The sequence below is a fragment of the Copadichromis virginalis genome, linkage group LG18, assembly GCF_057382275.1.
Source record: "Copadichromis virginalis isolate Kocher_CV1m ecotype Utaka linkage group LG18, C_Virginalis_male_GT1.1, whole genome shotgun sequence".
Classification (NCBI taxonomy): Eukaryota; Metazoa; Chordata; class Actinopteri; order Cichliformes; family Cichlidae; genus Copadichromis; species Copadichromis virginalis.
Window position 1 is genome coordinate 29,916,686 of NC_140635.1, and position 60,948 is coordinate 29,977,633.

Consider the following 60,948-nt stretch of genomic DNA (forward strand, 5'->3'; position numbering starts at 1 on the left):
ATGCTTTGTATCTTGTTCTATTTAATCTGAACAAGCCCATAAAAAAAGTTATCACTGTTGGCCTCTCTCAGTTTTTATCATCACTATTCATTTTAAAGCTCAGTTTTAAAAAACCTTACGATGTAACAACAGCCCAGCCCATTCAGCAGTATATTAATGACTAGCCTTATATTGCAGTTGTTCTCCTGTCTGAAGTTTGGTCCATTTACTGGAGTTCATCCTCCAGTATTACTGTGTTTATATTATGCTAACCATAGCGGTGTAGCCCACACATCATTATATACCAGCTAGCCCAACTTCAGTAACCTTACAAACACCACTGCTGTTTAGTTTTCTGTCTTCATTTATGTCGGAAGTGATAGCAGAGCTGTATGTCTTAATTTTTGCTGTGGCGGTTAAGCTGCTGAACCTCCTTCGTGGTTCGTGCACGTCAAAGCTCACTTTGCTCTTCGTGGCGTTTCAGCCGACGACACGAAATAGCATCATGTGGTGGCCTCGCTGTCTACCCGCTGTGTGATGACCCTCCTCCAGGATCCGCCCACCCAAGCGAAATACACCGCTCTCAAGGCTCTTCTGGCTCCGGCTCCCAGAAGAGCCTCGGGAACTTTCGTGTCGTCTTTGCATACCTCTACAATGGTATATTATTTAATCTTTAAAAAACTGGGAGATTTCCCACATACCAACAGAGAGAGCCCAAGTACCACTAGTGGTACGCGTACCACAGTTTGAGAACCACTGGTCTAGACCACAATACTAAATTTTGCTCTACAAGGGCCTGATATCCACTTACAAGGACATTATACTGCCACTGTTCTATTGAAATTTAAAACGAATGTCCTCTTATCATTTTTATCAGAAACGACATCAGGTAAAAAGACAATTCTTTATTTTTACATTCATCAGGTGCCAATCAGCCCAAATCGGAAAGAGATATTAAAAATGCATGCCATGAAAGAGTTTGGGTCTTAGGAGCTTAAAGTAACTTTTTCTGAGAATCCTTTTTAAAGGCTTGAAACTTTCCTTTTTGATAGTTTATAGTAAGGGCTGGATTAGGTGACCCAGAATCCTCCCTTCGTTATGCTGCACTGGTGGGCTTCCCATGATGGGCTGAGTGTTTCTTCGTCACTCACCTTTCCCCCTCACTATGTGTTTGCACACCACTCTGCATTTAATTATTAGTCATTATTCCTCTCTGGCTCTCTTCCACAGCGCAATTTTTGCCCCGTCCTTCTCCCCTTATTTCCAATCAGTCGCGGCATATAAAGTGCCTCAAGGTGACTTTTGTGATTTGGTACCATATAAATAAAATACAATTTATCTGAGTAACTGACTATTAGCTATTATAAGGAGAGGTAATAATGCTGATCTGGTAGTTTTTGGTGTCTGTGATGTAATTGTGTTTCTGTGTGCAAAGTAAAATAATGTAGGGATCCTAAATAAAATTAGAAAGTTTGAATAAGCTGTGATAGAAATGCATTTCTTTGTTTAACAGCACTTGGGAAATTATTTTTAAAAAATTGTCAATTTTCATAGGAGAGCAAATAATTATAAAATAATAAATATAATATAATAATAGTTGTATTATATAGGTTTATTATTATTATAATATAATCATAGTTGTCAAACTCAATCTAATACTTTTTACCTTACAGTTATTTTTTAAGACAAACATGTCTTGATATATTTTCACTTTTGATCTGTATTTCCTTCACAAGTGCACTGCGAGCACACATTTATATGAAATTTTAGTCTGATATATTTGGTCATTAAATTTAGGTTCAATAAAATAATACACTGGGTAAAACTGGAGACTTACATTGAGGGAGAGACTAGGACCTCTGTGCATGTTCCACCTCTGGGACTCTGCTGAGCCTATATGACTGACACACATATATCATATTTGAACAGTCACATGATACAAAGAAAGAAATCAACTACAACATGACAATAAGATGCTTACCTCGTGGTTCTTGAACGAGGCGTAACTAGAAAAAAAAGAAAAACACAAGCTCAACATGAACATGAACCAGAAACGATTAAACTAAGCATCAGCGGTTAAACTGTAACACTTCAATCAACACAAATCACTGGGGTTACCTGGGGAGGTGACAGCCACAGGGAGGGACATCCTCTGAGTTCTGTAAATGAATGGGTTATTACTGCTTCATTTAAAAACTACAAATGAAGTGAACATGTTAAAATGAAAAAGAACTTTTACCCTTCAGTTTGAAATTGTCCTGGAGAGAGCTGCAGAGCAGAAGAAGATTCATTCAGATGAATCTTTTTGGTACTCTTGTTTTAAAAATTAGGCTTTTGAAGACTTACCCTCCATTGTGAAAGTGGCTTTTTAAATTCCATAGTTTCTTTCTTCACCTCTAAAAGCTGCTTTTTTAAGTCAGCATTCTCTCTTTGCAGGTCTGAGAGTTGCCTTGAAATAACAGAAGAAGAAGAAAATCACTGCAGTTGGATGGTTTTATTTACACTGCCACAGAGGAAATAATAGCAGACATTAAAATCACCTGTAACTCTGCTCGGTGACTTCTTTAAGGCGTCTTTCCAATTCAGCAGACTTGTGCTTGAATTGTGCCATGACTCTCTCCATCTGCATCTGCTGAAAGATGACAATCTGGGAACATGAAGACATTGTTACTAAATGATAATTCTGTGAAAAATGAACAAATCAAGTTTGACTAGTGGGTAATAGCTCCGAGTTTCCCAAATAATCATAGCAGAGAGATGCATTTCATTTTTCAATCTGTAGCTAATGACATACCAAGTTAATAGTAATTGACTGCATACACAGGTATTTAACAACCCGCTATAACAATTAAAAGGCACAGAGGCAATGGGGCTTGAAGTGGCACGATCTGATATCGTCGTGTTGGTGTTGTTCCCACATCATCATAATAAATGTTGTTCCAGGTTCAACATTGCAAGTGACCAATCACATTGTTGTGACGTAATACTTTTGCGGGTTTGGAAAAAACACTGTAAATAAAAATCTACATAACTTGCGAGAAACCGCCTCTGTCCGCCGATCCAGCAATTTGAATTCTTTGCATTTCAGGATGCTGTTCTTTAATAAACGGTAAGCATTATACATATTGTCCTTGCAACATTGGAATTTCATAAATGAATGAATGGCTTGGCTTGCAAAAGTATTACGTCACAACAATGTGATTGGTCACTTGCAATGTTGAACCTGAAACAACATTTATTATGATGATGTGGGAACAACACCAACACGACAATATCAGATCATCCCTTGAAGTGCATGCTGCCTGGCAGGGACAGACCTGACACATGTGCTCTAGCCGTGATTGGATGAGCTTCACTGGGTCGTTGAAAAACATTTTTTCCTGCGGCTTCATCTGAAGCAGAAATACATCCACATGACAAAGAATGTTGGATGTCTGAATTAAAGTCAAACAGTAAGCTGCTCTGATTACGTCAGACTCACCAACCTCATTGATAGCCAGATAGCTGCAGCTGGCCCCACATACAGTGCACGGATCTAAAGCAGATGGGGGGGGGGGGGTTTAGCAGCCTCAAACTTTGAGTTGCACTGCATCACAGTGGAGACATACTCATGAGGAAGTCTAGTTACAGCTCAGAAGCAAATGAACTCTCTCACTTGATTTAACGCATGCTTCACAGAAAATGTGGCCACAGCTGGACGCGGCAAACGTGGATCCTCTTCTTTTGAAGCACTGGTTACAGTGGAACCAGACCATTTTTGTGTGTTTCCTAAACACACACATGCACACAAAACAATCAAACAGACACAAGGTTATTGCCCAGTTTACTGCAGAAGAACTGGCCCTTATTTACCTCCCCTTCTTTTTGAGCCAGAATAAACTGTTGCACACGCACCTGTCTTTAATAGTTTCATGGGACTCTTAAAAAAACAGCTGCGATCTTATTATCTGCAAGACCCCCATCAGTGCAAAATTTTATACCACACTCTTTTTGTACAGCTTTTTTTTTCCCGTCCTCATATTACACACTGGTAGCTGCAGGTAGTCCAACTTAGAAACAGAACTTATGTGTTGTCTTGCACACAACTCAAAACTACTCACATGAAATAATTACATAAAAGCCAAACCAGAGTTCAAAGGTAGGAAGGATAAAAGGTGATGGAAAAGGAGTAGCATGAGAAGAGGAAGCCCAAGAATAGTAATTTCAGATGAAACATGTCCAACTGTGGTAGAGCATGTTTTTCTTCTGGGAGTGGTTGGTTAACAAAACATTTTGAGGGGATTTTTTATTTCCTTCTGTGTATGCTTTAACGTCATTCCTGCGTGTACAGTGGAATCTTTTTTTTTTTTAAACTTTATTAATCAAAATACTCAGTCTGCAGAGGCTTTCACGAGAGACGTCAGGATTTTATTCGAGCTTAACAATGCATATTTCAGTCTTTATATTAACTTATCAATTTGTATCCCTTCATTTAAAAAAAAATACTGAACAGAAGTAATTTAAAAATATATTCTCAATGAATCCCTCTCAGTTTCCTCAATTACTCACTACAAAGGTGACTCTGACATTAAGCTAAAAAAAATGGCTTTACTCACTGAAAACTAAGTTAAACTCAAACTGTCACAAAGTATTAGCTTGCTAGCTAATTAGCTTAAGTTGTAGAAAACGGCGCTCAATCAGCCAAACAACTGGAAACACTGGACACTGGCAAAACACTAAAAAGAAAGGACCCTCATATTGGCTTCCTTTTTTTTTTTTTAGGTGTCTTTCTAACCTTACCTGCTACACGGAGCCGCTGCTTTGACACAGGAGCAGTTAGCTCAGCAGTCCCCGCCTCGGGAACCCGGTCTGTGTTGTGATTGGCTAATGAATGGTGACGTACGTGAAGTCTGTATTACGTACACTTTCTCTTAAAACCAAGATCCGAAGTGGAAACGTTTAGAATAAGACCGTGCTAGGATTTACTATACACAAGTTCTGCTTCTCAAACAGCAGTCAAGGATATCATGCCTACCATCTCCAGTTTAATCACTGTTTGGCTATAAATATTCGGAAGAATTTCCTGTCCGATTAACATAAGACGTGAGGAACACGAGGACGCTGTGAAGCTTGTAAGTGCGCTCTGTTCCTAGGAATCTCTCTAGAAATACACTGCTCAAAAAATAACGGGAACACAAAAATAAGACATCCTAGATCTGAATAAATGAAATATTCTTATTAAATACTTTGTTCTTTACACCGTTGAATATGCTGACAACAAAATCACAAAAATTTTCAATGGAAATCATATTTAGCAACCCATGGAGGTTTGGATTTGGAGTCACACTCAGTATGAAAGTGGAAAAACACACTACAGGCTGATGCAACTTTAATGTAATGTCCTTAAAACAAGTCAAAATGAGGCTCAGTGCGTGTGGCCTCCACTTGCCTGTATGACCTCCCTACATCGCTTGGGCATGCTCCTGATGAGCTGGCAGATGATCTCCTGAGGAATTCCCCAGACCTGGGCTAAAGTTCCTGCCAACTCATGGACAGTCTGTGGTGCAACGTCGCGTTGGTGGATGGAGCAAGACGTGTCCAAGAGTGCTCAATTGGATTCAGGTCTGGGAACGGGCAGGCCAGTCCATAGCACCAATGCCTTTTTCTTGCAGGAACTGCTGACACTCCAGCCACATGAGGTCTAGCATTGTCTCACATTAGGAGGAACCCAGGGCCAACTGCACCAGCATATGGTCTCCAAAGTGTTCTGATGATCTCCTCTCTGTACCCAATGGCAGTCAGGCTACCTCTGGCGAGCACATGGAGTCCGTTTCTGATTGTTTGAGCAGACACACACACTACCTGAGCCACTTGTGTGGGTTGTAGACGCCATCTCATGCTACCACTAGAGTGACATCACCTCCAGCATTCAAAAGTGACCAAAGCATAGGTACTGAGAAGTGGTCTGCTGTCACCACCTGCAGAACCTAGGTCTTGCTAATTGCCTATTTCCCACCTTTCGCCTATTCCATTTGCACAACAGCATGTGAAATTGACTGTCAGTGTTGCTTCTTGCGTGGACAGCAGTTCAAGTATGCTGGTGGTATTGCCTAGAATTCATATAGCATATTTAAAAATAAAATTTTACAAGCCTCGTTTATAGTCACTTTTATTCCATGTACTGGAGTCTTTAGTCAACTCCCCTACAGCTTTCTTAGAATTAGTTGTCCCATTAGTTGCAAAATGCATGCCTTTGGATTTTGCTAGTTTGTATTTGAACATTGATCGCTCAGTACATTTTTGAATAACTGAATTAAAAGACACCCATGAATACTTAAAGGAAAGTCATTTATTTACGCAGCTTTGATACAATTGCACAGATCTGAAATGCAAAGAAGCACCGACAGCCTGGAAGTTAAAAACCTCAGTTGAGCCTGAAGTCACATGGATGGAGCCATTCTTGAGAGCCGTCCGAGAAGAGGATGTCTGTACCACTATTTCAAGGAGAAGCTTGCCTTAGTGACTCATTCTAATCTGTGATAGTGAGTGGACCAAGGACTACGTTTTGTACTGCACCATGCTTCCCTGTGGAAAAAACAGTGTTGAGTCCTGTACAGCAAGAGCACAGTTATAAAAGTGTAGAAATGTATACCTGTCACTAGATCCCTCGTCTTTCTGGCCTTGCAGCTGGACTCACAGCAGTCACATAGACTGCTGTGTGAAGGGTCGTCAAGCAACTCCCAACTGAAGTAGGCAGGAAGAAATAATCACTGAGCTTCTGCCGATTCCAGGACAATTTAGTCATAGCTCAGCATTCAAGCTGAACTACAACATATCCAGTACTACAAACTACAGAGTCAAGTATGCGTTTTACCCATAATCTTTGATGTAGTGGCAGGCCTTCTTAGTATTGCCAAGTCCGTTGGGATCCCAAGCCACAAGGCTGCAATGAATAAACACCTGCAGGATGTATAGTATTCCACGATTAACCAACAATCTGCTTCGTTTCCTACATTCAGTTCTTGCAGTTAAAGACATTTACCTCTCCTCCCACAGCAAACTTGAAGGCTTGAAGGGATAGCCGGATCTCTGAAGTCTTTTGCCTGGGTTCAAATTTTGAGCGCGATTTCTTACTGTCGACAAGACATCTGAGGTTCAAGAGAAACAGATTATTTCAAGGTCTAGTCAACAAGAATACCCAAGTTAGTGCTTCTTGATAGCACAAGTTTACCCCTTGTTGGTGATTAATGGGTATAGAGAACTTTCAGGCTGCAACTCAGGTGTGGTGGCAGCGACACATTCATCAATGAGTAGCAGCAATGGCTGATGGGTCTGCTGCTCCACGCTAGCCATGATGGCGATGATTGAGCCCAGAGGGAATCTTGTAGATTCAGCAGGGCCTGAAAAGTTAGCTAGATTTACACAGAACAAGGTGAGTCGCAGGAATGTTTAGGACTGCTTCTATTTTCAGGCACTTTCAGATACCCACCATTCATGAGTCCAATATGAAATACTAGTTCTTCTAAACCATAGGTACTAAACACTGGCTCATAAACCAGGGGGTACCAATCTCTGGGCCTGCATGAAACCGGTTAAAAGGTTGCATTTTTTTTTTATTAAACATACATTTGCTTTTTTGTTCAGCATTCCATGTTACAACATGTCCACTTGCCTCTCAAATTCACAGACAATCAAGTCAATGTACGAAGGGATGACAGAATTAGGTGGGGTAATGTACGTCAGGTCATTGGCGTAGATTAGTCGTTTGCCAGTAACCTGTGGGGAGGAAAGATGAGTCACCAACCTGTAGGGATAGACGGTTCTTTCATGCACATAGTTCTGGGCTACTCACAAGCCTCCTGAAGTTACAGTCATTGAAGTCCACAGTGAAAACAGCTTCCCTGTCTGTGAGGCTTGTGGGAAAGCAGCTGCCCAGACGGAGCAGTGAAGTGTCCATCTGAGATCTACCGTCTGTCCACACCAGTGTCACAAAACCACCTTTACAATCCAGTTTCATGTCTAAGTAGAGAGGGAGGCAGCAAAGGGGATAATTAAAAACATAAAATTCTTACCCTTAAATTCTAAAAAAGAAGCTATTTCTCATTTAGACATTACCTGCATTTACTGAACCTCTTGCCACCAGGCCCAAAACAGCTACACAATACCAAAGGGAGGCCATGATGACTGAACACTTGGTGCTGGTGCCACTGGTGTTTTTATTCTCTTACTACAGGCTAATCAACAAAACCAGGTTCACCTGCTGTGTGTTCGCAGCTACAGGTGCAGCAGCAACAAGGTGTTTGCAATAAAGAGTTCAGTTGATTTTGATGTGATGTGAGTCACATGATGCAAATCTTAATATTTGTCCAGTTTAGTCAGTTTCACATCACATTACGATCATGAAAGCAGTAGTACTGTAGTCTGAGAAGGTAACGAGATGTTATATCAGTATGTGGCAATTTCAGATCTAGACAGTCAAATTCAGAAAACAAAACCGGAACATTTACAGCCAGCTTGTTTCACGTCATCTCACAGAGAGCTTTAGTATTAAACTCAGACAGAGTCAAATGCCAGGGAATAAAAATAAGTTTTAAATCTAGTTTTAATGTTGGAATGCTGTTCCACAGTGTGGGGGCAAAAAATGTCTGAGTTTAACTCTAGATTGAGGGACAGTCTGAAACATCTGACGGTCTGATTGGAGGGACCTGGAGCATCACAGGGCTCTAAGAGGTCAGAGATGTAGGAAGGAGTTAAACCATGAATGACTAAACAAACAGGAGGATTTTGAAATCAATTCTGAATCTCAGAGAGAAGCTAAAACAGGTGGCTGTGAGGACCCAAGGAAAAGCTGCACAAGCAAGAGACAGTAAAGTCAATTGCAGTGTAGTCCAAATGAGAGGGATGCCTCTCAGATGGAAAAGCCTTAATTTTCCAATATGGAGCAGAGGGGTGGGGGTGTGTGCGCATATACAGTCAAATATTATACCAAGACTGATCACCAAGCTCAGAAAAACATCCATCCAGTTTAATTCATGGTTGTAGAGGGGCTGAGCCAGTCAGAGCTAATAGAGAAAGACAACTATTCACACCTGTTAACGCTCACACATTTGAAGTGTGGGAAGAAGCAAGAATATCCACAAGGAAACTGAACACATGCAAGTCAACTTCAGGGGTCCGTTCTTCGTACCTCGCTAAGTAAGTTAGCTGGATTTGATTGTTGACGATTTCGCGTGATCTCCGAAGCTCATCCGGGACTTGCTGTCATAGCAACAGATCCGTAAGCGTAAACCTGCTCGGGAGCAGGCTCACTTTATGTAAACAGGATTAGATCGCGGCCACTCAGGTATGTCCGCTTCATGTATAAGAAAGCAACAGCGATATTTAACCACTGTTTTTCCATAAATAAATATTATCAATGTAACTAAAGATATTGCAGTACTTGATTCTTTTATTGATTCCATACAGATACATACAGGTCATTTCCTAAAAAAAGGGAAATGTACTATTAATCATTCTATTTCATGTATTTGATTATTTCAGATGTAATTCATATGTTAGAGTAGTAATAGTAAATTACTTCGTGTAATCAAGATGAGAGACCACGGCTATAAAAGCGAAGGTGGATTTGGGAAGTCTGTCGCAGCCATGTCCTGTCCGTATACGCGAGCAGCCCATTGCGGAAGGTGCAAGATTGATAAGGAGAGTTCTCAGAATTCAGCGTATATTGCGGGACAGACAGGATCCTTTAGCTCAGCGCGACAGTGTGCTCATTGAGAGATATCGATTTTCCCGTGAGGGTATTATTTACTTAACCAACTTGTTGACGAGGGGGTGCAGGACCACCACCTGTCTTTTTTTGCTCTGCCCTTTTCTTGGTTGCTGTTATAAACAAACAGATTATTTCAGGGACTCTTTTCAAGAGACTAAAAGCAATACAAGTGATAAATATTACCATTCTGTAGAATATTATATTTCACTTTTACTTGTTCCCATGTTCTAGTGGGTCCTGTCGTGGCTCTAATGTGAAAGAGGATATAATGTAATATAATATAATAAATTTACCCTACCGCCTACTGGTGTTGGCCAGAGGGGCCGATGGCGCGATATGGCAGCCTCGCTTCTGTCAGTCTGCCCCAGGGCAGCTGTGGCTACAACTGTAGCTGCTTCCACCAGTGTGTGAATGTGAGAGTGAATGAATAGTGGCATTGTAAAGCGCTTTGGGTGCCTTGAAAAGCGCTATATAAATCCAATCCATTATTATTTTTATTATTATTAAATGACTTACTAGTTTAATTTGTCAGCAACTTTCTGCCAGCCCTCTCTCCTTGCTTTTGCAGCCTTTGCAGTGTTCCCTTGCGTTTTAATTAAACTCTGAAACTCGTGAAATCCCTCAAGAGTTCTTGCTCTGCTGCCGAAAAATACTGAGCGCGCTCCTTCGATATTTTCGCGACCAAAGGGTTGCCGATCAATGTTTCTACTATCGATGCGTAGCCCCTGTTAAGCCACCCAGTGATCTCACATTACTTCATCCAGCTGTACTAATCGTCAACAACAGGTGTGTTCGCTCAAAGTTAGCGCGATGATTTTCTTGGATGTAGTAAGCGAGGTACGAAGAACGGACCCCAGTAAAGCCCCAGCTTATTGTTTTGACCCAAGGACCTTCTTGCTCCGAGGCAATAGTGATACACCAAATGAGGTTTTGAAAATACAAGTATCTGAAGAGCACACACTGTCAGTTTATACAGAATAGTCATTTATTGGATTCAAATGCAATTCCAGAAATGTGACTTTTACATTTAGAAGGCATTTGACAGTAGGGCCCACCTTCCTACTGATGCACAGCATCTCTGAAAAGCAGCAGTATCACATAAAAATGGCTGGTGTTTGACAGAACAAGTAAGAGTTTACAATGTTTTAGTTATATCAAGAACAAGTATCATTTTACAGCAAAAACCCCAGAATAATGAATACGCAAAACAAAAATCACACAATCGTGACGTCCTCGGAGGTTATCCGCCATCAGATCCTTCAGTCATACTGCAGTCGATATCCGTTTTGACCAAGCTTCGTCGCACAGCTTATTTGAGCTGTGGGTCAGCTGTAGTGGCAGACTCCATCATTGTGTCACTGTCCCTCAAGTCAGATTGGTCCACAATGATTAGGGGTCCCAACACAGAATTGTGACTCGGACCGTCTGATGCTGCAAGGAGAGTTGAATTCATGAGTGGTGAAGCACAGCCCGCTTCTTTAAATCAGATGTCATTTGAATCCCTTTGAAAGTACAGGTCTGATAGCATGCAGTCACATTAAAGACACATGAGGTTACCCCATTCAACACCCCTCCTGGACCGAGACTTGCAGCTCAAGTCACAGCAGTTACAGAGGGAGCTTCGGGATGGGTCATCAAGCAGCTCCCATCTGGAGATGGGGACAAAAAGAAAAGCAGTCATGTGGAGCATAACTTCCATATTCAGCAAGCAGTGTTCAGCCTGTTAAATGAAGAATTAAAACACAAAACCCTGTAGTTCAGCAGTATGAAATACAGTTAAGTACAATTTTGCTCAAGAACACTTGAACACTTTAAGTAAATCTCTTTTTTAAGAGTTCCGATGCTAAAAAGCTTATTAAATGAGTGTAACAGTAATGTCATTTCCATTTATCCAGAGACTGAGGAAAAAAGGTAAAAGACTTGTGAAGTACAAGTTGTTGAACTCAATAATCACCTGTTAGTTCCCTTTATATAATGACAGGCCTTCTTGCTTTCGGCAAAATTTTGAGGATCCCACACAGCCAGTTTACAGTGGATGTACACCTGAGGAACACAGGGCTCGAATTAAAGTTCCTTTAAATATTTATTCTTGAAATAATTTAACCTGTTCTCACCTCTCTAAAACCAAAGTTGAAGGACTGGAGGTAGAGGATGATTGAAGACGAGTGGTACCGAGGCAGAAACATCGAATTTTCTTTTTTGCTTTCTAAAAGACACCTGGAGAAATTGGTAAGTCAGATTACCAATACGCATCGTTTCCACTACACTGAGTACAAAGTCTGAACAGTACTGGAACCCTACCCCTTGTTTCCAATGATTGGGTAAACCTGGCTGCCGGGCCGCAGCTCAGCTGTGGGGGCTGCGACACATTCCTCCATGAGCAACAGCAGTGGCTGATGAGACTTCTGCTCCACTGCTGCCCATATTGGCATGGGGGAGCCCAGAGGAATGATGTTCGTCTTTGCTATGCTTGATAGCTCCTCTGTGGAAAAGTAAATGCTAAGTAGTGTGCGTTTTAACACGTGCTTGTAATTTGGCATGGTGAGAAGTTACCATTGAGAAGTGCCATGTGGAAGACCAGCCTGCCGTGACCCTCGGAAACCACATATCCAGGGTTCACGAATCGGGGAATCCAATCCTTGGGTCTGAAATAAAAAAAAAAAATATTAAGAATGGCAAGATTCTACATTTCATACAATTTCAGTTTGAGAAAAAAATACAAGTGTCACAAACCTTCTGTAAACACATTCAATGGGATGCACAAAATCTGGAGGGTTTGGCTTTGTCTGTGGCCTGTAGCTCATTTCATTCTGATAGAATATGCGTTTTCCCTTTACCTGCAAGACGGGAAAGCAAACAAGTGATTAAATTAGAGCTCACAAGTGAGTGGAAGCTACTGAAGTTGCATCTCTCAGAGTACAGTACCATTTTAGTAAACTTGCACTCGGAAAACGTATAGTTAAACTGTGCTTCCCCCTCTCCAGAGGGCAGAACCTTCCACTGAGATGCCATGCAGTTTCCAAGAAACAGTCGAGCTGCATACGGCACCAGCTCCGCATTCACCCTCCATGTCACCCTCACGGAGTTGTTTGCACAGACCACGTTGATGTCTGGAAAAATAAAACAAAATCACGGTCATCTTTTATGTGGACAGAAACACTTAAAAATATGCATTTGTGTCTATACGTCTGAAATCCTCCCCCAAAAAGAATATATATACCTGCATTGGCAACAGTCATTGCAAAAACAGCCAGGACAAGCAAATCTAGGTAGAGATGAGTCCCCATGACTAAACAATCCTACACATTGGGACCAACATGCTTTATGAACTTCTTGCTTAATGACCTCAACCATCAACACCTGTGTGAAAGCAGAGCCCACGAATCACAGACTCAGAGTGCTCTATGAGTTCATCACTGTGTGATCGGGTGGACCTTGAATGAGTGGTATCTTTACTTTTACATTTCTTTTTCTTACTACATTTGCTTGACAGAATTTAAGTTTAACGCATTTCCTTCCTCTTAATCAGCATCTTTCTTCATCATGAGAAAAGATTAATGTTAGACTTGTTTTTTCTAGTTATCTTTGGAAATGCCCAGTCTTACAGAAGAAAGTGACACGTGTCATATCATAGGCCACTGAAACTTAGAGTATTACTTTCCATAAAGCTTACAAACTCTATGTGGATCAGTAACTTGACAAGCTTATTTGAGTTTACTTTTGTTGACATGCATGCAAGACTTGGAAGAAATATCCTAGAAAGCATAAATCAGGTAAACTTACATGTGCACGTTTAGTTGGCAGTTGTCTAAAATTTTATTTTTGCACCAACAACATAATTCCCAAAGAAAGCTGAAAAGTTTTAGCACAGTGGGCAGTGTCCTTAATGAACAGCTAGAGCACAAGAGAAGAAGAGGGAGGACTAAAAGATTATCTACAGCTGGTATTCAGTACCTGAAAGTCATTTCCTTAGGAAGGGTGGCCGTCAACAAGCCATTCTTAAGGAAGGAAGAAAGGGGTGAGGTATACCAAATTGCTCAACAACTGGACTGAAAATCAATGAAACAGGTCTTGGAGTGATGAGTCATTCTGACTGGAATTATGGTCTGTATGTATGGAGGAGGTTAGGAGAGAGGTGAAATAGTGAGTGTCTATATGGTGGAGGCTCTGTCATTGTTTGGGTCAGTATTTCAGCCACTGCTGTTGGGGATCCTGACAAAACCATTAATGCAGAAAAGTGCCATCAGACTTTAATCCACCATGGGAAAACATCTGAATGGCAACAGTTTTATTTTTCAACACACACGCTGACAATGCAGTAAGAGCATATGTGAAGCAGTGTGGGATCACCATGACAGAGAATGGGACAAAAGGCAGGCGACATCCAGAGAAGAGCTTTGACTGTTCTTCAACTTAAAGGCTACCTGAAGAAATGACAAAAAAGCCGCCTAAGAGAGTTCAGACTGTGATAAAGAATAAAGATGGTCATACCAAATATTAACTTTCAAGCTCATTAGAATTGTACAAACTGTTTTTGCCTTATATTCTGCATTTATGTGTATTTTGTGTGCTTCAATAAATCACATTTTCCTGGGAAATTATGCGGAAATGACGAGTGATTCAAGACTTTTGCACATAAGGACTACTGTTTATATTTGTTCTTTTTGCAGTTCAAAATAAAGTATAGATGAGTACAATTCAGCTGTCGGAGGCAATATTTTTATATGATGTTGCATCACTACTGAAAATCGATTACATAAATCTATAATGGTATAGCTTTTTGGAAGTTTGCTTTTATTTAGCTGCCATGATTTTACTTACCAAAACTTTTGTACATATGGGGTATAATTCAAGCCGTACAAAAGTACATTCTTTTGTTCACGTGAAATCTGCCTGCGACTTTAGAAATAGATGTATTGAAATAACAGATATATTGAAATAACTGATCTTGTATTTAGAAGTTAATACGTCAGAGAGGAACAAAAATGCTGGTGTGTTGTGACGGCGTCATGTCCGGAATGTTAGCCCGTGACACAGGAAGTAAAGTCCGGTTAGCAGAAGAAGTAGATTATTATTCGGCAATTTGCTGTTTAGTTCACCAAGCTGTTCATAAAATTTGTTAGTATTATTTTCTTCATTCAGCATGTTGATCAAAGTCAAGGTAAGAACATTACTTTCTTTGATTCTAGCCCGGGCTCCATGGGTGGTGTTCAGTCCCGTCTCTGTTTCTCGATATCCCGCTAATATCACAGAGCCGGTTCGCTCATTTATTTCAGGGCCTGGGGCAACAGAAAACCCAACTTACACCCGACATGCTGTGAAACAGATCAGTGTTAAGCACCCGATCATTCAAGCGAAACTGCTCTTTCTTCACTAAGTTGCTATTGTTTGACGTTTGCTAACACTCATCGTTGCTGACATCTAGTTTTGGTGACTGAAAACAGGTTAGCCCGTGCTGTACTACAACCAGTGAATACTTTATAGTTGTGACAAAGCAAAAAGGGCAAAAAATGTTTAGGGTTTACGCTACCGATGACACGAGACTTCATTGTGTACTTGCGACCGAAATGTTGACGTGTTTCTAAAGTTTAACAGAGTCTATAAACAGAGATATGGCGACTTGGCTAGTAGTGAAAATAATCAGTTTTTCCATTAACCGACACGGGCATCCTTTTCGAAACCGCTGTATGCAAATCCAGAGTTCAAATCATCTGGCAAAATTACATCAAATTTTGGATCAAAAATTTCCAAAAAAGTCCCAAGACATTTATTTTAACCGTAACTGTGTGACAGTGTTTATGTACAATAGTATAGTAGCTGAAATTCCCTGGCAGCTTGGCTCGAGCCCAGAGAAAATCCTTGGTGAATTCCTCCTTCTTCTTAACCATTTAGGATTGTGAAAGTTCAGTGTTTCTATAATCGTTTTGTTATGTTTCAGACTCTCACTGGAAAAGAAATAGAGATTGACATAGAGCCCACAGATAAGGTAACATCTTGTGATAAATAGTCCTTGTTATATGCAGCTGCTAGATTTTGTTGCTTAATCTCTTGTTTTTGCTCAAATCAAGGTGGAGCGGATTAAAGAAAGAGTGGAAGAGAAGGAAGGGATCCCACCGCAGCAACAGAGACTTATCTACAGTGGAAAACAGATGTGAGGCATTTTGCTCTGCAGCTATCTGCATATGATCTCCAGGTGTTCTCCTGCGAACTCTAATCATCTCCTGTGTTGTCTTGTGAACCTCAGGAATGATGAGAAGACGGCAGCAGACTACAAGATCCAGGGAGGCTCAGTGCTCCATCTTGTGTTGGCGCTAAGAGGAGGATCAACAAACCACAGTTGCTGCTTACCCCTGTCCTCCACGTCATGAGTCGCTGTCATCATGGGAAGCCGGCCGAGTGCCAACGCTTTAGGTGTCTGTCATCGTCTAACCATGTTTCAACGCAGAAATCTGAAATCCTCCGTTTCCAGGCCGACGGAAACGAGAAAACAAAACAAAACAAAAATCAACCGGAAACATTAAAAAGAAAAAAGGACGTTCTAATTCCTTTGTACTTGTTTTTGAAATCCCACACTGGCTTTCTGAGTTTGACCAGTTAATGCAGGCACCCATGAAGAGACAGTTTGACAACACTGTGGTCTTTTTGCTTGTGAATAAATGATGAAGTTGATCTAAGTGTTGTCCTCTGATATATATATACACATATATATACACACACACACACTGAAATCAAGTCACAGCTGAGGATTCTGGAAACAGTTTTTAATTAGAAAATGACATGAAATTGAAGATTGAAAGACAATCCAAACTGCTGTCAAATGATTCCTTCTGTGTCTATAATTTAGTTAAGGTAGTGATACAAACAGTCTGGTAAAGACTCCAGTGAAATCCATGTAGAGCACCGTTGCTGACATCCAGTACGCGGAGTGGTTTTAAAAGGGGTTAAGATGAGTTATCAAAGTCATATGCTGGCTTTGTTTACAGTCATAAAACTCTTGTGCTTATACTTTGAATATCTAAAATATAGATTTTCCAGACAGCATCATGCGTGTTTTTCCTTTTGCGTCACCATACACTTACATCAGAAAATAACTCATTTTGGTAAACAACAGACAAAGAATAGCATTAAGGAAAATCCTTGTATGGGAGTGATTAAAAAAACAAAACAACTCAAAGTTAAATAATCTTGGCCTCAAAAGCTAAATATTACATTTTAAGAGAGGATGAAAGGCACAGGAATGGTTCAGGACATGGATATTGCTGATCAGGTGAATAAAGGGGGAAAAAAAAGATGAAGGACTCAAGGTTGTGTTTAAAAGCTTCCTTTCATCCAAATTTCATATATTTGCGTTTCCTAATAAAATGATGTGTATCTGATATAATAAATTAGTTGTAGTAGCTCATTAATTAGTGTTTGCCTCCTCTCAATCAGTGTAAAGACAAATTTATTAAAAGCATGCATAAACTGCTGTGTGTGTGTGTTGATCTGGTGGATGACTGACAGAAGCCCCTCAAAGTTTATATTACTGTGGAGTGAAACACTGAATACAATCAGCTGTAGCAGCTTGTAAACAAAAACCCTGAATGATATCTAATAGACAGTTGTCGATGCAACATTTAAAAAAAGTATTTTATGTTTTTCCATTTTGTACCTGCATATTCCAGTGTCCACTCCAATAATCTCCTTGATCTATTCCTGAGGAATGGACAGATGCAACTCCATACACGAGGCTTCTGAGAGAACCGTGTTTCTTACACATAGAAACAAGAGATCAGGGTAACCGAGGACCGGCAGTGTGTAGGGTGTGTCAGTAGAAAGGCTGCGTCAGAGAGAAACGACGCCCGCTCATTCACCCACAGACAGGTGTCTCAGTCCTGTTGCATTGATTGGCTGAGATCACTGACCGAGTCCAGGGAAGGAGTCGATCTGGACCGTATCCTGAACAGCTGATCCTTGGCTGGTGTAAGAGATGCGGAGCCTCATTTTTAGATTGACCTGAAAGGAGAAGCAGGACTTAGATACACACTACTACACTGAGCACTACGTCTCCTGTGATTAGAATACAATAAGCCTGACGTGGGGCACATATTGCAATGATCATGTCAAATACAAGATATTTGTTCAAGATGAGAAAACACCTCGTATTTTAGCATTGACACAGAAAGATTGCAGATACAGTCATGCAAAAAGTAAGTGCAACCACTGAACCTGTTGGCTTTTTGACAGAATTTAGGAAGCAAAAATTTGGATCTCTTTAAAAAGTGCCTGATATAAAAACACATTTTTGTTGTCGTGCTCATGATTTAAATGAAAAACACCTTCAGTAAATACACCTCTGCATTAATCACACCTAAAATGTGAAAAAAATGAATATGACCCAGTATTTCCAGATGAGTTGCCAGTAACTGGTTTCTCTTTAGGAAGTCACAGGTGAAACCTTTGTTTCGTAAACCTCTGACATGTCGGCTCTGGTTTTCTCTTTGTCCTTGAAAGTGAGCATGAGTATAAGAGCATAGGAGATTCTTTGAAATAAATCACATGACTATAAGGAAACTCATGTACAAATGGCATAGATGCGAGTAAACCCCAATTTGAAGTCCAATGAATATAAGGACAAAAATCAGGCCTTTTGAAACAACTTGCTCTGGAGAGAAAGTTGAAACAGGGTGCTGGAAATGTTATGGTTTGGAGTTTTTGCTTCTGGTTCCTGTCTTCTTGCACACACCATCCATCCATTCTCTTCTGATTATCCAATTCAAGGTCAGAGGGGGTTGGAACTATACCCGCTGTCAAAGACTGGGAAGTAAGGTGCACCCTGGACTGGTTGCCAGTCTGTTTCAGGGTTAATACAAAGGAACAAACAACCAATCACACTAGCATTCACACTCATACCGGCCAATTTACACTCACCAACTGCATGTCTTTGGCCTGTGGGAGGAACCCGGAGAAAATCCACACAAACACAGGGAGAACATGCAAACCCCACACAGCCTAGCTGGCCAGTGGATTCAAACCCAAGATGGCTGTGTTGTCACGTGACATTACAGGTGCTGCCCACTGAGAATCAAAAAGGTTCGCACCAAGCACACTTGATCTAAACTGATTGGAAGCTAAGCAAGGCCGGGCCTGTTTAGTCCTTTGATGTTCAAGGCTGATTAAAGCAAATCTGAGCCTCTGTCTAAAAGCCGTGAACGTTTTTAACATGATGAGCCCAAGCACACTGGCAAAGTCACTAAGGACTGCCTCAGGAAGAGGAATTGTAGCAGCTTAGGCAAGATAGAAATTCCACATTTGAATCATGTTGAAATGTTACAGGTGATTTGAAGCAAGCAGTACAAACCCTCAGATATTTTGGGAGCCGAAGGTGAATACCAGCTTTATTTGTGTGTGTGTTTACACCACCTTATTGGGGTTGTTGAGGACCACCATCTGGGTCACTTTAGCTGTGCCTCTTGCAGGAAGAGAGTCCCCGCTGGGGGCCTTCATGTGTAACTGGACACTCTGGAAGGAGGATCAAATGAAGCTTTGAAGTTGAAAGCACCCAAACCCACACACGTTGTTCAAATCCATTTGCTGCACTGGTGTTTACCAATGAGACGTGACAGGGGCTAAAAGTGACACCTATCAGTAGGGCTGTAGGGCAGGACATTAGAAATGCAGAGGTCCTGCTTCTAAAGGTTTTACTAAACAAGCTGCACAAAAAAAATCTCAGAGCCTCAGAAACAGTAATCTCACAGCAGCCACTGCGCTCCTGCTATAATCCGCACATACTGGTTAAATGTGTGGCAGACGGTGGCTCTTGAACAGCAGTTTAATCATCTATCAGTGAATGATTAGCAGGATTTTATTGCTGGTACTGATACAAACCTTGGGCACTGCAGCCTGCAGGGTGAAGCCTCTGATGTCTGACTCAGTGGAGTTGGAGGCGGTGAGTGTGACGGTCAGGCCTGAATCGGACTGTTTCTCACAACTCAGTGTTACAGTCACACCGTCCTTCTCATACACAGTCACTGTGGCAACTATGGAAAATACAGTGTAGAAGGCTGCATTAGCTTAAAATCAGTATTTAGCCACGGAGAGTGCATCAGTCCCTTAAAGAGCAAACTTCAATTCAACCCTATCCACCTGGTTTCTTCTAATTATCGTGACATTCCAGAGATTATCCAGTGACCCGATTCAACCAATTCTCTAGCTGTGTGCCTAAAAATCACGCCCTGTTTCCTGTTTCTGTAGTTTGTTGTGTGTATATGTGAAGGTCAGACCTGGCGTGATGGGAGTGGGCTCTAACCCTCCAAGCAGATCCAGGAGGTCTCCTCCAACAGTGTTGGGTGTGCTGACAGGAATGGGAGGAGCTGCGCTGCCTAATGCCGGGCTGGGCTGCAGAGGCTGCTCAGAGCCACCCAGCAGGTCCAACAGATCACACACCTGAGAGACACCACAGAGGGGAGGAGATAATCCAGCTGACTGCACATTATTATTATATGCAAAAGACAGCTTAACAGAATAAACTTTATCTAAAAACAGCTCTGGAAAAATGTCCAAAATACTACGATAAACATGAAAGTGGCTGAATGAATAAGACCCACCCATTTTGTTTCAATCCTTATTCTTAACACCCGACCACAGCTGTTAAACTTAGCTTTACTGGAATTTGATTTGCATAATAAAACAGACAAGAGAAAAGCCCGCAAACATACCAATATAGCAAAGGATCTGAGAACACAACCACTAATGTTCATAAAGCGTTGTGGAGTTAATGTGAAACCAATATTTTTAATCACAGCCCATTACAGAATGACAAGCTAAAATGAAGTAAAGCCTACCCTATCACATGTGCAATTTTATGTTAGCTTATTGCTTTGGTCAAGTATTAACTTAAGTTTGAAATCTAAACTAAAACAATAAATTCTCCAGAGGGGCGATCTCTCTAAAAAGGAGGTCAGACCCAGACACTGGGATTGATCTATTCAACAGGCTAAAGTGTGACCCTAACTGAATTTTTCCCATCACCTTGTACCTGGTTAGCAGGCTGCTGTGGCTCTCCTGGCTTGACTTTGACTGTTTGACTCTCCTTGATGGTCTCCCCGTTGGTGTGACCCTGTGAATTCTTTTCAATCACAGGCATCCTCTCAAGCACTGCTGCCCTGTGAAAAGAAGGACTATTTCAGCTCTTTTGGTCAGAAAAAAACATTTTTATTCAGTAAATTCCTCAGTGGTTATAATGACAATATATAAAAGGCCTAAAACAGCTCCACATCTCATTTTCTAGAAAATGTTGACCTAACCACTCCCTTCAGTACCTCATGTGGTCATATTTTTTGAAAAGAGCGTTGTATTCAACTGCCCTCTGCTGGAGCTCCACGTCTATACAGCTGCCGTAGATGCTGACGATGCTTCTGATTCGACTGTCGGGAGTAGAGTTATGAAGAGAAAGAGGCGCAGTTAGGGGATTCACAGGGTCACAGTCACTGTTTGCTGCTACACAAGAGTTTCTTACTCCACATTCTCAGTGATGCGCGTGCTGAGTTTCATTGTAGCGGTCAGAGCAAAGCCCCTTGTTGACGGGGACGACATGTGGGACTGTAGCACTGTTTCCAAGACGTCCAGGACGTAGTCCTCTGTGACCTGAACAACAGACATGTAAGTGCAAGGTTTGACAGCTGGCAGCACATTTTTTAATCTAAAAAAGAAACGCAGTGCTCGTAATTTCAGCTGAATTTATTTATTTAGCAAACAGAGAAGATTATCAGAAGACACAGTCAGTAACTAAGTAATGTTGTACTAACACTTTTTTCAGTCTTTTTAGATCAGCGATGTTACACTTGCTACTGAAAAAGTTGTGGTCACTTGTTTTATTGCTATACAATAGAGACGTGTTACAAAACAGATCATCAGAGAGACACATGTCGGCATATGTGTCCCCGTACTGGCTGACTGACTCAAGCATTAGCCAGAGTCAAATGTCACCTGATAGGTTGACCTCTGTAACCACTTTACTGATGAGTTTATGAGGGAAATCACTTATTTTGGGACAAAATGAATGAAATATGAAGCCCATTTTGTAAATTTTGTTCATTCAAAGTATCCTTTGAGTAAAAAAATGCTTGTGCTCATTGGCTAATATGGTGCAATTGACAAGTTGTCCAGTGAGCGTGAGACTTTTCAGTCAGATCCATCCTTTACTCGTCACGTCTGGTTTTAAAGCACTGAAAACGCCGATCTTCAGGCTTTTATTTGAAAATTCACAAGCCACTTGATGTCACTGTGGCTACGTCCATGCAACAGTGCACAACAATGCAGTTTTACAGTGAAAAGTGCTTCATTAAAAAAATCAATGGACTTTATCAGCTTTTTTTCTGCATGTTGGAATGTGTGTAATTATGGGTTTATGAAGCATTTGATCAAGGAGATCTATTTTGAAGACAATCCAATGACATGAACTACTAAAATATTCAGGGGATGAATATTTAATGAGATTTGAACAAAAAAAAAAAAAAAGGCTCCTGTCATTATCACCATTGCTAATTTTCAGAAGAATTTCAAATTTGAATTTCTGCTAATGCTGCTCCTTCCTTCTTCCCTGCTCGTGCCGACTACCTATTTATTCCCAGCTCAGAGCTGTAGCTGTGACTGCAAATTACACTGTTATCTTTGTGCCGGAGAATTTTTACATGGAAAAACCTAAAAGATAACGTGTATTTAAAATGACATCATCTGACAAAAAATTTGGATTGCTAATTTATTGCAGCAGTGAGCAGCAGAGAGCAACAAGCATGAATTAAATAAAAACCTAAACCAGTGTTTGCTGTGCTCTGTGTACCTGCACAGGTTCGGTCTCCTGACATTCTCCTGTCAGCAGCAGGTCTCCATACTCTCCGATACACCAGCACGCCACCTGGACCAGAGGTTGCTGCACATACAAATATTACATAAATATTACAGAGCACATAAAATATGTGATGTTGCCAGACTGGCCTGCATTGCGGTTTGAAATATCATAGCCATTTTCCCCAGATGCTGGAAAAATAGGAAACAGTGCTGGGCTGCAGATACGTAAATACTCATCCAGCTTGGATCTGAAAATAAAGCCGTCTGCATCAGCCAATTTCAAACTGAAAGCAAAGCAGTAAAGCCAAAGCAGCTCTGTCTGACTCAGGACTATTACAGCCCTTTCTCTTAAGAGGGAAATTTATCAAAAAATTCTAATTAACTTTAAACTCTATGAACACACAAAATTATGACCATCTCTCATCAGTGAGGCTGTGGACTGAGACCCACTTTCACTGACTCAAGTCTGATCATTATCCTCATGTTTAACGACACCACATCTGCAGTCAGAGCTGCTTTTTTTTCACGAGTTTATTGTTTGATACGCTCAGACCGTAACGATTTTATATTATATATCAAACAGGAGACCAATTTCCGTGTTTGAATTCTCAGAATTCTGAAATGATCTTCTGAGAACAGAAACCATCCAGACTCACAGACCTGCGAGATGTCACTGAGCAGAGCCCGGTAGAGCTTGTGAACGGTGTAACAGTGGAGCTCTGAAGTGTTGGTAATGAGCTGAATCAGGTTGGGCACCGTTTCGTCTCTCACGTCGCCCCCTGCCTGGCAGAATGGGTATCAAACACAAAACACCATACTAGAAAATAAACAAAACAGCTAATTTGGGGGTAACCTACATTATTCCTTCAGAGACAACAACCTCCCTTATGGGGAGATTTTCATAGCAATAAATACACATTATGAACCTTTAATTCTTCCTAGTTATGCTCTTCCAAGCACTTTTTCTATCCTGCATCATTTTGTCTGCACAGGACTAGTTTACACTTAACTATTCTCTTAGATCGGTGTAACATTTAAAGCTTTGTTATCTAAAAGCTTGAGAGATGAGGTACACACAATCTAGAAGTCTAATGTATTAAAAACATATTTTAACACAATCATAATGCATTCACAAAGAGTTATGAAAGAGGACCCTGTAAAAGAGGCAGCATTTACCGTGGTGAGGACATGCAGGATGGTGTCAATGTGCCAGCGCTGGGAGGGAGCATACCTGACAGAGACAGAGACACACACAGCTAACTCAGTGGTACACACACACACACACACACACACACACACACACACACACACACACACACACACACACACACACACACACACACACACACACACACACACGCGCGCGCTACTGCATCTAGCACACATCGAAAAAGAGAAGTGCCTCAAGTTGTTGAATGATACACAGTAGAAACGCTGCAGGCTATTCAGTCGCGGTGCCACTTAGACAGGAATATCAGTGTATGTGGAGACGGACACTGAGAGAGAGATGGGTGCATACAGCGTAGACACAGGCACTTTTCTTGTTACAGCTTCAAGGCTTACACAGCTGCATCACCGCATTTTGTCATACGCATGAATATACAGTGTATGTGCTCGCATGCATGCAGTGGTGATGAAAAGCCTGTGAATCCATCAGATTTTTTTTTATAACTCTGGCTAAATGTGACATAAAAAATCATCAGGTTTTTAAAAGAAAGATGAAGAAAACGCATGACACAGGTAAGAAATGATCATATCTGGTTATGAACTTATTGAGATGAAATGAAGGTGAATAAGAAGCTTTCATTTAGTGGGAGTACAGTGACTTGTGAGTGGGCGTTCTGTTTATATTTAAAGATTGGAGATCCCTCACACTCTGATGTTCACACTCAAAGCACAAACAAAGGACTCTGGGATGACTTCTAACTCCACCAATCAACAGACAGACAAAAAGAGGAAATTAAAAATCAGTGCTCGCTCAAAATGAGGCCTGTAATAGTCAGGACGCAAGGCAGCAAGGACAAAAAGTCCCTGCTGCACATCTGCAGTGTACTACAGATCACCAAGACAAATGAGAAGGCTGCAGGTATGCTATGGTGGTGGTAGCATCATGGTTTGGGCTGGTCTTGGTAGGACTAGCCTTTAATTGTGGGTGGTTTGCAAAGAAAAACTGTCAGAACTTTTGTTTGTAAAATGCTATTAGGTCATGCAGCAGCACAATAACCCTCAGCACACAAGTAGTTCAACCATAGAATGGTTAAATAATATTGTTAATGTTTTTTAAACAGCCAAGTCAAAGTCCTGAACACAATCTAAAAGAAAAGCTGGAGCTGAAGTGACCAGTTCATAAGTAAACCATCAACAATCCAGAGTTGAAGCTGTTTTGTATAAAGGAAGCAGCTAAAACGGACATTTAATAACAATTTTTCTGACCCCAGAGTGACCAGATATTATATTGTTGTCTCATTTGAAATATACAAACTTCTAAAGGGTTCACAAACCTTGAAGCAGCGCTGCAGATACACTTTGTGTATGAAGTATATTACACTGTCTTCTCTGCAGCATTTCACCTACCTTTCAGCAGCATTGAATATACCGCTGGCAGTTTGAGACCTGAGCTCGGGGGGGCAGGAGGAGAGGAAGCTGAGCAGTTCCTTCATCATAGAGCGGATGTTGGAGGCTGACACCAGAGCCAAAGAAAGCTCCAAAGCACGGCTGGATGGATCGGAAAAGAGAAACAACGCTGATAATGCTGGATATACAAGCTGATCCTTCTGTGCTGTTACAGCTCAGGTCAAAACGTTCTGAGCTGATAAGATGTTTGCTTGCTCAAACTCTCCGTGTCCATCAACATTTACAAGTTTGCTGAAAATCCCTTTAGCAACACTCTGATCTGTCTGTAACACAACTCACTGGTTGGATCAAAATACATGGAGGAACTCTTCAACTAGAAAACATATCACCAAGGAGAAATAGTCCCAGAGCAGCATTACAGTTTTGAGTATACAGACTGGATGTGCAAACTTTTCTGATATTAGTCAGCAAAATATGCTTTTTTTTAACTACTATATACTAGTTTGCAATATATTAATATTAATTGTATATGAACATATATATTAATTATTTTGTTTTTCTTACAGCACAATAAAATCTGTTTGGCTACATGATGAAACTAGAGATGGTAGTTAGCATCAAGCTTTAGTGTGAGGTTCAGACTGTTAGTGAGTAGCACAGTGGGAAGCTACACCTGCCAAAAATACAGAATGTTAATGTTGCCAGGTCAGTGGCACTGTTACGTCGTTTTATTGTTATTTCATCTATAAAAAATCAATCACTACTTAATGTGAGCCAATTAAAAAGTATCAAAAACATAACAGGAAATCAAATACTTCTAGAATCATTTTAACAGAACATCTACAGATGTTGAACAGCTGTGCTAGGCAAAAAGAAAAAAAGAAAATCACCGCTTAACAGAAGCATCCTGGTCTTTCAGGCAGTCTACTATAGTCCCTCGGTGGCGCTGCACTGCATTGTGGTCTGTCCCAACAATCTTCTGAAGAGAGGTCATGGCGATATAGCTAAACAGACATACACGAAAGCCAAAAATAATGAATGTTTTGAAAGTTTTAAGTATCATTCTCTATTATAATGAAGCCGAATTCGCTACACCAAGGTCATCTAAAGTGACTGTGTGTGGAAACGCATCCAGTGGATAAATTATTAAAATGTGATTTCAAAAAATGTTCAACCTGACAATAAAGATCAACAACAAAAGAAAATCTTAATTTTCTCAGCTTGCAAGCATGAATAATTCATCACTTCACTTCAAATAACTCATGGACTGATCAAGTATTTATGTGGACGCAGGAGAGACGCTACCTAGTCAGGCAGGTCTTGCAGGAATAAACCTGTCACTCTGCAACAGAGAGATTCAGAGGACCTGAGGGTAGAAACTAGACAGACCTGTCTGCCCACAGGGCCCTTATGGGGACGAACCCAGAAAAAGATTGTAACACAATAAAACCCTCAGGAAACCGCAGCAGCGCCTGCTGGAAAATAACATGGTCTGAAATTGAGAGCTCAGCATGAGCAGTGAGCAGCGTGACCTTCTGGTGTGGCTGTAGAGTAATGGCTCTAGAGAAAGTAATTAGTCAGCTCAGACGATAAGAGCCTGTTGGGAGATTTCGCTCTTTGGCTGTAGTGAGTTTTCCATTAGCCTGAAAAGGTGAAATCACCCTGAGAGATAAGAAAGGGAGAAGGAATGCATACAGGGGAGGATTAGACAGGGAAGAGGAACAAAGATCTGAGGAAAATAGAACTAACCGAATGTTTCTGTCATTGTTCAGAAGAAATCTTCCCAGAATGTTCACGGCCAGAACCTGCAGCATGAGTAAAGGGAAGTGTATGTCTATGAATTAATAATTTGATCAGTCAGCAATATGTTCAATGTATTCACATCACTAAACACAGTCTCTTACTCTGAGGCCACTCTCTGACTTGATGTCCAGCACAGTGAGAACAGTCTCATACAACACAGCATTGCCCACAGTCTTTGTACTGTCTGTGTTGGTCGCCACCTGTATGGTAAACACAAACAGGCAGACACACAGCTAGTACAGTGCCAATTAGATAAGAGTATAGTTAAAAACTAGGGTATTTTTAACTACAATTATCAGATAAACAAAGACGACAGCTACATATCTGAAAACGTGTCTGCACTGGTAGCTCTTTAACTCTTCACCCTGTGAAGCTGAACTGAGCAGTTTCTGTCAAGTTTCCGACCGACTTATAGAACAAAATGACTGAGTTTGCATCAGACGTTAGTGAGGGTGGTCTCTGCCTACGCAGCTACCTTTGAAAAAACACTAGAAACTACTCTAATGCTTATCAAACCACGTCTTTACTGATATATACGGGGGTACCAAATTCATTAATAAAGGTAGAGGAGGCGTCAACGGGCGCTGTCTTTATGGAGGAAAGAGTTAAAAAAAACTGCTCTGCAGAAAGGCCAGATTTTGGGTTGCAGCTTTTCTCAAGAATTAGTCACACATGCAACATGAGTGAGTGACTAATGCCATTTGCCACAGGAAACCATAGATATTAATAAATAAGATAGTTACACATGCTTCAACTCTATCTCTATGAGAAACAGTTTCAGTTTTGAGAAGAACTTTCTGGCTGGCTCTCATGTATCATAAAAATGCATTTCAGGTAAACTTTCAGGGTCATGTAAACAACAGGAGACAGGTGACTGGTCAAATGAAATGTTTGCTCATTCTGAAATGGCTGACATGTGGAAACTTTTTTTCAGATCTGACTGATGTGAACTGAGCCAAAGAAAAGCTTTTTTTGGTGAACGTGAACACTATACCTGAGCTAGGAGGTCGTTCATGGCATCGCTCGCTGCTTCATTGTTGCGACCAAGGATTCTCAGCAACCTTAAGATGCGTACCTGTGTTTGGAGACGCGACAGAAGGAACACGTGGATGGGAGGTGATTTTGGGAGGTGACAATAATCTAGTGTTTGTATTAGTAACACAGAATTAAACTACATTAATTGAAGATTTCGAGCCATGAAGCAGCACATAGTAGTAAAAATAAGTCCTGCTAGCCGACTCTGACTTTACACAAAGTGTAGCTGGGATGTGCAAGGGGTTAGTGGAATGAAATCCGACCTGTAGGAAGGGATCGCTGATTCCTGCCACATCGTGGTCTGGAGAATAACCCGAAATGACGAGACCTTTCATGATCTGAACCAGATCTGGTACCGTCTGGAATACACACAGCACAACCACATTGCGACACACATGTAGGAATACAGACAACATCTGATCAAGAGTAATCTGTGTGTGTGTGTGTCCCTCATACCTTCCTGAAGCGCTCAAGTGTTTCTGAGTTCCGCTCACACAGCTCAGTAATGAGCACCACAGCGCCGTGTACGACGCCTGAAGACAAATGAAAACCAAAAACAATAAGAAATAAACTGAAAATAGTATTCACAGCATGACGAGTTCACTGTGTACATCATAAAAGTATATTAACCGTGGTTCTTCTCAGTGAGCAGCGAGCGAGCGGCTTTGGTAAAGAGCTCTCCCAGATCGTGGACTTTTCTCACGATGTGAACAGCGCACAAAGCAGCCTGAAAGAACAGCGGAACAAGTCATCAGCAGCGTTACATCACACGTCCACTAAGCACATGACGGTGGGATGTTACAAGTTTTACAGCTCATGAAGGATTTGAAGTCCTATAGGGAACAGTACGCATCCTAAAAAGTTGTACTACGTCACACTAGATGATTATGATGAATATTTAACAATCAACCTGCACAAATGGATCCTACATACATAATACATTATCCCTGACATTAACATGCTTAGGTCAGTGTTTTGAGTATAACATACAGCTTGCCAAATCACACACAACACAATACAGATTTGCTTTTAAACTGCCACCTCACTGGTAGTAATATTAATATTGGTAAAAGCTGCTGGATGAATAATTGATTCCTCGCAGAAGTCCTCACCTTCTTTTTAATGTAGGAGTTGGAAGCTCGGAGCAGCCTGTCAATCTCTGGCGCCAGATCCCTGCACATCTCAGCTGACCCCATGCAGGCTAGTGTGCAGAGAGCTAGAGACTGTATGTACTGGTTACTGTTTGACAGATCACTGAAAAACACAAAAAGATAAAAATATTCAGTGTTTTATTTAAATCATCATTATTTCAGTAAACCTTCCAAGATGTACAATTACACATTAAGGAATCTGTCATTAACTGCACCACCTTATATGAATGACAACAGCATCGAGTTTGGGTTATTCTTACTTCTTAATAGAGTTGGTGATGAGCAGGCTGGCGTCCTGCTTCTCATCCAGCAGCATCATGGCTCCCAGGTATCCTACGCGTTTTTCACTGTAGCGCGGGCTAGCAATCATCCGAACGCACTCCATCTAGTATGAACAGCAAAAGCTCTTTTAAAAGTGAAAGTGAAGTAATGCCCCCGGGAAAGTTCCCTACCATTTAACCACTCAACTGGAGGTCAGTCTCAGCTCCAGAGCAGCAGGGAGGGCCTCAGTGGCCCAGTTCCAGTGTCCACCCTCGTAGACACGAGGGCTTTCGCAGACTTTGCTTGAGGGCATTAACAACAATTCACAGTGCTCTAGTAACGGTAAAAGTACAAGCTTAACAAAGCACATACCAGCAACATTGCTAGCAATACAAGGGAGCATTTCCGTGCCTAACTTCACTGTGTGCTCATTCCTTGTAAGATGCACGTGCTGGACATTACGACTTCACGGCTGATATGGTGTGACGAAGTGAGCCCAGACCCTCCAGCTACTGTGACGGCTTCTCACCTCCCCTGGCTCATTTAACCCGAAGAAACCCCATGACAGGCATTAGCCAAATCCCCTCACCTGACCAAAGTGAGCTGGGTAGCCCAGCATGTGCACGTAGAGCAGCTTGGCCAGGTTGTGCGATCGCCCTCCGTTGTCGGCTTGTCTGAACTGTGCCCGGATGGCCGCGCACTCCCTCTGAATGACCCCCCGCTCCTCACACTGCGTCCTGGCTGACCTGATGGCCCGGATCATCTCCTGCAGGGGCACTGATGGAGACATGGCTGTGTGTGTGTGTGTGTGTGTGTGTGTGTGTGTGTGTGTGTGTGTGTGTGTGGGAGGGTAGGTGGGAGGGTAGGTGGGTGGGGGTGAATGGTGAGATGTGTTAGTATGCGTTGTTTTGTGAAGGAAAGAGCATGATATGTTATTAACAGAAAACAAGAGTGTCACAACACTACATATGATTTCATTTCCTGTAACAACATCTCCAGGCGTTTATTAAAGCCGTCACTACACCGCAGGACGTAGTAAAAAACACTCAGATGGGCTAATTCAAAAACAACTTAAACAACAGCTAGTGTTTTCCTTTCTTTTTTTCTTTGGTGACAGGCTGATGGAGCACAAATAAACAGAAAGTTACTGTCATCTACCAATACTTTTATGAATTAGACTTGGGGATGAACAGGCTAACTAACAAAATTAGCATGACTCTTCCGTGGTCGGTAATGCATGTCAGAGAAACGAGCCAGAGGCTAGCGCACTGACCGATCCGAGCTAACCTTGCAGATGCTGTCAAGCCTGGCATGGAGGAAAGAGTCGAGCTACTGAGCTAGCCACGCTAGCATAACAGTCCGCTTGTGTATGTGTTTTAAAGCGCCAAAATAACAACATACCTCTACAGTTCACAGAGTTGCCAGGTTTTGAAAAGTAAAGCCGTTCAACCGACGCCCCTCCAATACACGTCGGCAGTCAGTTGGTTGGAAACCCAATTACTGTATCCATACAGTTAGCGTTAAAATAGCAGGAGTTAACATTGTATTTCCTGTCACAACTTTCAAATTAAAGGTCAATTTGATAGTTATAACAAAAACAGTGAAACAAAATTAAATAGCACTTGAAACACAGTTAAATAAATACATATTTAATAATCCTATCAGTAATGAAGTGAGAAGAATGTCTTAAAGCTATTGTATATTTGAACTTTTAATCAATTAAAAAAAAAATAAAACTATTTTCTAGCACAAACTCACACGCACACGTGACATACAATAGAGATTTTACCTCTATATATCTCTGTTTATCTCTATATAAATCTCCATAAAAGTATAAATCACCTCGAGAACATATGCAGTCTCATCATCAACCATCAATTCTATTTAAAAGGGTTTTGTTTTTCACCGTTTTGTTTTTTGGGGTTGTTTTTTTGTTTTTGTTTTTTTTTTTGTATTTTTAAAGAAAGTCCCAAAATTCGCAATGTTACAAACGACACACAGGATCCGGTTACAACATGCAAACTTTAGCAAACAGCCAGTTTATAACACAAATGTCAGACTGCCAAATACACCAAGTACGCCACTGACTTACATGCAGGCACAGGTCACCAAAAAGCTGTAGACTGGATCTAGGTCTGGATAAAAGACAGTCAAGCTGAAAATTACACGCGAATAATAACATATGTCAGCTTCTGGCTCATCAAAAAAAATCAAACAAAAACAAACAAACAAACAAACAAACAAACAAACAAACAAACAAACAAACAAACAAAAGGCATGCAGTATTTGAATGGGGTATGGGATCAAGCTTTTATTGTGAAGGCAGAAGTACTTTTCCTCTTTAGCTTCGATGATGTGACATTTGACCCACCTCAGCTTACCGTACCTGTCCACTACTTCCGCAATTTGATCAGTCATTGTGGGTGGACTCCACCTAGTCTACGTCAGGCGTTTCAACAGGTGGATGAAACATTGATGAGAATGTGCAGCAGGCAGAGCAATACAAATGGCGTGCAGCGTGTGCTATAAAGACTTAACAGAGACTTTATGAAGACATCAGCACATCCCATTTTCAAGCACCATCAAAATGTGATAATTATTCAAGTTTTATTAACATACATCAAATTTACAAGATGAAAAAAAAGGAAAATCGTCTATAATGTGGCAGAAAATATATACATGTAATAAAATAATTATAAAGTGCAAAGACTTGTTTTTGTTACTATAGTGGGGTGATAGTGCCAGCACATAATGCTATAAACAATACATTGTTTCACACACCCTCACAGGGACACAAGGGAGAAGTTTAAAAATGTTAAGGTAAAAAAAAAAAATGGCACTGAATATGCATAAAGATGATATTGCACCATTCAGTGTAGCAAAAGAGCTCTGGACTAAGCCTTTTGACGCCAGCAGTGCAGAACACTATGAGGTGTTTCCTCTTTCTAGGAATTATCTTCCAGGAATGATTTCTTCACACCAATGTGTTTACAGTCGTGTCAAAAAGTTAGGACACAATTTGTGTTTGTGACTCTTTTTATGTGTTTCTACATAAAAATAGTTTCTAGTGATGAATAACCACAAGGATTTCATTGGCAAATAAAGAAAAACTTAGGGGAACAAAGTTGATTAAAAACACATTTCATCAGGTGTTAATTCTTTTGTAGCCCCAGGTTCTCCTTCATTAGCGGGTATGCCCACCACGTTTTTACAACAGATTAGTCATTTTCCTGGAACAAATTGTGAGGAAAAACCAGACCAGTATTAATATAATAACATTTGTTGTCACCTCTTGACCCCTGTATTTAATACTCTACCACACAAGCCTTACATGTTGTTTGTGCTTTCAGGCATCTCAGAGGTGAAATGCCAAACATGAAAAGATTCACTGTAAGAATCAGTTTATTCAGTCAGTTTATCGGTTCATTTTAGAGGAAATGCAACCATCTGAGTGTGTGGTGATGGGAAAAGGTTGTGGTGAGCACACAGGCCAAAAGCAATAAATAAAGGCAGCAGGCGTGGTAGACGGGCTTCTGTTGCACTGGCAAAACACAGCCTGAAAGCAGAACCAAAGACATAACATCCTGGGAACAGGAGCAGATGGTGTTTGCTTAACATGTGGACTTACCACTGGAGGAACAGTTCAGAAAATGGAGTACAACAAGACCAAGTAAAGAAAGTAATCACAGAGCACCACAGGCCATTATACCAGAGTAAGACGTTCTTGTAAACAAATATAATCATAGATTTCAGGTCTTCTCCATTTGACTCAAAAAATAAAGCTTAGCTTCTTATTTGCACCCTGGTTTTTTGTGCAGAATCCACAGATATTGATCCAAAATCATCATGGAAAAATATGAATTAAAGCACAGCAATTCCAGCTATAATGAAACAGGCAGGAAACGGAGGGGGGCAAACTGACTGCGACACTGTGAAGGCAGAGACGCTGACCCCTACGTAGGTGGAGAAATCCACAGAGATTGGCAATACTCACAGTAATTTTCTTCCAAGTGTCTCAAAGAAAGATTAGAAGCATTGTGATTATATACTCAGATATCACCAAACTACTAATTACATCATGCTTTTTGAACCACACACGAAACCAGACCACCACTGCCATGACATCCCAGGCCAGTAGAGGGCAGCAGACAAACACAACCTTGCTGCTACTATTTGAGTATCGATTTTGTTTACAACTCATTTTTTGTAATAGACATCTGTTCATCAGTTTGACATTTAGTTTTTCATTTACATTTTTTAAAATAAAAAACTATATATGAATATATGCCACAATAGCCTATGAAAGTTTCTTATTTTACAGACTCCCACATAAACACTTCACTGATGTCAGATAATTAATACGTTCCTGTTAACCATCAAAGCCTTAACATTCTCATAAATAGTCAGTATTAATCAAAGCCAGTTCACAATAACTCTGGACAAAAAGAGACAAATTAGTCTTTCATCCCACACAAAGCATTAAGGGGCATTAACATGAATGAGTTGGTTTGATAGATTGGCCAGTGCGTGGATGTGGATTAGAAGTGGGATGAAGAGCTATGAGGGACTGTAATCCCTCTTTCATGCTTGCTAGGATAATAAATCTTGTGAGAAACAAGGGGACTAAATAACGGCGGTGCCTTCAAAAACAGCATTTCTCTATTTTAGCATCAGGCGTTTACAAAAATAATTTACAAACTGACGGTCTGAGAATGGCTTATAAAATGTTTTATTACCAGTAAAACAGTCAGTTGGTAACTCCACTGGTAATGCCACTGGCACCGATCCTACCTCAGCTTTAAAAGGCTGTAAGACAAAAATATAAAAAACAAAAAGCAGCCACAGCCTTGTGAGGAACACGAACATAAATGAACTAAACAAACTGTCGGCAGAGATGCTGCAACTAGACAATGAAAGCACAGCAAATACTACCAAAGCACATTTGGATAACACCCATGATCATGATGAGGCCAAAAGCTGCAGTGAAGACATCTTGGCTACACTGTGAAGCGATTCACGCATGTAAGCATCAAGGACAGGGACACACTGCGCCAAGTTAGAGGCCATTTGTTTGGTCTTCGTGCAGCACAGAGAAAGAGACACTTTATTATCGCATCTTAAGACAAATGAAAGCAGACTTTTTGTAAAAAGGAAAAAAATTTTTTAAATTGAGCTGTAAATGAATGTGAGTGCGTTCTTAATTATAATCGTGCACGATGGCTGTGCAGGATATCGTTTTGTGTTTAATATTAAATATGTTCTGCCTTGAGCCTTTTTCACGTTAATTATGATTTCATGATTTGATTCAATAATTCAACTTATCGGCACAGCACCTGTGTGCTGCTCTGGGATTCTCACTAACGCTCGGCGCTGTGGCCTTTATAGCCTCACGGTGGAAGTTTGGGGGACGTGCCCACCGTGTTACACGGCAGGATGTCAAACCGATGAGGATGTCATTGAAACGGCTGGGGACAAGAAGGCTGTTTGAATTCTGTTATTTGTTTGGTAACTCACACTTCCAATTATTAATTAACAACTCTTTTTTATTGTCCTAACTATAACTCTACAGGCCACTGAGTGCGACACAAAAGCGATGCACTCATTTGTTTGTTTCTCGATTTAAACAAATGGCAATAATAATTAAAAAAAAAGATGGACACAGAAAATGTCTGCATTTATTACACATTCAAATCATTTCTTGGGTGAACTTCTCTCTTTCTCCTTTCATAGAGGAAAAGAATAAGGAAGCACTGAGGCACATTTCCTGAGTATTCAGAGAAATCAGCCAGCTCTTATTGTAGCTGCCAAGCAGATACTTCTAAGTCACTTTTCTCAGTTTACAATCATCCTGATTCTTGTCCCTGCTCTCAAAGAGCCAATCAGCAGTCAAATCGGAAACATGCACCATGTGTTGGAAGTGTATAAAGTGTGGGAGGAAAACAATTCTTAAAACTTATTTTGGGGGAAAAGTCGCCGAAACTTTTTAACCCATTGTTGACTGGATTTAACTTTCTCTCTATGTTCTTTTATATGGTGGACTCATAATAACATAATAACTCATAATAATAACGTGGAAATGACTTGATCTTAAAGCCAAGTCTAGTATGGATGCATGCGAACTGTTTGGGTCTTGTGAGTAAATTATGGGTATTTTTGCACATGCAGCTTGCTTTTTTCCCCCTCCATAGACGACAATAAACAAAGGGGGGATAAAGCAGGTGGTTTAACTTAAATGATAGTTGCAAAAAAGTTGCAAACAGCATTTTTAGAATCTGCTTATCTGACGTTCAATGTGCCTTCGCTGAGAGTCATCCACTGACCCTGACACCCCCCCGGTGAAAGGCAGCTCTTTTGTTCACTGATGGTTTAGAACAATGAGCAGAAGACAGCTCTTGAGAAAATAAGCTTATAATCACCAAGCCTGAAATTACCCATTGTGGATGGTATTACCATGCTGCCCCCATTATCTGCATCTGTTAATTCACTGATGCAGCGCAATAATCTTCAATTGTGTTTAAGGACTCACACAGGGAGACGGCAGCCAGCAGGCGGAGGCCAGTGCCAGGGGGAAGGCAGCAGTGGAAGAGAAGCTCCAGGATGTAATTGGAGAGAGTGAGAGCCATCATAATATGAGTGGTAGGGCAGCTAACCAACACTGAAATCCACAGACGCAAGGTGTGCAGTAAATAAAACGGGGGGAAATTTTCTTCTTTTTTTTTTTACAATAGCCTATTAGCTAAAAGCACAGCAGTAATGTTATGCACTACAGTGCACCTAAGATTGCTTTTGATTGATTATTCCTTCTATATCTATTATTATTTAATGGAGCATTTTGTTTTAATCTTTCTGTTACTGTGCAAAATAAACTGTTTAGGTCATTACGGATGAAAACATCCATCCACTTTGAGGGTATATTATAACACGCTAATTAAATTAGACTGGGACATCAACTTCAGACAAAATATGATTGGTGTGCCATCTAGTTATTTCTATTTGACGGTATAACTGTTCTGGGTCCACTTCCATGCAAACACGTGGAAGGCTCCACATGGACAGAGGAGCCCAAAGAACAAGACCATAATCTGACCAGAGGTGGGGTCCAGGTGGGTTGTAAAGTGACTTGCAGAGGCCACAGCAACTTTATGTAGGCTGAAGTGACTTAAATAGCTCACACCTTACCAGATTTACCAAACGGATAGGCGAAACAGATCGGCTGATTTGCCAGGATTGCAGCTGATCTCGCCTCCTTCGCCTGCCAAACTAATTTGTTCAAGCCAATTTCTGCAGAGTATTTTGGGGATTTGGGGTCCTTTAAAAGATTGTAACATTTGCACATCGTGTTATTTAATCTTAATCTTCCAAATTGGTTTTAATCTTAGCCTGATATCAATCCAAAGTACCCCGGTTGGTGAAAACAATACACTTGTTCTCACCCAACTCATTACACCATTAATGACCCAGTGAGCCTGCATTCTACAGTACCTCCTTTAGGACTCACAAAATCTGACAATGTTTCCTAAGTGAGCAAAAGACAAACAGAACATTTAAGAATTGATACTTTGAAGATAAAAATGACAAGTTTACCATTTCAATTAACATAAAAATGTGATTCTAAAATTAAAAAAAACAAAACAGATTCAGCATCTTCTATGAAACAGCATCACTCTGTTGACATACTGCATTTATGCTTGTATTCTTTCTTGACTTCACGTTGAAGACTTCATTTAGAAAACTGGAGCCAAAAAATGAAAAGAGGACATAAAATGAGGAGGCAACAGTGCTTTCGCTAATTTGTGCTCTTTGGAATTGATCTAAAAGCTGGCACAGGGTCTCTGCAGGTGCACCAACTGTGTTATTTGTTTTTTCAAGTCTAAGCAGATTTTCTGGGGGAACAAAAGCAGTTAATTTTCTTTACTGGCTTGAGTTTACAATAGTCAGGCCATGTGTGCTCACTGTGTGTCCCCATGCTCTTACTATTCAGCACTGGGACATAATATGGATTTCTCATGGACGCTGAGCCTGCACTTGATCTTGTTAAGCACATCTCCCTGACGAAAAGCCCACACCAGGGGAAACTGTAGGTTTATTTGAAATAAAGTTTACCTTGTCACGGCGACACTGAAAACTCCAGCTGAGTTATGTTTTGCATTTCACTTATAATAACTACTATAGTTGTGCAGGACTGCTGGAGCCCATGGAAATGTTATGAGTAACTATACTTTTCAGACACATAAGGTGTAACACCAGTCTTTAAAATGTTTTTTTTTTTTAAGTCTGTGCAGCCTGACTTAGCTGTTTTCCCTTCATCAGTAAAAGTGTTGGAGGTGAAGTGATTAACTGTTGCAAGTGTATCTCTCCAAACATCTAACAACAACTAGCCTGACCCCAGCACTACAACCGTGAGGACTTGAGAGAATTTCTTGTTAGGGCAAAATGAATTGAAACAGTGCACTTGTACCTTCATTTGTAAAAAGAATCAGGATTGCTTAGGGTCAAGGTCAAGAAAGGGTGACATCTACAGGAAAAATCACCTCCTTGCAGATCAGATCATCATTTAATTTCAACAGATTAAAATACAGGAACTGCCTTTAAAAAAAACAACTAAAATCTATCATTTTAACAATTTAACATGTGACTCAAAAACATTCAAGCTTCAAACAAAAAGGGCACGGTATGTAGAGAACACTACAGTGTGGTCTTTATTGACACGGTTCGAACAAAACAAAGGTATGAACAAACAGCCCCAAATGTCATGGTATGCAACCTGAAAAGCAGTTCCTTCTTCTTATCTTCTCATGTTGAGCAGAAGGGTTTAAATATGCAAATATTGTGTATGGAATGTGTGTTTGATAAGGCATAAGTCCAGGATTGAGTGTAAATCGCTGTGTTGAACTGTAGTTCAGAACAATAAGGACAAGTAAAAAAGGATAGCATGACGACGCGGTGTTAACGTTTGACCTAATCTGAATGAGCCACTCTCACAGCAACAGTACACTTTGGGTTCAGGTGAGAGTGGTGAATGTGGCACGAGATTTAAAAACAAGGTTCAAATTTGGTTTATCCGATCTATTCTTCCTAAACTGCAAAGTGCCCATCACCGCGGACTTTCAAGGGCTTGCACAAGTCCAGGTTTTTAACTGTGTCACGACACCCGTTCTTCCACTGCCACAGAGTCTGACAGAAACACAGGAGTCTGCCAACTTGTGCCGACGCGTCTTCTTCACAGGCCGATGGTGTAGGAACGGCCTGCGGGGTTGTGAATGGCAGAGCAGGAGGGCTCCGTCACAGCCCATTCATACCAAACCTTCTTCCCGTTGTTGCAGCGCCAGAATCGCACTGTGACATCATCGTCCTGGGATATGGAGATGGGTTGCTGTTGGCAAGAAGGAGCACGGTGACTTATCTATTCACTCTCATTTTTCAACTTTAGCATTTAACTCGGTACCGACTAAGGAACTTACTTTAAGAGGGAAGAGGATGGGGAACCAGGAGAACATTCCGGGTGAGTGTGTTTCTGGTTTTATACCTGCCAACAAAGAAGACTTTAAATGACAGTTCAACCAAAAGGAAAAAGAAAATACTTCTAGTATTCTGGACTGTAGATTGTAGAGACATTACACCTGCCTTTTTTTCCCTCTTTTTTTTTTTTTTTAAAAACACGATGGAAGTAGCTAGCGATGCTCAAAGCACCTGATTTTTCAGAAATCATGATCGAAACGCTCCAAAACAAAAATGTGAACATTTTCATGGACAAACTATTTGCTTTCTGCACAACTACACCCACCAACGCATCATTCTGAAACATTAATGAAGCCCTGCTGGGCTGTAATGGTAACAAGCTGCACTCTTGATTCTGTTGCTGGATGTAGACTGACAGAAAACAGGTCCTAACTTCTGCATTCATTTGAAGCAACTAGGTCATGATTTTTTTATATGAACGTGCAAAGACTGAGTGCTAAAAGTAGGGCTGTGCGACATGTGGGGAAAGAAAAATAAATCTTATAATAATTTTTTTTTACCAGTTTTCAGTTGATCGATATATTTCACAATATAAAATGAAGCATTAGTTATTAGCTTAAATGTTTCTTTCCATTCCTAACTGAAGATATGAGGTCAATTTTGATTTAAATATAATTTTCTAATTTCAAGCTCATGTAAAATAAATAACATAGGTATACAGAACAAACAAACATTTTAATTCTCTAATTTAACTCTGCTTGATGACATCGTGTCTTTTATATGAAGCTGTCTGTTGCATTCATTGACCTCTCTTTCCAACAATGTCCTCGCCTTTTGAGCCTTGGGCTGTGTGTGTTTGGGGGGCATGTTTGGTAATGCTGGCACGTTATCAGTTTTTATTTTCTCTTTCATCTTTCTCACACTGTTAACATACTGGCGTTTATGTCTGCGGTAGCCCAAACATTAACATTTCCAACTGTGTACATCAACCTAACCTGACGCAGCTCTAACTCTCTTCGAGCCACATGATTGGTTTGGCGTAGCACCATTCTGTTTGGTTTTTCATGCCATTTTCAGGCATTTATCAACACATGGCTGGAATGAATCTACTAACTTTACATTACTCTGTTGAGGAAAAGTTATTTTGCTGTGATAATCTTCATGGTTTTACCATCCAGCCCAAACTGCAAGGACGATGACAGATTCTAAAACTGGGGAACTCGTAAAAAAACCTGATGAATAAAAAACAAAATAGGCCAAAGGACAAATGGATCTGGATCTGCTGACTTACTGAGTGTGACATCTTTGTAGAGAGTGGTCTCAAAGTAGCCAGCAAAGCCATGGAGCACAGAGTTACAACCCACTGTGAATCTGAGGCACTGATACCGGTTATTGTTCATATCTGAAACAGACGGAGGGAGAGGTGGTGAGCACATGCTCTACAAGCTTATTAGAGGGATTTTAAGCGATTCCATCTACCTGTTGAGGGGTGTGTGAAGGTGAAGCAGGGTTTGGGATCAGCCAACTGGTGGAAGTTATGAAGGCGCACAACATAGGGCGTCTCAAAATGGGACTCTGGATCCTTGTCTCGTTCGCGGCATCCTCGTACTTCGTTGTAAAGCTTAGAGGATGACAGAGGAGCCAAGTAGGACGTGTACGAGCAGGGAATGCTCACGCCATCATCTGAAGGTGAGATGATATAAACAAAGGGGAAAATGAAAGTAATTAGAGTCAGGAAGCATTAAAAGGTGACGCTTTCAATATGGCTTGGTGTGGAAAAATGACCTCTGATGACTCTGCAGTGTCTACATGTGTAATTAAGTCTTCATTAAAATCCTGAAATACCTTTGAGAAAATGCTGTGCTCCATCTAAGCACTCTGGGGAGAGTTCATTGTCGCCAAATGATCCGAGCAGCTCGCTGACAATGATGTCAGCTTTCTCTGGTGCGGCCCACTCCCGCATGTCACATGACACCACCGTCACCTGATCCCCCCACTCCTCAAAGCGCCAATTCTCTAGCCTAGAGAACACACATCAATAAAATAAGCGTTGAAAGTTTCAGGCTTCACTTCAATCCCCTCCTCACTCACTATAAATTCAGACAAAATCAAAGGCCAAGCTTTTATCCAATCTATAGACTCATTCAGGTAGCGCAATTGATCTGTTGCATGCGATAATATTTTTGCTTGTACGCTGTGAAACATGGAACATTTGAAAGCATTATTTTACTCACGTCACTACAGCATTGGGATTTTTCTCCACAGCATACACCCTCAGTCTCCTGTCTGCCTGCCTGGCAGCACGCAGGGATGCATTGACCAGAGGACCCCTACCTGCTCCCAACACCATCAACACCCTGTGGAAAAAACACATCATTTTAGACAAGGCTGCTACCCTGGTGGTTACCACTGAAGTTTAAACAGTCAGTGTGTGTTATCCTGCTCTACTTCCAGTGAGACTTATAGGAGTATATTATAGACTGCCATGATATTGAGGTATTAATCAATATCTGGATACAGTTCCTACTCCACAATCCTCACTTGTGACTCTTTATACAATAATTTTAGATATAGATACTTACTGAACATTAGTGTCCTTCTGCTCCTCTGGAACTCTGTCTAGCAAACATTTATATACAGCCTGCACACACAAAGAAAAGACCAAAAACAAAATGGTGTTAAATACATTTTGCCTCAAACTCTTACAGACCATTTAAACCCCTTTATTAACACCAAACACCTAAATGTCAGTGTTTTTCAAATGCTACATGAGTGACAGTCTGATTTATGTGGATAAGCTCTACATACACAGACAAATATCTAGGCGTATCTTCACATTCAGGCTGAACAGAGGCCAAAGCAAATGATAATGATTATGGGCAACAGTGTGGTGCGGTGGTGAACACAGTTGCTTCACAGTAAGAATGTTCTGGGTCCAAGTCCACTGGCTGGATCAGGGCTTTTCAAGAAAATGGACAGATGGATAATAATTACAAGCTCATAGGTAAAAAGCAACTGACCAATATTGAAAACTGATACCATCCACTAAGGAAACATGAGCCAGGAACTGAATTTTCAAAATAAGCGCAAAGGGACTGTCCACTAATAAAATTAATCACAGCTAGCCGTGTTCTCTGTGATGCATAAAAACAAATGCACTTGCATATCTGAACAGTCTGCCCAAGTAAAGTCTGTGTAGGGGAAACAATTTTACTGCATTTGTATGTCTACTGGACAAGCAAAGACCTCTCTGTAACATCTGTGCCATGCCTCCTCATACCCCAAAAAATGTCTGACTGTCTTACTTGTTGGTACTGTGAATACTTAATAGGATCCTTCTCGAACACTTCGTATGTCTGAGACTCCAAGTTGTCCATCAGAGGCTAAACAAAGAAAGCAAAACATGACGTTAAAAGGTCCTGATTAGGAGGAAAAAGCAAAACAGCCTCACAGTTTTACAATTCTACCAAACAGTGAAACTGCAGTTTCCATTCATATCTCTCGACTATGTCATCACTTCATTACTTTATATTATTAGACATGTGTACAATATGTCACAATTAACAGATTAATTCTTGACTTAAAATGTATAGTTTGCAAGGTCATTGCATTTGACCATCAAAATCTAATCTGATGTTCCTTCAGTGATCCAACCAGACATAACTATACATCTAGCTATGGCTTCAGGTTGCACAGAGGCATACAAACGTGAGCATGAAAGGGTACTTCCTCACCTGTAGAGGTGACTGCAGGTAGTCTTCATAACCCTTAGCAAAGAGCTCGTAGGCATTGGGTGCAGGCCTGTTCTGGTTGAGGTACTCCAGGTACTGCAGGTAGGATCGGAAGTCCTTGTCAGTGTGCCGACTGGTGCCTGTGAAGATGAACTGGGCCTCCAACTAAAAAAGGAGATCATTTTAATTTAAAGATTTATTTTTTCAAAAGTAGACAAAAAAACAAAAACAAAAAAAACAACCTTTTTGTATTTGATTGCAGATTGTTTGATTTTAACAGAACTCAATCTATGAATGTTATTTTATACCTTGAAGAGTCGAAAGATTATTCTCTGATGGGCTTTCGACAAAACAGGGAAGCCCTTCTTATTGGTTAGGAAGATGCTGGTGGGGAGAATGGCTGCTTTGATAGGTTCTCCGAGCCATTTATCAATCACAGTGTCTGATGGCATATCTGGTCCAATGTCAACCGCTTTAGGAATACAAACGAAGCACAATCTCAGTAACAGACAGGAGCATAATTATTTCTCAATGCCCGAAGTTTGCCCCAGGTTGCTGCTTCACAGTGTGTTCTCTCACCAAGACAGATTCTCTTGTTGTAGTCACAAAGGGTTCTGAATGAGTTCCACCTATGAAAAAAAAATGAGGTAAGTAAACAAAGAGAGACAGTGTTTTAAAGGAAATCAATAGTAACCGTTTCAGCATGCAGACGGCACTCAGTTGCTCAGGAAGTGCCGTGGCATGAAACTAACCAGCTCCAAGTCTTCTCATCAACGCTTGTGTCATCAGTACAAGAGATCGGTTCATTCTCAGTCAGATCTTCCCGCATGTCCTCTGACGCCATCAGTGGGACGCGTATCCAGAACTAATCAACAAAGAGGACAGCAGCAGTTAAATGAGCACTTCCACTGTCTTGACTTTTCTGACATCTTAATACAGTCTTTGTGTGCTTGTTGATTCCTGATGTGCTGCGTCTTACATTTGAGGTGTGATGTCCAGTGTGGATGTGATTTAGCAGCACTCGGGCTAGATTGGCATTACTGAGGCCCTTCAGAGGGATCATGAAGACAGGCAGGCCCAGGTAGGCGGAGAAGTTTAGCTCCTGGGCAAGAGCCTGGAGAGGAACATGGGAAAACAGATAAGATAAGCATTAAAAAGATGACACGATAACCTCACTCATATCTCAAGATCAAAGAACCCTCACAAGCACCATCAAACTCAAAGAACTTACAGCCTCTGAGTTTCTGCGTTCTGTCTCGATTTCTGAATCTGCATCGATCCATGGAGAGAGCTTCCCAACGATTAGAGTATTCCAATCTAGACAGAACAAAAGGACGGTTTAGAGAAAGCATCAAACACCTAACCATTTTACCTTTATGCTAAAATCACATTCTTCTGATGATGAGTATTTAATACAAAATATGAAAATGATTAGAATTAGTGTCTTAACATCTACTTTCCTTCTTAGGCTGGGCTTTAGCAGAACAAATGGTATTTTTAGGATTGGTCTTTCAGCACAACCTACCTACTTTCTGATGAGATTTAGTTTGCAGACAGATGTCCTGACATAAAGACTTCATTGCTCCATTAATTTTTGGCAAACTCCCCTGCTTCAGATGCAGCAAAACAGGCCCTGACCATGATAATACCACCACGCTTTTATGCTTTAATGCGGTGTTTTCCTTACTCCAAACAGTCTTTTAAACGTAAACTAGCAAGTTCTATTTTGGTCTCAGAAGCCCACATAAGATTGTTCAAATGCTCAGTATTCTTTTTGCAGAGTAGCTGCTCTCTTTTTGGTGCCCTGCTATGAACAACACGTTGTTCAGATTCTGTAACCCTTTCCATCCCGTTGAACATCAGCAGTTCCTTCCTGAATCTTTCTAAAATCTCATTTATGCCATGACACACTTACACAAACGTATGTCGTCAAACTTTGATAAATTTATGTTCTATGAATAAAAAGTAATTTACTGAGAATTGTAAAGGTTGCAGTGTTTTTGGTTTAACAGACCTAATAAGAAGTTAATTTCCACTTTTAGGACTGTAAAAACTGACTATGCTTAAATTTATTTAATATTACATTTAAATAGAATTTAAAGTGACCTTGACCCCCCCCCCTCCCAATAAATAAAGGGCACCAGTAGACCCCACCATGCCCAAAAATACCCTGCACAGAATAACACACTCAGTGTTTCCTCTCACTTTAGGGGGACTGATGATTTAATAGCTAGTAATGCCTCAGGCTGCAAAAGACAAAGGGGCAGGGAAACTGACCTCTGCCACATAACAGCAGGTCCGACCGGGTCTGGGCTCCAGGTCGGGATTTAGCGGGCTCCAGCTCATATTCCCTCCTGAACCTCGGGTGGAAGAGAGGCATGCACAGGAAGTCGAACCTGGATACCAGAGGAGGGAAGCACTTCAGTTAACATTCAAAATATTTATAATATCAGCACGAAGTAAAACACAAACTTGTTTTCTAAGTAATCCTCCACACAGCTCAAATATACTATGGGAGTAGGCAGAGCCTGTGTACTGCACACTTCACTACAGTGTCAAGCATCATTGTGATTCGGGCACGTGCTGGTAATTCACCGGCTAGCTTAGCAACCATCATGCACTGAGAACGTGCTAGCAAAGCAGCGCGTTCTGCTCATAAGCTCATTTCAGCTAAACAAAAATTACATGTAGAATCGAAAAACCATCTTACCCAAGTTTGGCGACCGCGGATAACGTGTCGGCTATCTCTGGCACACAATTCAAATCTCTCCCGCAGGACACCCTGCTCCCTGTGCTGGCAGACGCCATGACTTTAGCCGACTGAATGAATTGATTTCTCGGACTTTCACATTGCTCTGCCTTTAGAAGAAACTGGCGCCATCTTGGCTCCTAAGGATTGCAATGCTTGCTGGCTAGACAGAACCAAGATGGCTAATGAGTGCACAAGTTGCATATCGCGTACATTGTCGCGATAATTGTGCACCGAGCGTTGTTTAAACGTTGCCATTTGATGTTTCACGGCGACTTCTTTTTCCAAGACGAACAGCTTGCTGTACTTTGATAGAGAAAATAAAAACCAGAAACCAGATTTGAAAAATAAAAACCCGGCAAGCCCTTCCTCCACTGTACAAATACAAAAAATTATTTACTACTAGCTGATAATGGGGACAATTTTTTATTTTTTATTATATTTAATTTTATGCTATGTTATTTTATTTTTTTAATATACAGATGAAAACGTATTGTTTTGTGCTGCCTGTCTGTTACTCTTTTAAATGTGCTGACAGCCTCCCGCAGCTCGCTGCACTCTACAGTACATGGACGTCTTGCTTCTGCACACATTGTTAACTATTGTATAGTTAAACAAACATTGACCAGAAATTATTTAGATAGAGACTTTTTTAGACCCACTCATTAAGAAGCAATAAAACACCACAAAAACACTTCCCTACTCATAAAATTGGTTTATTTGGCAATTTGTTCATAAATAACTAAAATTAAAAAATATTTTTTCAGCAGAAAATTCAGTGTTATGTGAAATAACATTACTGCTGAAGATGTTTTATCCTCAGATCATTTTAAAAATGGCATGCTTTATTTAATCATCAGTAATTTGTGATATTCTTTAAAAGTATGTCTGTAGTTGCTGCTGGCCAAGGTGGTCAGTCAGATAAAAACTTGTCTGTTATGATGATATATCACAGAAGCTCCTCTATTTGCCAATTCTGGTTGTGTTTTCACATGCGAACACAACGAGAAAACGGTGCAGGTCTCTGACACTGACATATGTGAAACGGAAACACCTACAGTTTCCATTGGGATCCAGGCAGGCGTGCTTTGTGGAAAGTACAATAGCCAGTTGCAGCCTACCGATGACAGTGTTGTAAAAGATGGATGAAAACAAGCAACAAAGTTTTATGACAGAATGCTGTTTGAGATGAAAGGCAAAAGATCACTTTCACTTTGGTACGTTTTGATTGATTTCTATTTATAGATTCAACTAGGCAGCACCGCTTGCTTTGCTTGTCCTTACTGAACTCCACTTGTAGGACTTGCAGAAAGTGGCTTCTGCGGATATCAGGTTCACAGCATGTAGGCTAAAATATCACTTACATAAACCATAAATGGTTTTGGATATGGAACACGGCGTGTGTATATGTGTGTGTTTTTCTACCAGCTGTCACACCTGCATGAGCTATAAAAGCGCAAGAACTCAGAAGCAGATGAGAAAGAGTAGCAGCATCCGCCCTCTACAAACCAGATCTGTTTCTTTGACACTTAAGATTGTGTTTGATCAGCTTTTCAGTGGATAGACTGTGTTTGAGAACAACTTTTGTTTACTTTTCAACAGAAAAGATGTTCTGATTTTGTGATCAAGTATCTGTGTCTACACCATCATGGCTTTGGAAGATGTTTGCAGCTTCAAAGAAAGGCCGGTGCAACATAAATGGTTTTCTTTTTCATCTCTGGGGGACGCAGCAATTCCATTTCCTACGAGTGACTGTTACAACCTAAGATACTCAAGACTGGAAACATCTGAAAACAACTGTGGAGTTCCACTGCATTTTTTTATACCACCTCTTCCACATTCCTCCTCTTTCATCAACAGACCGTTGTCATCCTTCTGCCCACCCAAAAATTCAATGACAGTCCAGAAGCCTTTCCGTTTGGCTCATGGAACAACAACCCTGGGTTTCATCTTCCAAGGTGGGGTAATAGCAGCAGCAGACACACGTGCCAGTGCCGGGGGGCTTGTTGCCTGTCCGGCTGTTCATAAGATCACCCCTATTCACTCTCATCTAGTGGTCACATCTTCTGGTAGTGGTGCAGATTGCATGCTGTGGGAGAGAATTCTGATTAGAGAGATCAGACTGTACCAGTTACGGCATGGACATCGCCTTTCAATACGTGCCACAGCTAAGCTCCTTTCATCTATGCTCCATCCTTTTAAAGGTACTGAAATGTGTGTTGCTCTTACACTGTGTGGTTGGGATAAGCAAGAGGGTGCCGTTGACTGTGCAACAAGTTTGGAAGACTCACCCTGGATGACTGATGATAGCTCCTTGGCTGTTTTTAGTAACCAAAACATTACTGCAACAACTTCTCCAAACAGCGGTCCAAAGCTTATATATGTGTGCAGTGACGGAGCCCGACTGCAGGGAGATGTCTTCTCTGTGGGCTCAGGCTCACCTTATGCTTATGGAGTCTTGGACAGAGAGCTGAGGTGGAGCCTGAGTAAAGGAGAAGCCATCTCATTGGCAAGAGAAGCAGTGTTCAGGGCCACTCACAGGGATGCCTACTCGGGGAACAATGTGGATCTTTTCCACATCACAGCACAAGGATGGAGCCAGAGAAAGAGAGAGGACTTGAAAGAAGAATATTACAGAGATAAAGAAAAGAAGGGAAAGAAAAAGAATGACAAACTCAAATAATACTCAATAATCAAAAGCATTTATGTGTGGGAGGAAATTATGATGTTATATTTATCATTGAAAAGTAAATTTAATAATAATCACACACATTTACACTCTGATGGATGGATCGGAGAGTAACTTGGGGTTAGTATCTTGCCCAAGGATTCTTGACATGCAGACTGGAGGAGCCTGGGAACAAACCACCAACCTTCTGATCAGTGGGTGACCTGCTCTACCTCCTAAGCTACTAATGGGCAAGCACAGTGGCTTGAGGTTAGCGCTGTTGCCGTACAGCAAGAAGGTCCTGAGTTCGATTCCACCATCTTTCTGGGGTCTTCCGGGGTCTTTCTGTGTGGAGTTTGCATGTTCTCCCTGTGTTTGCGTGGGTTCCCTCCAGGCACTCCGGCTTCCTCCCACTGTCCAAAGACATGCAGTTTGTGGGGATAGGTTAATTGATTAATCTAAATTGCCCATAGGTGTGAATGTGGGAGTGAATGTGAGCGCAAATGGTTGTCTGTCTCTGTGTGTTAGCCCTGCGACAGACTGGCGGCCTGTCCAGGGTGTACCCCGCCTCTTGCCCTATGACAGCTGGGATAGGCTCCAGCGCCCCCCGCGACCCTGAAAAGGATAAGCGGAAACGAATGGATGGATAATAATAGCTGTGGAATAAAAGGTATTTCCTTTACCTCACACTTTTTTTAACCAATACACCGCCACAGACACAGGGGGCGCTGTTTGATTTTGTTACCGTGACAGAATAAAAAAAACTACCGCGGCGGATGTTGCTTGTTCATCATACATTTTCAAAGATGGCCCTTGCTAGTGTGTTGAGCGGTGATTCTGCGGATTTTTCGTTTGATAGTAGCCAGTCCTTTGCTTTTGGTGGCGGACCCGGACCAAGAGGTCTGGGGTTAGAAGGCACGCCCGAGGACAGCCTCAGTTTTTCCGTTAAAAACCCGCTGTGTGTCGGAGACGATGATGGCGTCGAAAGGAAAATAGAGTTTCTGCATGGAACCACCACCTTAGCATTCAAAGTAAGTTAACGGTCCAGTTATTGTAGCTATATGGTATAAGAAACCCCAGTAGCAGTTCTATACCTGTCTAAACTAGACGTTTGATAAATTTTGACTTTACATATCATACGCTAGGGTTTCCGGTATAAATTGTCTCTGATGTTAGCATGCTAGCGTGGCTACAAATCGCTTTCTCATGACAGATGTGCATGGTACACGAGATAGGTGATGTGCACTTAAGTAAACGTAAACAAGTAATCTCTCTAATATGTTTACTATGTATAGTATTAAGACAAATCGTGAATTACGTAGGCTTACGTTGACGTTTCTCAGTCAATTTAAAAGCAAAAATGTGGGTGTTTTAATAACATAGTCACGTGAATTTATATAGTAGGAAATCTGACGTGTTCTTCCGTAAAAAGTGCAGCAAGTACACACTTTTTGATGGTTACAACTTAAAAGAGCTACCTAAACGTGTGTTATTTCCAAAGTGATTTGTGCTGAGTATGTAAATGTATTTCATCCATAGGAGAGCCTAACCGACACAGGATATTTTGGCTGATAGTATACATTTTTAAGGGTTTTAAAATAAACTCGTGCCTTTTATATACTTGAAATATGTTCAGTTATATACTGAAAAGGCAAAATGGATGAAAATAGTGCGTTCCTCACAAACTAATCGCCTACCACCTCTTCAACTTGAACCCCAACTTTTAGACACTGTGTAGCGTGTTGTAAACAACAGAAGCAGCCCCAGGTGTTGGGGAAAGTACACGGAGAGACCATTTCTCACTTATCTCGAGTATCGTTTTATATATTTTGCTCCGAGGAACGTACACATATCGAGAAATATAGTAAAATAAAAATGTAGTTGACCTGTCTTAAAAAAAAAAAAAAAATGTAATTGATACTGGCCAACTATGTATTAATCAAAAACAATTTACTATCAAAAGAATATTACATCATTGCTACCTTTTTGTTAAGACAATTTGCAACACATTTCTGTCAATATTAATTAAATGCATACATGAATGAAATTTGCAAGTCCATATCTTTACATCACATCATGTTAGGGGTTAAAATGTGATGATCTTTCATTATTATGTCATTACTATGTTCAGTGACGTTGCAGTAGGAAGGAGAAAAGCACAAAGGCCCTTTAATAAGATTCCTGTTAATTGTATTCAGATATATACATGTATAATGTGTTGAATGAATTAAAGTCACACTTTCTGTGAGTCTTCTTTTCAACTGTGAGTTCTCCATACCTGCTTTTCTAAATGTTATTGTTAAAACACACATGAAGTTTTGATGGAAGAAGACGTGTATTCGATTAGTCATGACTGTGATGCGCACAATAAAAACAAACTTGCATGCTCACGAAAAGAAGCCAAGAAATCTCTAGAAAGTGGAAATGTTCTTTTTGATGTTGTACATCAAAGTAGAAAATCTAAAAGGGGGGAAAATAAATCTTGATTTCTAGAAAGTTTAAGGCTTGCTGTTGTTTTTTTGTGCTGTAAAGATTTAAGCAGTGTCTCTGAGGATACATTTATTTGTAATTAACAATCCTTCCCTAAAAAACCACCAAGATTCCATTGACAGGCTTATAAACTGGCATGTACAATTGGCGATGCATAAATACATTCTGCCTGTGTGCCGTAGAAACCCCCGATTGAAAACATTTAAAACAGCATGAAAGAGCCTTGCTGTTGATTTGTCATCACAATTGAAAACAGCCATTGTAGTCTTCTCCCTCAGTTTGTCAAACGCTGTGGAGCAGTGTAAATACAGAACCATGCTGATGGCTTTTGTCTCTTCAGGGGATTTGTTGATACAAGTAAAAGATAAAAATAACGCCATCCTTATCCCTTAATCCCTTAATGAAAACATCCCCCACAGACATCTCCCTCTGACTGGCCAAATCTGTTGTCTACTATACTTGCTTCTGTGACTGTCAGTTCGCTGATAGAGGATTTTGGAAGGAAGAGCAAAAGTCTTTCCTCTTATCCAGCAGCTTTCTGCTAGAGCCGAACCGTATATTGCACCTCTCTGACAGCTGTAGAGCAGCAGCTCTTTTTTTTTTTTTTTTTTTTGGCCTCATTTAGGCAGAACTGCTGCAAGCGATCTCTTACTTAAATTTAGAGCAAGTGACTCTATTCTGTTAAAAGAAGTGGATGTAGGGGAGGGCATTAAAATGTATTATGCACTGGTAAGTAGTGTAGCTGTTTAAGAGAGAGGGGCACTGATTGCAAAGTTCTGGGCCACTGCTAATGTTTAAAATGACAATTTGGCTGCGAGCCAGTTCCAGTTGATTTTAACTGTTTAACCCAACAGATCGATCGATCACTGACATCGGTAAATGCCATCTTTGTGTCTTTTCTTAATCAATGTACTGATATCAGTCTATATATCTAGTACTTTAAACATATGGTTTTGTGAGGAACTTGTGGAAATTCGTTCGGTTCGTAAGCAGATACAAGTGTGGCCAGAAGGGTCTTCAGAGGCTTTACAGGACTGCTTTAACACCACAGACTGGAACATGTTTAAGCAGGCTGCCACCTACAACAACACCACTGACCTCCAGGAGTACGCAGAGACTGTTACAGCCTACATCAACAAGTGCATTGAGGATGTAACAGTCACGAAAACCATAACTGTCCGGGCCAATCAAAAACCATGGATGACAGGAGAGGTCTACAGGCTGCTGAAAGCTCGGAATGTTGCCTTCAGAGATGGAGACGAGGCAAGCCTGAGGACAGCTAGGGCCAACCTTTCCCGTGGCATCAGAGAGGCTAAGAGACAGTACTCCAGGAAAATATCCCATCACTTCAAAGACAGCAGAGACTCACGGAGCCTGTGGCGGGGCATTCAGACCATCACAGATTACAAGCCCCCACCACAGACTTGTGACAGTACTATCCCCCTGCTGAACACTTTCTTTGCTCGCTTTGAAGTCCGAAACAGCACCACTGCACAGAAGACCCCACCCCCTCCTGGTGACCAGGTGATGACTCTGTCCCCGGACAGCGTGAGGAGATCCCTCAGCAGGATCAATGCACGTAAAGCTCCGGGTCCTGACAACATTCCTGGTCGTGCACTGAGAGACTGTGCAGTGGAACTCACTGATGTCTTCACAGACATCTTCAACATATCACTCATCCAGGCTGTCGTCCCCACATGTTTTAAAGCCACCACAATCATTCCGGTTCCAAAAAAGTCATCTCCCTCCTGCTTTAATGACTACCGTCCTGTTGCACTTACTCCCATCCTGATGAAGTGCTTCGAACGACTAGTCATGCAGCACATCAAGACTGTCCTGCCCCCCTCCCTGGATCCCTTCCAGTTTGCGTATCGGCCCAATCGCTCAACCGATGATGCCATCTCCACTGCACTCCACTCAGCACTCACACACCTGGACAAAAAAGATTCATATGTTCGAATGCTGTTCATAGACTTCAGTTCAGCATTCAACACTATAATCCCCCAACAGCTCACTCAAAAACTGGTCCAGCTGGGGCTCAACACCTCACTGTGCAACTGGCTGTTGGATTTCCTCACCGGAAGACCTCAAGCAGTACGGGTCGGCAGTAATACATCCAGCACCATCATTTTAAACACGGGGGCCCCGCAGGGATGTGTGCTGAGCCCCCTCCTCTTCACTCTGCTGACCCATGACTGCACTCCATCACACAGCTCCAACCTCTTCATCAAGTTTGCGGACGACACAACGGTGGTGGGTCTCATTAGCAACAGGGATGAGACCGACTACAGAAGTGAGGTGAGACGCCTGGCCACGTGGTGTGCTGACAACAATCTCTCTCTGAATGTGGAGAAGACGAAGGAGATTGTTGTGGACTTCAGGAGAATGCACACCCAACATGCTCCTCTGACCATTGACGGAGCGTCTGTGGAGAGAGTGAGCAGCACCAAGTTCTTGGGTGTGCACATCACAGAGGATCTCTCCTGGACGTACAACACCACAGCACTGGCCAAGAAATCACAGCAGCGTCTCTTCTTTCTCCGCAAACTAAGAAGAGCAGGAGCTCCAGCCCCCATCATGTACACTTTCTACAGAGGCACCATCGAGAGCATCCTGTCGAGCTGCATCACTGTGTGGTTTGGAGCCTGCAATGCGTCCTGCCATAGAACCCTCCAACGCATAGTGAGAGCTGCAGAGAGGATCATTGGTGTCTCTCTCCCCTCCCTCCAGAACATTTACAGCACCCGTCTCACTAAAAAATCCCTTTGCATAGCGGCTGATCCCACGCACCCAATGCAAAGCTTCTTCAAGCTGCTGCCGTCGGGGAGGAGACTGCGGAGTCTCCAGGCCAGGACCAGCAGACTGAAGGACAGCTTCATCCATCAGGCTGTCAGGAAGCTAAACTCCCTCCCGATTCTGCCCCCCTCTCCCCTCTTCTCCACCACGGTCTCACTGAACTCTGTCACACACACACACACACTCACTCTCTGACGCACTCACTGGCCTGCTCCAGTCACTTTGTGGAGCATTGGACTGCTTAAGCATTGGACCTCATAAGACTTTGTTGTTACACTATCTCTTACCGTACACTACTAAATCCCCATTTGCACTATTTGCCTATTTTGCACCACTATGCCTTCTTACTTGAATATTGTATATTGTATATTGCATAGCTTTTTTTTGTTATACGTAAAATTGTATTGTATTTAATTTTTACTTTTTAATTATTTTATTTGCATTTTTCTAATCACTAGGGTTTGAGAGTAACGCAATTTCTATTCTGTGTATGTCCTGTACATGTGGCAGAATTGACAAATAAAGTTGACTTGACTTGACTTGACTTGACTTGAAATGTGGGCTACCCGACCCATTTTTTGACTGCTGTTTCCCCTCTCAGTTCCAGCATGGAGTTATCGTTGCAGTGGACTCTCGAGCCACAGCGGGCTCCTACATCGCGTCACAGACGGTCAAGAAGGTGATTGAGATCAACCCCTACCTACTGGGTACTATGGCTGGAGGAGCTGCAGACTGTAGCTTCTGGGAGCGCCTGCTGGCCCGCCAGTGTCGCATCTACGAGCTTCGCAACAAGGAGCGCATCTCAGTGGCAGCCGCCTCCAAGTTGCTTGCTAACATGGTGTACCAGTACAAAGGCATGGGACTTAGTATGGGAACCATGGTCTGTGGCTGGGACAAGAGAGGACCAGGTAACATCAACAGTTATATCTGACATGGACATGTCATTTTGTCTGGTTATAAACTGATCTAGATAGAATTTGTACTACTTTAAACTGTACCAGTATCAAGATATGCAGTGCTTCCTTGAACTGATTGTAGGACAATTTGTATAGTGTCAAATCAAAACAACATTTTCCTTGAGGCACTTTCTAGTGTAAGGTAAAGACCTTACAGTAATACAGAAAACCTATAATGGTACAGTAATAAACATATTTTAGCTAACATTCACCCACATTCTGTCTACAATGAATATATCAGAAGCAGCTTGGGATTCAGTGTCTTGCCCACAGATGCTTTGGCATGGAGACTGGAGCAGTCAGGGATTGAATTACCAACCTTCCAAGTAGTAGATGACCTGTTCTACTTCCTGAGCTCCATTATCTCCCCTAATGGGGAGATAAAACTGGCAATCTGGAATCAAGTTGACCTCATGAAAAACTATGCAGTCTGTGAAAATTGTTCTTGAAAATGGTAAATTTGGAGAAAGAGCAGCAGAACGACATCCAGCAAAGTACAGCTGGCCTGGAAACCAAATGTGGACTTAGTGACTGAGTCCAACACTTGTCTGCCTGCTGCTGGTTCTCCTAAGAGTGGCCTTCCAGCTTGGAGTAGATCTCTGAAGCAGAGCAAGGGGCACAAGTTGAAGTGTGTATGAATACAGGGAAAGAGGCTTTCTGGAGATGGAGCTGAATGTGTAGCCAAATTAGCCTCCTGTCAAAACAGGAGAGTCCAGGTGGTTAGCAGCTAAACTTTAAAAATATAAAAGAGGGGATTGTGAACTGGTGAATGTATGCTGATTTTGTCTTACTCAAAAAAAAGTCCCTAATATTCTTGTATGGGATATAAATGTTTAATCTCTTTGTTGCCGTTTGTGATTCGGCTTTTAAGTAATGCACTTAAATCTACTCAACACACATCAGCTTTTCTCTCTTGACATATGCTAATGGGCCTGTTTTTATGTGAAAGATTATTTTGGCAGCTTAATCATGCATCGGTTTTGTTTCTCAGTGTTGTCAAAGATCCTTAGTCCCAGGCAAATTTCAAAGAGGCTTCATTATTCATTCATTCTTCATTATTTTTTAAGCATGAGTTTGGACATGAGTGGTTAGCTGTTTATTATTTAAATGAAATATACTACAGCTGGGCTGTGCGGATAATTATCATTTAAGAAAAAAACAAACATATGCATTACTCCGGGTTAGCCACTAGGTGTCACTGCAGCCTTTCTTTTGCTCTGTCTGTTTTAGTACCTTAAGCTGTGGCTTTTGAATACCACACAGTGTGAGGCTGTACATCACAGAAGGTGTGCTTAAAGAGGCCGCCACGGTGACACAGTAATGGGAAATCGATGAGGCTGGGACTGCAGGCCAGTGAGAGCACGGTGGGATGATGGACATTGGGTCTCAGCCCTGGACAACTGGGTCGTATGCATAATGGCCATACACGTGCTGAGATCGATGGTGGCTTTGTATGGAAAGCCAAGAGGTCTCTGTGAACAATGACAGCCCGCTGGTATGCCAACAAACGCAAATGACACGTGTTAAATCCCGGGCAATCAATTGGGGAAATAATGATCCCTGTATAAGTTCAATATGTATGCGGGCTTTGCCATGGTTCCCACAATGCCAGTGATTGAACGGAGAGGTAAATGTCATGTAAATTAAATCAATCACGATTAGGTGGGAAGCTCATTAACCAGCTACAATCATGTCAGGCACTTATTCCCCTGATGAAGTGTCTTAAGCTCCATGCAGACTAAATTGAATAAAAGCGACATTGAGGAGCTTGACAAATATGGCTCAATGTAATAACATTGCATGTTATGACACTCACATAATCAGGGCACGGTTAATGCTTGATAGCTGGATAGCGGCTTTGGCTTTGACAGAGGAAAAAGTGATTGTACCTTGCGTGGCACCCCCCCAGTGCTCTCTCTAAAGACATCAAGGCTTCGTAATGAGCTGATATGTGATCCACTGAAATGTAGCGTCATGGCGACAAAGCCGAGCAATGTTTGATACGAGTCCTCATCAAAGAAGACCCATGTGGCTGTCGGTTTCGAGCAGGTCCCAAGGGAATGATGTAATCGCTTTTTCTCCTCTGTACAACTGCTGCTGTCTTTTTACTCCTGAGCCAGTCATGAATTCTAGGGGGGGAAGGACAGATGACAGACACTGACCTATTTGAGGCTACCCACCCATGCATCCTTACTTACACTGTAATACTGTCATTCCATCCAGCTGCACTGGCTGCTGTTTTTAAAAAAAAAGAAAAGAAAAAAGGCTCTTCGAGCACCTGTCAGCTGATTGATGGAGTAGAAGGAGCCTCTCCTGGCTGCAGAGCTCCACCATCCAAACGACACTTCCGCTCTGATGTGTGCCTTGCAAATTTTAACCTCCCTCTTCCACCCCCCCACCCCCCTTCCCCTCGCCCTTGGTTTTCTGAGCACTCCTCATCGGCTGCATGTGTTTCAGACTGTTAAGTGATAAGTGATTGCATTGGGCACTACAAAGATCCCAGGTGTGAGGGTTTTTTTTGGGTTTTTTTTTAATGGATGTGGGAAGTGTCTTTTGGGTGCCGCTCTGCTGCTATACTTGGACCTCCTAAAGAGTCCTCATCCACCTCCGTCAACTGTGCTACTCAACGCAAGAGGCTGCCTTTACAACTCTCTCTGCCTGCCCATTATGTTTTTAACGAGTCCCTCACAGTTTTCAAGAGGAACAGGCAGGTCTTGGAATGGCAAATTACCCCCGTGCATAGGCAGGCACTGGATGATTATCATGGCAAGCTAACGACAGGCTGAGGAAGCTGCAATTTGCCAGTTGAAAGCAATGGTAAGCTCCCCCCAAAAAGCAAGTGGCTCTCTATCCCTAATAGACTGTCACTAGTTTAGCTGCGAATCTCTGCAAGCGAGGGTGTGCAGTGTGAGGGCATTTTGAAGTGTTTTTTAATGTGGGAGATGAGAGATAGCGGTGGATATTAGGTAATTTTCCATGCATGTGTTCCTGCGTTTGTCTGTGCATCATTTTCACAGGTTTGAATTTGTGAAAGCAGTATGAAAAAACATGCCTTTTCGCAGGCTGTCTTTTTACCATCTGCAGGCTGACTGTGGGCGAGCTCACAGGCTGGTGCTAGTCATCCGTTCCACGTCACTCCGGGATGAGGCCTAGCGAATGTGTCATAGCGCGGAACAAAATGTCTCGCATGTGTCCACGAAGCGTGGTGTGGAGCAAACTGTCCCTCACAGGTCCATCAGAGCATTGTGAGTCTGCGGTGCACATAAGATTACATGTTTGGGGTGGAGGCAGAGCTTGTGCCTCCATGTGATGCTCAAGTGTGTAAAGGTTAAAGAAATGTGTGTGTTTGTGTGGAAGAAGTACGCTGTACTTGTTTGACGTCTACAGGATGTGAGCGCGATGTTGTTCTTTGCCCTCCCTGGCGAGGTGCGAGATGCTGTTACCTGCGAAGCTCAGGTTGTGGGTCGATAGTTAATTTTTGGCCTGTTTGCTGGGATCAATAAGATCCAGAGCAGGGCCCCTGGGCGGACGGCGATGTGGCCCCCGCCTTGTCAGCAGGTTCTGCGGCCGGCTTCGTTTTACTTGAAGAGGGTGCAGCTGTTCATATCTGCCAGCCTTACTTCACTTGGAGAGGTTGCAGCTGTTCATATTCTCTCTCTCTCTCTCTCTGGAGGACATGCCGTGCGTGAGCGTTTCCAAGATCGCGTGTGTGTGTGTTTGTTTGTGGGAGCACTGCGGTGTTAGATGTACACCATCTCAGTTTTCCTGTCAAAGCGCAACATCTAGAGAAATACAACTCCCTTTACACGGTTTCTCTGTCCTCTTTGCCTTCCTGTCCTATTGACCCACCCGTTGTCCTTTCTGTTCCTTTTTTTTGCTTTTCAGGATTGTACTACGTCGACTCAGAGGGGAACCGGGTGTGCGGCGACTTGTTTGCGGTGGGGTCAGGCTCCATGTATGCCTACGGTGTGATGGACAGCGGCGTGAGACACGACCTAACGGTGGAGGAGGCCTGCGAGCTTGGCCGTCGCGCCATCTACCAGGCCACGTACCGCGACGCCTACAGTGGAGGGCAGGTCAACCTGTACCACGTCCACAGCGAGGGCTGGACCAGGATCTCCCAGGACGACGTGCTCGTGTTGCACCACCAGTACAAAGATCAGGCGTAGTTATAGAAAACAACATAACGTAGAGCCGGGTGAGGGTTGGGAGAGATGAGGGAAGGGGTAGGAACTTATTCTAGTATCCAATGTTTAGCTGTTCTGAAATGCCAGAAAGGGTTGACACATAATAAAAAGGACTCATCTGCAGATTGACTGCGACTCACATTTCTTCTGTGACTTGTTGCTAGCTTCAAGCCTTTATACTGTACATTTTTAACAATGCCAGTGAGCTCCACTCGCCCTCCACACAGTATGATTTGAGGGGTTGCAGAGACAGGCCCGATGACTCAAACATGCTTTAATACAGTGTGGGAGTAGTGTGGTGCTTGCCCTACATACATTTCATTTGGATCGTACTCTTAGAAACTGCATCGCCTTCTTCAATAAAACCTGTGATGTTCTCTCTTTTTTTTTCCAAGAGTCTTGCTTTTGTTATTTCGTGGGAGGGCCAATTCCATCTTTGGGTCACAAGATAGTGAATTGTATTTCTTAGAATTTCCTATTTATGCAAATGTTTAACGGGATCGCTTCCTTTTCCTTTTGATGTAGTCGTTTTGCCGCTCGTTGTGTTTACATTTCAGTCATCTGTTTCCCTCCACAGATGTGGGGATTTTGGAGGTACATCCAAAATCTGTGTAGTCTCCTCTATACGTTGTGTTTATTAGTGGGGAGTAGTGCTGTCTAAATAGCACTATTTAATTGCGTACCACCAGCCTCAGTAATTGTGCCTCCTGAGTTGTAACAGTATGTTTTCTTCCCCTCATTGATAATGTTCCCTTCCTCCGCTCACGTTGCACAAATGCGCCTTTTAATTGGAAGGGGAAATTTATTCTTTAATTCCTCCCTGACACCCTTAGCTTCTCAGCATGCAGTGTTGTGTGCCACCCTGCCATGGTGTTTTACAATGTAACGACCTGCGCTAGCGGTGTGTCCCCCTCCAGCGGTTTTTATGGCCCGGAATAAACACTAATAAAGGCGATGGGGTAGACAGCCGGAGCCGGCGCACTTTCAAACCGTGGTTAAAAACTAGTTTCACAGGTGACTAGTTAGCAGATGGAATAGAAATGGGATTTCGATAAATGGAAATGAGTGAGTCTCGTCTGCGATGCTGCTTCTGTTAAATGAAGTGATGGGGAATTGCAGCGTCAATAGAAGCAGATACTGAAAGAGTGATGACGCATGCGTCCGTGGAGAGATGCTAAAATGGAGCAGATGTGTTAAACTTTGTATTCAAATTTTGAGAAAACTAACCACACATGTCCTCCCTGGCTGGCTTCAGGAGTTGGAGGATGGATTTTTTTTCCCTCAGAAATGAGTTGAATATGACTCAGAATGGTGGATAAAGACTAGGTCCTCCAGTGCCATTAAGTATCCAGTGCACTGCATTGTCATCTAAGTAGGAAGGCTTTTCTTGATAAAAATAGCCGGCTTTTAGAGGCCGTGGTTTTTGTCCATAATTGCTTGTTGAGATGTCATTCAAACAAAAGCACAGTGGAATGTGTGTGTGTGTACATGGAAACATTGACCAATTGTACTCCCAGATAGCAAGACGACATTGAATTGATGTTGATTTTTCATCCGATCCGTCGTTATGATCAGGGTTGAAATGCCACTGTTGTAACAACATTGAAATACTGTGGTAAACCGACGGTCTTACTATAGGGACGTTGAAATAATGTTGATTTACCGTTGTTTTTTTGTCATTGATATTTGATCTATTTGTAGTCGACCAGGTGACGACGACAACAACGTCGAGAAAACGTCTACTTATAGTTGACCATCATTCGGCGCCGGTCACCATCAAAAAGCCATCGATTTGTAGTTGAGCGTTCAATTGCATTGCAACTGAGCGGGTTCAAGCTTGAACCCAGCATCCAAACAGAATATTACTGAAGTACCCTAATCAGCCAGATGTAGTTAAAAAATATTTACCAGTATTAAATCTTTCTCTGGTGACGTCAAGTTTTTTTTTCTTTACTAAAACCGCAAAAGAGAAAGAATACTCTGTTAAAAAACACTTTGCCATGGTGGATGAAGTATATTTTTTGAGATTTGCCTACAGCTACCTAGTCTTACAATAGCAGTCTTGTCAAGCGGGGATAACAGGAACCGTTTGAGGAGTATGTGGAAAAAAATTAATTGAAAAATCATAGATGTAACCTTAGGGTGTAATCAAAGAATGACACCCAAGTTTCCAACAATGGTTACAGATCGTGACCGTGAATTTGAAAAGAATAATTGCACCGCCCCGACCACTGATCGCTATCTCTGTCATACCTTTGTGTAAAAGGAGGGGAAATTGTAAGACATTCGTATTATGATATAAATATAAAGGAATAAAAAGATGTAGGGATATTGGCACTCTTTGGTTCTTTAGGGTTACAGATTTGTGATAAAAGCTGTCGGTGTGTTTTAAATAAAATTCTTTTACATTTACCAAAATTGGAACAATCCGATAAGCACGTCACCTTGGCTCGGAATGAATTCATGGTTCCTGCAGGAAGGATCCTTGGATGATCCCGCTCTTTATCCAATGCCACACAGTGAATATTAGCAG

At 41.6% G+C, this 60,948-nt stretch overlaps 8 protein-coding genes across 11 annotated transcripts in view; 3 read left to right on the forward strand and 5 right to left on the reverse strand.

Moving 5' to 3' along the window:
• The window catches only part of LOC146688271 (uncharacterized), a 6,823-nt gene extending 1,977 nt beyond the window's left edge, over window positions 1-4,846 (reverse strand). The window contains exons 1-10 of one of the 3 annotated variants that reach the window (XM_085438568.1): window positions 4,759-4,846; window positions 3,635-3,747; window positions 3,465-3,514; window positions 3,297-3,371; window positions 2,520-2,611; window positions 2,326-2,428; window positions 2,219-2,247; window positions 2,098-2,138; window positions 1,961-1,985; window positions 1,817-1,880 (exon numbers count right to left, since the gene is read on the reverse strand). In XM_085438568.1, coding sequence (XP_085294694.1) covers window positions 1,817-1,880; window positions 1,961-1,985; window positions 2,098-2,138; window positions 2,219-2,247; window positions 2,326-2,428; window positions 2,520-2,611; window positions 3,297-3,371; window positions 3,465-3,514; window positions 3,635-3,734 — 579 coding nt within the window. In that variant the 5' untranslated portion in view covers window positions 3,735-3,747; window positions 4,759-4,846. Of the gene's footprint in view, window positions 1-1,816; window positions 1,881-1,960; window positions 1,986-2,097; window positions 2,139-2,218; window positions 2,248-2,325; window positions 2,429-2,519; window positions 2,627-3,296; window positions 3,372-3,464; window positions 3,515-3,634; window positions 3,748-4,758 lie in introns of all 3 variants that reach the window. The other 2 variants (XM_085438567.1, XM_085438569.1) reach the window with 2 other exon arrangements.
• Window positions 4,847-6,317: 1,471 nt separating this feature from the next.
• LOC146688272 (zona pellucida sperm-binding protein 3-like) lies at window positions 6,318-8,452 on the reverse strand. The gene is made up of 9 exons (XM_085438635.1): window positions 8,074-8,452; window positions 7,811-7,977; window positions 7,631-7,734; window positions 7,448-7,536; window positions 7,190-7,370; window positions 7,001-7,106; window positions 6,833-6,918; window positions 6,611-6,702; window positions 6,318-6,543 (listed from the first exon to the last, which is right to left on the reverse strand). Exons 1-9 carry the CDS (start codon window positions 8,135-8,137, stop codon window positions 6,488-6,490), a joined length of 945 nt encoding a protein of 314 aa, XP_085294761.1. The 5' UTR covers window positions 8,138-8,452; the 3' UTR covers window positions 6,318-6,487.
• Window positions 8,453-10,699: 2,247 nt separating this feature from the next.
• LOC146688273 (zona pellucida sperm-binding protein 3-like) lies at window positions 10,700-13,161 on the reverse strand. Its single transcript, XM_085437883.1, has 9 exons — window positions 12,948-13,161; window positions 12,653-12,837; window positions 12,461-12,564; window positions 12,281-12,372; window positions 12,029-12,209; window positions 11,842-11,944; window positions 11,682-11,770; window positions 11,285-11,376; window positions 10,700-11,158 (listed from the first exon to the last, which is right to left on the reverse strand). The coding sequence occupies exons 1-9, from the start codon at window positions 13,012-13,014 to the stop codon at window positions 11,037-11,039; spliced, it is 1,035 nt and encodes a 344-aa protein (XP_085294009.1). The 5' UTR covers window positions 13,015-13,161; the 3' UTR covers window positions 10,700-11,036.
• A 1,564-nt stretch (window positions 13,162-14,725) lies between these two features.
• On the forward strand, window positions 14,726-16,396 carry nedd8l (NEDD8 ubiquitin like modifier, like). The gene is made up of 4 exons (XM_085437882.1): window positions 14,726-14,888; window positions 15,666-15,713; window positions 15,796-15,878; window positions 15,972-16,396. The coding sequence occupies exons 1-4, from the start codon at window positions 14,871-14,873 to the stop codon at window positions 16,093-16,095; spliced, it is 273 nt and encodes a 90-aa protein (XP_085294008.1). The 5' UTR covers window positions 14,726-14,870; the 3' UTR covers window positions 16,096-16,396.
• A 77-nt stretch (window positions 16,397-16,473) lies between these two features.
• On the reverse strand, window positions 16,474-30,925 carry ap1g2 (adaptor related protein complex 1 subunit gamma 2). Of its 2 annotated transcripts, none has more exons than XM_085437880.1 (22): window positions 30,781-30,925; window positions 29,969-30,171; window positions 29,379-29,503; window positions 29,080-29,221; window positions 28,598-28,694; window positions 28,424-28,500; window positions 28,231-28,326; window positions 27,927-28,007; window positions 27,034-27,132; window positions 26,879-26,934; window positions 26,020-26,133; window positions 25,130-25,270; window positions 23,732-23,786; window positions 23,216-23,338; window positions 22,548-22,637; window positions 21,225-21,352; window positions 21,028-21,132; window positions 20,745-20,871; window positions 19,990-20,152; window positions 19,595-19,746; window positions 19,130-19,228; window positions 16,474-17,722 (listed from the first exon to the last, which is right to left on the reverse strand). In XM_085437880.1, the coding sequence occupies exons 2-22, from the start codon at window positions 30,167-30,169 to the stop codon at window positions 17,624-17,626; spliced, it is 2,370 nt and encodes a 789-aa protein (XP_085294006.1). In that variant the 5' UTR covers window positions 30,170-30,171; window positions 30,781-30,925; the 3' UTR covers window positions 16,474-17,623. The 2 variants fall into 2 exon arrangements, with proteins under 2 accessions (XP_085294006.1, XP_085294007.1); XM_085437881.1 differs by lacking the exon at window positions 30,781-30,925 and adding an exon at window positions 30,667-30,722.
• A 6,989-nt stretch (window positions 30,926-37,914) lies between these two features.
• Window positions 37,915-45,481, reverse strand: prmt5 (protein arginine methyltransferase 5). The gene is made up of 16 exons (XM_085439387.1): window positions 45,280-45,481; window positions 44,847-44,965; window positions 43,801-43,886; window positions 43,549-43,683; window positions 43,322-43,434; window positions 43,149-43,198; window positions 42,878-43,041; window positions 42,573-42,734; window positions 42,144-42,221; window positions 41,421-41,479; window positions 41,073-41,195; window positions 40,684-40,859; window positions 40,318-40,521; window positions 40,130-40,240; window positions 38,841-38,905; window positions 37,915-38,752 (listed from the first exon to the last, which is right to left on the reverse strand). The coding sequence occupies exons 1-16, from the start codon at window positions 45,375-45,377 to the stop codon at window positions 38,600-38,602; spliced, it is 1,896 nt and encodes a 631-aa protein (XP_085295513.1). The 5' UTR covers window positions 45,378-45,481; the 3' UTR covers window positions 37,915-38,599.
• Window positions 45,482-46,966: 1,485 nt separating this feature from the next.
• On the forward strand, window positions 46,967-48,001 carry psmb11a (proteasome 20S subunit beta 11a). Its single transcript, XM_085440425.1, has one exon. The coding sequence runs from the start codon at window positions 46,967-46,969 to the stop codon at window positions 47,999-48,001; it is 1,035 nt and encodes a 344-aa protein (XP_085296551.1).
• A 722-nt stretch (window positions 48,002-48,723) lies between these two features.
• psmb5 (proteasome 20S subunit beta 5) lies at window positions 48,724-58,798 on the forward strand. Its single transcript, XM_085438687.1, has 3 exons — window positions 48,724-49,017; window positions 53,874-54,180; window positions 58,114-58,798. The coding sequence occupies exons 1-3, from the start codon at window positions 48,763-48,765 to the stop codon at window positions 58,395-58,397; spliced, it is 846 nt and encodes a 281-aa protein (XP_085294813.1). The 5' UTR covers window positions 48,724-48,762; the 3' UTR covers window positions 58,398-58,798.
• The last annotated feature ends 2,150 nt before the right edge of the window (window positions 58,799-60,948 follow it).

What these genes read in the sequence shown, in the direction of transcription:
- nedd8l (XM_085437882.1), top strand. An exon ending in ACATAGAGCCCACAGATAAG is followed by an intron (nt 15,714 to 15,795) that starts GTAACATCTTGT and finishes GCTCAAATCAAG; the next exon opens with GTGGAGCGGATTAAAGAAAG. An exon ending in ATCTACAGTGGAAAACAGAT is followed by an intron (nt 15,879 to 15,971) that starts GTGAGGCATTTT and finishes TGTGAACCTCAG; the next exon opens with GAATGATGAGAAGACGGCAG.
- prmt5 (XM_085439387.1), bottom strand. Translation starts at nt 45,377, where the DNA reads ATGGCGTCTGCCAGCACAGGGAGCAGGGTGTCCTGCGGGAGAGATTTG. An exon ending in ACCTGCAGTCACCTCTACAG is followed by an intron (nt 42,222 to 42,572) that starts GTGAGGAAGTAC and finishes TTCTTTGTTTAG; the next exon opens with CCTCTGATGGACAACTTGGA. An exon ending in CTACAAAGATGTCACACTCA is followed by an intron (nt 38,906 to 40,129) that starts GTAAGTCAGCAG and finishes CTTTGTTGGCAG; the next exon opens with GTATAAAACCAGAAACACAC.
- psmb5 (XM_085438687.1), top strand. Translation starts at nt 48,763, where the DNA reads ATGTTGCTTGTTCATCATACATTTTCAAAGATGGCCCTTGCTAGTGTG. An exon ending in CCACCACCTTAGCATTCAAA is followed by an intron (nt 49,018 to 53,873) that starts GTAAGTTAACGG and finishes TTCCCCTCTCAG; the next exon opens with TTCCAGCATGGAGTTATCGT. An exon ending in CTGGGACAAGAGAGGACCAG is followed by an intron (nt 54,181 to 58,113) that starts GTAACATCAACA and finishes TTTGCTTTTCAG; the next exon opens with GATTGTACTACGTCGACTCA.
- LOC146688273 (XM_085437883.1), bottom strand. Translation starts at nt 13,014, where the DNA reads ATGGGGACTCATCTCTACCTAGATTTGCTTGTCCTGGCTGTTTTTGCA. An exon ending in AGTGCAAGTTTACTAAAATG is followed by an intron (nt 12,565 to 12,652) that starts GTACTGTACTCT and finishes CCCGTCTTGCAG; the next exon opens with GTAAAGGGAAAACGCATATT. An exon ending in TCAACTTTGGTTTTAGAGAG is followed by an intron (nt 11,771 to 11,841) that starts GTGAGAACAGGT and finishes TGTGTTCCTCAG; the next exon opens with GTGTACATCCACTGTAAACT.
- ap1g2 (XM_085437880.1), bottom strand. Translation starts at nt 30,169, where the DNA reads ATGTCTCCATCAGTGCCCCTGCAGGAGATGATCCGGGCCATCAGGTCA. An exon ending in CAGGATGCTTCTGTTAAGCG is followed by an intron (nt 25,271 to 26,019) that starts GTGATTTTCTTT and finishes CGATCCATCCAG; the next exon opens with CCGTGCTTTGGAGCTTTCTT. An exon ending in TGCAGGCTGCAGTGCCCAAG is followed by an intron (nt 19,229 to 19,594) that starts GTTTGTATCAGT and finishes TCCTCCTTCCAG; the next exon opens with AGTGTCCAGTTACACATGAA.
- LOC146688272 (XM_085438635.1), bottom strand. Translation starts at nt 8,137, where the DNA reads ATGGCCTCCCTTTGGTATTGTGTAGCTGTTTTGGGCCTGGTGGCAAGA. An exon ending in AAGAGGTTCAGTAAATGCAG is followed by an intron (nt 7,978 to 8,073) that starts GTAATGTCTAAA and finishes CTCTCTACTTAG; the next exon opens with ACATGAAACTGGATTGTAAA. An exon ending in CCATTAATCACCAACAAGGG is followed by an intron (nt 7,107 to 7,189) that starts GTAAACTTGTGC and finishes CTTGAACCTCAG; the next exon opens with ATGTCTTGTCGACAGTAAGA.
- psmb11a (XM_085440425.1), top strand. Translation starts at nt 46,967, where the DNA reads ATGGCTTTGGAAGATGTTTGCAGCTTCAAAGAAAGGCCGGTGCAACAT.